Raw genomic sequence first — 67,797 nt, 5'->3', positions numbered from 1 at the left:
TGATGTTGCTAGAATTATTGCCTTGGCAACCTTCACGATGTACCTTTTGATTAAACAGTTGAGAATTGAAGGGAATTGTCAACTCCCTCTTGATCCTTGCTTCCTTGCAAAAATCAACGAACTCCATCTACAATCTCATCAAACTGGGATTCTTTCATCTTCTCCTGAGGTTGATGGTCATCCTCATACTCAACATTTGTTGCTAATGGACAATTTGTAAGCACTAGGGTTGCTTCATTAAGTTGTGCATCACACAAACCCTAATACTTTCTTATTCAAGACTTCAATACAAGATGTAGCCTCCAAGTCTTCTTCTGGATGTGCTTTTATCTTGTTAGCTCCTCTAAAACCAAGCCTTTGATTGACCTAAAATATCCTTAGCCTCCAACGACAACCTAGCCTCTTCTGGGCTAAACCCAAAATTGTCATAAAAATATTCTCTTGTCAAAATCTCTTTGATGACATTTTTGTCTCTGTACATATCAACAAAAGATTCTTCTCCCTCTAGACCAGCGAATGATTCTAACATTTAATTATGTTTACATTCTGTCATATCACCAAAGTGGCTTGATATAATGCTAGGAGTGTTTCCAAGCCTATTAAATCTTTGAGGTAGAACTATAATTTGAACCTACAATATCATCCTCTTAATGCCAATATTCTTTGCTACCTTCACTTGAACAAGCTAAGTGAGGCTGCTAGTAGTGCATAAACCATTCATGTTGTCCTTCTAAGGCTCATACAAATTGTTGGGGCAATGTTTGGGTGTAGGTCATAATTTTCCTATTCATGTTATTTGTTGTCATTGTTGTAACATTTTCTTGGTAAAAAAATTTCAAAATATTATAAATATTACAAAATTTGCACTTATGTAAAGATTTGAAATTGTAGCACTTTTTCATTTAAAGCACTATTATAAATAATTTTAAAATATAGCATTATTATAAAGTTTGTTGATTAAAGGTTGAATAAAGTGCTTGCTATTATCAAGGGCGTTGATGTTGTTTCAAGAATGGACAATCGCAATCAAGTAGCAAACCACCCTAATCATTTGGAGTTTAATGCAAGGGGGGTGAGGTCTGTGGTTCATGGTTTTTATGAAACAACTCTCGGGGTACATGGCGTCCGCTTGTAAATAAAAGACCCTCACTCGTGGTTTTCAAAATCGGCACCCCCCACCCCTGGCTATTCTGCCATGGTTTGAGGTCAAATCAACCATGTGTTATGCTAACTCAACGAAGGGACCCACAATGGAAGCCAATTGGACCAATTCTATGAATTATTTGTCGCCATGTGTCTACAATTAAAACTCCAAAGTTCAAAGCTAAAACAAAGGTTATCGGTAATTGTTACACAGTTAACAATGTGGCAAATGCCAAAGTTGGCAACCTTACAAACAAAAAGCAGCAACGGTGAATAAAAACTCAGCTAAATTTCTATTTTCTGGGTAATTCTTTCTCTTCTTCTCAACATTTTAATTGGTAAAATGTATCGAAGGAAAGGAAAGGTAGTTAAAGCTCAACCTGAGCCAAAACCCTTGCTTGAAGCCTTTGTGAATTTAGATGAATTGCCATTAATTGATAAAGACGTAAACGTAATTGAAAAAAAAATGCTTTCAAATAAGAAATTGGGCATTACTCCTGGAAGTCAGTGTTTTCAAATTACTCCTGAGTTCATTTCAAAAATGCTTAACATTGTTATGCTTAGTCAAGCTAAACCTCTATCCACCCAAGTTCTACAAGATCTCTTTCAACAATTAACCCCTGAACAAAGAAATTCTCTATTAGAGTCAATTTTACTTGGCGAAGCTAATATTCCTCAAAATAATACACCCTACTCCTGAGTCCATTTCAAAAATGCTTAAAATTGTTATGCTTAGTCAATCTAAACCTCTATCCACCCAAGTTCTACAAGATCTCTTTCAACAATTAACCCCTGAACAAAGAAATTATCTGTTAGAGTCATTTTTACTTGGCGAAGCTAATATTCCTCAAAATAATACACCCTACTCCTGAGTCCATTTCAAAAATGCTTAACATTGTTATGCTTAGTCAAGCTAAACCTCTATCCACCCAAGTTCTACAAGATCTCTTTCAACAATTAACCCTTGAACAAAGAAATTCTCTGTTAGAGTGATTTTTACTTGGCGAAGCTAATATTCCTCAAAATAATACACCCTACTCCAAAGTCCATTTCAAAAATGCTTGATATTGTTATGCTTAGTCAAGCTAAACCTCTATCCACCCAAGTTCTACAAGATCTCTTTCAACAATTAACCCTTGAACAAAGAAATTCTCTATTAGAGTCATTTTTACTTGGCGAAGCTAATATTCCTCAAAATAATACACCCTACTCTTCTAGTATATTCCCTGAAATCTCAAGGCAAATCATTTCCCCAACAAAGAAATCCTCTGTCATTTTCAATTATTGCCAATATATGTCTGATGTCATCAATGATCAATTATCAAAATTTAACCTTCATAGGTCATTTAGGTATCAATCAATATTGGTATACTTATTTTTGTATTTTCAATTAGAAGGATTTCCTCGTCGTTTTCCCTACAAAAGCCAGATTCAGAGGGACATGAATTGCCAGTTATTTATTGGACCTCTATAGTGAGAAGACATTCTAAAGAATCTTCTTTTTCAAATTTTGTTAATCAATTTTGTCAGCAATTTTCACCCTTCCAAATGGTATAACACCTCCAAGAGTTTTCCCGAAGATTAAAACATTCTTGCAACTCAACAAAGATGTTAAAGTGGGAGATTGGTATTTATATGAAATTTTTACAGAGATCAGGTTATATGGGTTTGAATTGGCTCCATATAGATTGTCAATTTTCTTCCTATAAAGATTTTTGCATTAGAGTTCATCTAGAAGAGTTTAAATGTGGATCAAATACATGTTTTGCCTAGAAAATGCCATTCATTGTTCGCTTTGAAAGCTGACGTTGGGCCCTTTGTGGTGAACACTAGAACAACAAATGTTAATGTAGAACTTATGCTAAAGGAAATGAAATTGCTCAAAGAAAGAAGAGATACAACAACCTATCAAAGCTAATGTGTTGGCCACTCCACAACAAAAGGGGAAGGAACTAAAGAGACCTATCATGAATGTTCAACAATCAGGTTCAAAGTCATAGGAAATAGAGTTCTAAATAGCTAAAAGATCAAGAGCAGAGGAAGTGGAAGGTGAACCTATCTTCACTTTCGAACATCTATCATCAGAGTGGGAACAATGAGCATCATTTGTAGGTCCTAGTCAACATATCTTTGCTCAATTTACAAAAATAAAAAAGAATGATAGTCTTAAAGCCATTATGTATAGTGAGTTCTGGAAACAAGGATCTTTCACAAAGAATAGACTACTATCAACCTTAGATCCAAAAAAAAAAGGAAAGTTCCAATTAGCATTCTTAGAGCCAAAGGTCCAAAATGCTAAAGCTACAGAAGATTATAAAACTTCCATGTTTTATTTTGATTTAAAGCAAGTTCACCTATTGATCAAATTGGTCTTCATAGACAAATAAGGGAAATGTTATATAGTACCCTAACCAATTTACTTATCAATTTGGCAAATCTGCACAAATCAATCCATAAACTAACCAATGATTTCAAGAGAGAGAATATCTTCTACTACTAAAGATAACAGAGTTAAATTTCTAGAAGGATTAGTTATCGAGTTGGGAACTGATCCAAATGATGTAAATGCAATTCAAGAAATAATGAAGACTAGAGATTCATATATTCAATCACTTAGAACGAAGCTTAAATTGCCAACTATTGAACATCCTCAAACTCAAGAATTGGAGGATATACAAAAGGAAAATGAATTGCTTATATCGATAATGGTTGAGCAAAATAAGCAAATGGAGAAATTAGAGTTGCAAGTTGAATAATTATTAAAGGAGAGGATAGATAAGACGAGTACAGTTGTCCCTATATCTCAAGCCAACAATCTAGAAGAGGATTCTTCAGAAAAGTTAGCAAAAACATTGTCATCCCTAACTTTGAAGGATCAAGAAAATGAGAATTTAAAGAAAATGTTAAATCAGAGTTAGAAAGAATCCAAAAAGGAGGATAATTTTGTAGTTAATCAATGTTAGAAGAGTACTACTTTACAGAAGCAAGTTGACTAGAGTATAGTAAACAAATAATCGAAACTCAACCTTTAATTCAATGCAGAAGAAGCTTATGGATAGAAATCATGGATTTCATCTCTCAAATTTGGGAATCAATTGAGATCATTGCAGAAGAAATGGAAATATTAAACCTTGCCAATACAATAGTAGATCAGATTGAAAATCAATTAGGGAACAAACCAGCATTAACTAACAAAATCATTAAATTCCTTAATTCTAGAACAAGTTACAACTCAAAGAGATGGGAATCAATGACATAACAATTTTAATCATGGAGGCTAATAAGGTTTTAACCAAGAAAAATTTTGCAAGGCAAGTGAGACAAGTGCAGGATAGTGCAAATTGAAATTGATAAATTCAATAAAAGGTTCAATATCCTACAGCAATTGAAATTGATAAATTCAATAAAAGGTTCAATATTCTACAGCAAAAAGGTTTACCATCATTCTGGAATTCAAAAAGAAAGCATGTGCCCAAAAAAGAATATCAGAAGCTACTGAATGATTGTGGAAATGATGATTCAAAATTGGCTAGTTTGACATAACCTCTAAGACGTGAAAGAATTCTTAATAAGTTATCTTATGATTTCTTCTTACATTGTAAAATTAAATCTCTTTTTACAGTAAAGCATGCTCTTCAGAAATGTACAAAGTTAGATGAGGCTTACAAGAAGCTTATCTCTTTCACATATCCAATTGGTACAGATTGAGATAAACTTGTTGGAGTTCTTCCACGAGTTTCTTAACTACAACAACATTCAAAAGCGCAGACTATGTGGAAGCAGAAAAGCAAGTTAGATCCAGATTTCAAGGCACAAAGCAACCAACAAATCAACTCCAAATTATAAGGCAGAGAATCTTCAGGCATTTCCAAATTTCTTGCAAATAGTTCAAAAGTTGTTTATTTTGATAAAGTTTCTTTCCTAAGAGCTAGTATAGCTGGAGTATTGTAATATTCTATAAATATTGTAACTTTTGATGTAATAAGGATTCGCTTTTGGGCCAAAAGACACTAGCATTTTTGTAAAAGCCTCAATATTTCAAAGTTTAATCAAAGAGTATTGGTTTTAGCTTATGACGATATTGTTTCATGTGTGAGTACTTTCCAGTTTTACATTATCTTTTCTTTCATGCATTTTGAAGTTATGTGAATCTAGAGGATAGGTTGAGAATCAACCTCCCTTAAATCAAATGGCAAAGTTATATTCATCACTCCGCTGACTAAATAGACAACCTATTTATATTAGTCCCTCTGCATATCAAGATTGTTGCCTTCCATATAATCGCAATTTGTATTGTTGTTGAATTGTTAAAGGATCTTCTTCATGCTTCCGATTTTTATTAGATAATATCAATAATCAATATGGGTATTATATGTTATCTGATATCCTGTAATATCTGATATCCAAATCTTTCAAATTGTTATGTCGTTATGGTTGGATGCTAGCACTTTGATCAAGCTTTAGAAAGAAGGGGGTTTAATTAAAATAATCAAGGTTTTGCAACCCTAAGCAACCACCCTTAAAACAAACCCCACATCCAAATGCTTTGGCACGGTTCCTTAGCTATGAAATGTCTTAAAAGGACAACACTCAACATTATCCTTTCCTCCATTGCCTAAATTCCAACATTCTTCCAGTGCCTGATCTTGGTTGTGATCACAACTTAATCCACTGATAGTTTATATCTTAGCTTTGAAAATGGATCTTATGCCATATCCCCCATTCTTGTCACTTCCTCTTTTGCACTAATGTCCATACTTTGCAATGTCAGTTAACTAGAGGCTTTGTTGAAAGAAATTTTGGTAAGGTACCTTGTTAGAAGAAACGAGTAACAACTAGCTCAAACTCTTCCTTTAAAAAGAAGGTTGAAGGAGCCTTTCTCCTCAGCTCCCTCTGGCTCAGGAGTAACTTCCTTGAATCAAAATAACAACTTCCCTTTGATCCAAATTTCAAATAATCAAATTTACCATATCACATGACATGCTTGAAAAAGGTGTCATCATCTAAAGCATGATCTCGAAACTCAGATCATAAAAACATATTATTCCCCAAACTTGAAATAGACCATTTGAAGTAGCAAGTATCCTTAAAAAATGCCCATACCCGAACTACTTGCCATGCCTTCAACCATATTAGAATTCCTTCTTGGCTCCTGAGATTACTCTTGGAGGTGCCTTAATCAGCTCTTCAAATGTCCTTTAAGATACATCACAAATTGATCTCTATAATTAAGATTAGACATTCATCAAGTTCAGCGTTTCTTTTTTGATTTGTCTTCCATTCTAGGGCTTGAGAACATTTGGCTAACAACATACTTTCCCAAACTTGGCTTCTTCAAGTTACTTTGATGGTTGCTCTTTCACCAAAGCTCTGATACCATGTTGATTTTTTGTAAGAGAAAATGATCTTCTAATATGATAATTACTTTCCAATGATTGTTTGATAATGTTCCACTAAGACTTTGGGACAGGGGGGCGCAGGTGAGAGGAGACACACAAGGGAGACATGTGGGAGTACCTTCAAATTTTAAGGAAATTTGGGGGGAACAGGGAGACAACCCCCCTAATTCAAATTCATATTCAATAATGAAAGCATTCATAATTGAATTAAATAGTGAAATACACTGATCCATATTCATCATTCATACTCATGCATACATCATTCATACTTTATTTTCATCATTCTAAAATCTGCATTGATTTAAAAATTAAATTTATCATTCATCATTCTTGAATGTAAATTGATTTAAAATTTAGATTCATCATTCATCATTCTAGAATCATATTAGTACTAAGCAAAATAGACTATAATAGATACCAATGTTATTGGAACTGAACCAGACCAGTGAGCGAACCGAAAAACCATTTGAACCCATCAGTAAAAAATCGAGCCAAAAAATGAGTCAACCAAAAACAACTAAAATATTTGAATTTAAATAAACATATATATTCATGAGCATCCATATAAATCCAAACCATTTATACACAAATAAGCAGAAGTTCTCATTTATATAGCATGCAAGGGTGCACATAACCAAAATAGCACAAAGTGCAATCCATCTCTGCACCGAAACATCCAAAAAAATCATGCTACAACAGATACCTACATATCATCAAAATCATTACCTATCACCCTTTAAGCATTAAAATATGATACAAAAAATGTAGCATGTCAAGTCAAGATTTTGTTTGAGTGATGGGTACATTTTTGGTAGGGTCAAGATAGAGGAGTTGACAACCAATGCCATTAACATCAAAGTACATAAAGGGCTTGGTCTCCTGATTAAATACTAGTTCCATACTCTTGTACATGGCAAAAACCAATGGAAACGCTGCAATCCCCTGATCCTGAAATCTTGAAAAATTGTTAAGTTTATTGGATTTTGAGTGAGATCTAAAATTCTACTTTCTCCATATGAAATCCAATGCGGTCAAAACCACTCTCAAACATCCTGTGTCATTTCAAGGTAATTAGTGTTAAAAATTTAAGTAAAAGGATGAAAATAAAAGATAAAGGAGAATGTCACTTTTACTTCAAGAATTTAACATTATCAGTTTAACTTGTGTCATTAAGTAATTATATATAGAAAATCTCAACAATAATACAATGATTACAGCAAGATCATAGACAACCAAGCAACAAAGAGGTAACAAAATTACCCTGGGAAAACCCAACCTTCGGAAAAACCTGGCAATTTTTTCTTCTTAGAGAAATTTATTCTTCACCAATATTTACAATTCAAAATATTCTAGGAATTTGTGCCAAAATCCAGGTTAAAGGTAACAGTCAAACCTAGTTAAATCTCTGAAAATACCAAGAGTCAATGTTGGTCAACAATCTGAAATTTGGCCTAAGGTAAAGTTCGGCGCTGCAATCAAAGTCTGAATTTCATATGGTCAAAACAACCTCCTTTCAATAATCAATCTTAGTCAATCTCAATCAAATAGTAGCCTAATTCATGGTCAAATGAAGCAAATCATATTGAGTCAAACTAAGGTCAGACAACAACTTACTTGGTCAAACAATCCAATTTGTCCTCCTTGACTTCGCACGTGAGCAAAAGAATAAAAGAATTGTTGTGTTTGAATTGGTCAAAGTGGAGGAGCTCACCTTGTAATTATATTAGTTAGATGGGGTGACTTTAGACCAAAATTCACACCCCTTCACTTGTGGGGCCGACTTGACTTTTGAGGCCTACATGAAGCCCAAAATAATAATTTTCATTTTCATTTTGTACAATTTTTTTTGGCCAACTTGGAAGGCCTTTTGGCATATAGGAATAACTGTTGATGCTACAAAAAATCAACGTCTTCAAGGCTAATGCATTTTTCCTAAGATTTCCTAGGGTATAAACCATTCCTCAAGGCACATTGCATATTTTTTAAAGGAAGGTGATACCTCTCTTGGGTTTTCTAAGGGGAAACTTTTGAAGACTTTATGAAGGATTCTTTGTTGAACTTATTGTCATGCAATGGATGTTTCACTCATCATAAGGAGATAATTATGATATTTGGGCAGATCAAATACCTTTCCATGGACCAAGAGTTTCTAGATGCACATGGAGGTAGGCTTATTTATTGAACCTATTGACTTGCAGTGGATATTTCACTCATTATAAGGGGCTAATTATGACATTTGGGTAGATCAAATAACTACCTTTCTTTGAAGCAAGGGTTTATGAATGCACATGGAGTAACCTCTTTCTCTTGATGTTCATGTCACAAACCCACATAATACAAGAGAATAAAAGAAACAAAAAATTAACAGTAAATAGTTCCATGGCATATTAAATCATCGATAAGATCATTATACAATAACCAAACCATGAGATGTAATTGTCTGATTTCATAAATAATACCATAATTACAAATATTATTGGAATATCCAATATTCTCGAGTCCTATGCCATGCTGTAAGGTTTCATTAATTCAATTGATATATGTTTAAATGCCCAGTAGAGCAATCGTGTGATGTGGCCGAGACTATAAACCTTACAACCTACAAGTATGTTGGATGTACAGTCCTGTTTAATGCTCATTAATCTCCTTGGGTGGTTGGCTGCCCTAGAACCCTATATCTGGAGCCTTCGAGGTGTCTTCCAGCTGGCCCTTCGAGCTTTGGAACGCGAGATCCATCAACAACCCTCTTTCATCCTCCAGATCGGACGGTAGAAGTGAACGCTTGCCCGGTTAAGCTCCTCTAGGGTTTGGTAATGGCCATTTATTTGTTTCTCCATTGCAGAGGTCATGATGTCGGTCCGTTGTTGAATTGTGCCTCGGGTAAGAGCTTCGACGTTGCCTTCGCTTTCTGCCTTGTTGAGCTTTCCTCATACCTAGTAATATTTGCAATGGAAACTTACTAGTGCATTTGTGTTTGCAGGTTGCTCCTTGAGGCAGTGTTTCCTTTAGGTTATTGTGGATGGCATTCGACCTTTATGTAGGTAAGGTTTTGTTTTCTGATTAAATCATTGGTGACTCTGTTCATCCCTTGGTGTTGATACGCTCTCACCTATCTCTGGTTGCCTGATAGGTCTCACCAGGAATTCTCAATGTTTTTCACGAGATTTGGTAATGACTGCAACTGCTAAGGTGCTACAGCTCCGCCTTTCGGACCCTATAGTCTTCGAGCAGGAATTCACCAGGTATGCTATGAATAATGGGAACAATCTCAGGGTTTTTGTTGTTTGTTTGAAGAGATACGTTTTTACCCAGTCATTTATAAATTGAGTTGTAATTCATGTGTCAAGGGGTTTACTGCTTGCCGAACAATCTCTATATGTTGATGTTGATTCTTAAACTACTGTAATTCTGTATTTCTAACTTCCAAGCATTAGGGTTTATGCGGCCTTGAGAACCTAGGGTTAAATCTCTATTTGCTAGATTAGATACACCATGAAGTGTATGAAGATGGCTTAGTTCTACAGTCGGTCATTTAATTGGAGAACTTCGTGTTTTGGAGTACTGGTCCATTTGTTTATGCTTCACTGAGATTAAAATGGTTTATAACTTCGTTGAATGGCTTCCATGATCTGCATATTTGAATTTAAACTATGCTTGGTTAAGATCTAGGGACTATTCGAACTTTCACATGAATTTGGTATTTGACTTGATGTTTTCACGAAAGATGAACCGCTGAGGATTTCCTTGTGATGCAATAAATATATTTTTTGATTATGCATTACCATTTGTGTTTGGGTTTAAGGCTTCCATGTCGTAGACTTGGTTTTCTGTAGGCTATTTCCTTTGTTTCGACTCTACATGCAATGGACAGTTAAGGTCGATTATTCCTTTTGATTCTTTCGAGTTCAAAAGTTTGTTTTCTCTTTTTGTTTTACTCATACGGTCTTTGTTGTTTCACTGGGCTTAATATTCGGTTCATTATCAAAGTCCTTTGTTTATAGTTTACCCTACCTACAGGGTTTCACGAATTCCTTACTTGTCTATTGTATTTATGATTCTTTGCATTACAACAGAAGTAATATCTTTGTACTAGTTTTATAACATGTATACATATTGTATCTTCCCCTGTACACAGGAATCACAGGTTCTTGATTTCACTATCTGGGTGTGTAACCCTTAATTATTAACAGAAATTACTACATAATTTCTTTTTTTATAAAAGAACATACAATTACTCTATTTAACTAAATAACTTCTTAAATGATCTCTCTAATTAATTCAAGAGTGTACTTATCTGTCTGTCGCTAAATACTCCTGTTGTTCGTGAATTTGCAGACTTGTTCTTTTTGTTTAACCTCCCAACCATGAGACTTGCTACTCCAACCTCGCTATCTAGCCTGAGTCTCCCCCCGAGCAATCCTTCCACAGGATTTCTCCTTAAGACTTATAGTCTTAAGTATAAGCAACTATCTGGTCCCAACCAGACTTAGCTCCTTCAATCTGTCTGTCTTTACAGCACAGTTCCTTATTTTCTCATTCTTTTCCTCTCTTTCTGATCTCAGATACCTCTATCCTCTTGATCCCTTCTTTGAGAATAAATCTCCAAAGAAGTAGTTAGGGTTAGGTAACCACCTATCCTAACTACCTATCATATGTAAAACTGTCTTTATTTGACATTTCACTCTCCATGTAACTTTAATCAAAATAATTACTGCCATCATTTTGGCATTTTACTTTCCATGTAACTTTAATAAAAAATAATTACTGCCATCATTCTGGCATTTTACTTTCCATGTAACTTTAATAAAAAATAATTAACTGTATAAACTTAATAGTATTTCAGTTTGTTCAAATGCAGTAATAAATATTTACATTCACAAGGGACATCACATCTTTCCCCCTAAGACTGAACATTGTCCCGATGTTTTTCTTCTGGAAATAAATTTGGAAAGGTCTCCTTCATAACTTGTTCATCTTCCCAAGTGGCCTCCTCTGACCCAAAGTGTTGCCACTGCACTTTAACTTGGGTGATAACTCGTTTCCGCAACGTTACTTCTCTCTAATCGAGTATACCTAGTGGTTCGACCAATAACTCGCCTTCCAGTTCGACCTATAAAACAAAACAAGATTTCAATCAGCTCCTGTATTTAAAAACAAAAAAAAATCCAGTTGTTGTCCTATTTACGACATGCCATATTCTTAATTTAACACTTACCTGTATATCCCTCCAATTGATTATATGGTTAGGATCATATATGTATTTTTTTAACACGGAAACATGAAAGACATCATGCACACGAATATCGCTGGGATATGACTCCAATTTCGCATTTCTACATTTTTGGATCAAGTAAATGAGTCCATGCTCTACCTTAGTTTATATGATCCTTCTTGTCACAAGAGGATTGATGTTCAAAATGCTCTCTTTAATGAAGTTCCTAACTTCCTATTCACAGTGCACCAAGGTATGTTCCACTATTTCGTATAGATGTTTTGCCCACAAAGGATTCACAACATGTTCCAATGAAATTTTTTCTATATGATGTTGGTCCAATCTGGATGCACTACATTATGTGTCCCCATTCTTAAGGAAAGCATGTGTTAGTCTATGAACCTTCACTAAACCAACATGTTTCATTGGATCTTCCTCTTCCACATTATGATGTTACGCCTATAGTGGTTGCGTAATGCAATGTTGATGAATCATTTCAATTCCACCCTATGTAAGATTATTTAGCCCTACACAATTATATTCAACAACTTCATTCTCAAGGACAGGTTGGGTCAAGCTTTTTAGCCTTTGACAAAACAACTTGCTAACATCTCTTCACAAGACCTCTACTAGAGGCCACCTTTGCCTATTTATGGAATCATACCAATCTTAGGAGATATGGCATTCAAGGTGGATTATATGTAATGGCTTTTCTATTTGGCTCATATTCAATTTTAGAAGGGATGTATCTCATGAATTTCTTCTCTCCATAGCCTCTTATTTAGATTAAGCGAGGGTATTAAAAACAAACATTGGCTGAAATTTGAGGTCTAAAATGAGCCTCTTTATAAAAATAATAAAATAAGAATTATGAATTATCAAAGGGAAAGAAACAAAACTACTTTTTGCAAATTCCAAATGTAGGCACTCATTAAATTTCACATCCAACGAGTGCTTACCCATGAAATTTGAGTAAAACTATTTGAGTAAACCTATAAGGATATGAACCAAAAATATGATTAAAAAAAGTAGTTTTCTTCCTTTCCCTCAAAATATTTACCCTTAATCATCTTCTTGAATCCTAATGGTTCTTTTAAAGTTGATTTTGATATTAAATTTTTTGTGGAGGCACATTTTTTACCTCAAAATTACCCTAATGGTGTAACCTTCATTTTCCACTAAAATTGACCTATATTGAGCTAGTTATTTCTAACCCCACTGTAATTTCAGTTTAAGGCTAACCTTATATTGAGCTAGGGATTCATAAACCTAGCCTCATTTATATTGAACTAGGTATCCATAAACCCAGCCTCACTTGTGTTGAGTTAAGTATCCATCAGCCCACTCTCATTTATATTGAACTAGGTATCCATAAACCCACTCTCACTTGTGTTGAGTTAGGTATCCATCAAGCCATTCTCAATTGTATATCAAGTTGACTATCCATATCCCACTAGCCATGAATAACAATATTTCAAATTGGGAATCCATAAACCCAATCCTGTTTGTATTTCATCCGTGCCTAACCCTATATCGAGTTAAGTATCCATAAATCCACTTTCATTTTTATTTCATCATTTTTCTCTACAACCCACTCTTCAACTTAATGGGGGTTGTTGAGAATGGTTTAGTTTCACGCAACCAAGGTTGACATAGGATTTTAATAATTATTTTATGTATTAGGATTGGCTTGTTAGAAATCCATGCACCCTAGGTTTGGTATATGCCTTAGCTAGGAAACATAAACATAGTAGCAGTGCCTAACTTCATAAAATTTTGCATAGTGTAATATGCCAACAATTAGATCAATGATAGTACACAATAGTATATGCCCAAAACTTGTTTCTTACAATTCCATTAATAAGAAAACTCGCAAGGTTCATGTACCAAGGATTATGGCCTTTTATATCCCAGTATAATGCCAAATACAATGTTAAGTCCTTTCGACCAATACCCTAGGGTTGACGCGTTGTCTTCTAAGCCTTTCCTGCCCTCATAAAGACACCTACAACACTGAAAATACTTAGTTGTAGCAAACTAGGGCTTTTACCAGCCCACATTAAATTACTCAAACACAAATCAGCTTACCTAGGCATATGATCCTTTAGCCCATGGTCCTCTTGTTGTAGCTTTCTTGGGCCCTCTACCAATTGGTTTAAACTTTAGTCCTTTGGCCCCTTTACTAGCCTTTCGTCTGCTCCTTTACCCTTCAACCATCCTTGCTCGCTATTACAACAGCCTTAAATAGCTCTTTTTTTGCCTCAACCTCCCTGTTTTTACCTTACACAGGCCAACAAATGCCTCCCTAAGCCCAGGAGCTTCTACAATATCCTTACAACCCTGTTGCAGCCCTCCTACAGCCTCTTGTAGCCTTCCTACGACCCTCCTCGCTTGCTATGTTTGGTCTGTATAGGCCTGCGACCTGTTCCTTGGCTACAACCTCACTTCACGCTGTCAATGGTCTACACAAAAACTTTTGTCTAGCCTTTCCCAACCAACAAAACCTTAAGAAAACTCAACCTTATCCACAAATCTTTGCTTCTTTAGTTGTAACTCCATTTGTTGCCTTGAGGCTTGACTAAGTCACTTTTAGCTTTGATCTTCACAAGAAGAATGCTCCTTTTGTCTCCTTTCTTTTTTATTTATACTTTTCCAAAGGTATGAAACCCCCTGGGGTGTGTCTCTTGGCCTTGCTAGTCAACCTAAGTCGACTTGACAACTTAAGCCGACAATAATTAAATTAGAATATTAAATGTTTTCCTTGGGCTCAAAGCCCACTCACTTCAAGTCCAAAACCCCAAAAACTTGGATGCAAGGCCCATTAACCATACCAAAAAGCTTGAAGGGATTTTTAAACTGGAAATTCCTTTTGAACTACCAACATTTCAACACTCCTTCTTGATGATGAAGGTATTTCCACATGCCTCTGAATCTGATCTCGAACCACATCCCTCTGGAAGACCTAGATCTTTGAAGACACCATGCTCCTAGAAGCTTCCTGCTTCACAGCATCCTGCATGGTCATCCAAACCATGACTTTCCTTGTTCCTAGAAATCTCCAGCTCAATGACTTTCCTTGTAACTCCATGACTTTCCTTGCATGGCCATGGCTTCCTTGCATGTGCCATGATTTTTCCTTGCGTGGTCATGACTTTCCTTGCATGATCATGACTTTCCTTGCATGGTCCATGACTTCCTTGAATGTACCATGACTTTTCCTTGCGTGCACCATAACTTCCTTGCATGGTCTGGAAGACTCTACTCTCCCACTTGAACCTAAAGGTTAGACTTCCACTGGGTTGTTGACTCTCCCTCTTAGCTCGTAGTCTCCTAATAAAGCCATACTCCCTCTAAGCCTACACAACCATCCTTTGGCTCACTCTACTTTTCCTTCCCGGAAAGTAACCTCATGAAAACTTATGCATGTTTTGCAACCGAACTGGTGTCCTTTCAAGGTAAGTCTCGAGCTACGGTTGAACACTTGGCCTAGTCCACTCTAGAACACCACCACCTCAACTCTGCAAGTGTCCTCATCCTAGAGGGTCAAACACTTCATACGCACACGGTTCCATTGTCGAATCTGCAACTTTGCAACCCAATGAAGATAATATCTCACAGAACTCGTTAAATAGCAATCCATATGAAGCTACCTCGTCCATGCCAAAGCACTCCCTACCAAGGCACCTAGATTGTCGCAACTTACTTTGACAAGTCAACGGAAGTCCATCAACGATATCGACAACCCACCACTCAACATAATGTTGTGCACCGAGTTCTCCAACAATCCACCAAAACTCCCATTTCGCCACCCAAAGCTATAATAATCCACAGCTCCTTGTCTGAATATTTTGCTCCATATTCACAAGGCATACATAGCCAACTATCTTGGCAACAATGTTGCTTCCTTCAATAGCCTCACAACTCCCTCTCAAAACTAACATGTGCACATCTCAAATCCAACTGCTCTTTGAAGTAGCTCTGACACCATGTTAGAAATCCACACACCCTAGGAATGGTTTATGCCTTAGCTAGGAAACATAAACACACTAGCAATTAATAAATTTAACAATTTTGCACAAGGGAATATACCAGCAATTAGATCAATGATAGTGCACTATTTTATGCCCAAAACTTATTTCTTACAATTTCATTAATAAGAAAACTCATGGGGCTCTTTTACCAGAGATAATGGCCCTTTATATCCCAATTCAATGAAAAATATGATGTCAAGTCCTTTTGACTAATACCCTAGGGCTAAGACTTTGTTCTCTAAGACTTTTCTTCCGTCATAAAGACACCTACAACATTATAAATACTTAGTTGTAGCAAACTAGGGCTTTTTCATACCCACATTAGATTACTCAAACACAAATCAGCTTACCTAGGTATGATCCTTTAGCCTATGGTCCTCTTGTTGTAGCTTTATTGGGCCCTTTCCCAGCTCCTTTGAGCCTTCGGCCCCTTTACTAGCATATTGTCTGCTCCTTTACCCTTAACCAGCGTTTCTCAATGCTACAACAACCTTAATCAACCCTTTTTCTACCTCGACCTCCATGTTTTTACCTTACATAGGCCAACGGATGCCTCCCTGAGTCCAAGAAGCTAGTATAACAGCCATGTGACCCACCTCATTGCATGCTATGGTTAGTTTGTTTAGACTTACGTCCTATTCCTTGGTTGTGGCCTCACTTCAAGTTGTCAGTGGTATACACAAAACTTTTGTCCAGCCATTCCCAAACAAGAAAATCTTAAGCAAACTGGGCCTTGTCCACGAATCTATCATTTTTCAGTTGTGGCTCCTTTTGCTTCCTTGGCTAAGTCACTAGCCTTGATCCTCACAAGAAGAATGTTTCTTATGTCTCCTTACCTTTGTATTTATACTTTACCAAGGAGTGTCTCTTGGCCTTGTTGGCCGACCTGAACCGATTTGACACCTTAAGCCGACAATAATTAAATTAGAATTATAAATGTTTTCCTTGGGTTCAAATCCCACTCACTTTGGGTCCAAAACCCCAAACTTGGGTGCAAAGCCTATTAACCAAATCAGAATCTGCCTCAAGGGCTTTTACAGCGGGAAATAACTTTCGAACTACCAATATTTCAACATGGCTAAGACCAACTTAGTCAATATTCATGATTTATTTCTAGGTTCGGTTAAAGCTGGCTTAGTCAGCTCATAATCCCTCTTAGATAAAACACCATACTCTTGAATTGTGTATATATGCATAGTCTTGTGATTTCACAAATCTTGTGATCATTCTTTATAAAAGTGATTTGGCCAATGAGCACCATAAAATGTTGCACTCTTGTGATTGGGTTATTTCTCTTTATCTCATGCTGCTCTTGGGTTATTTTTCTCTCAAGCTGGTGCTGCTTTTCTTTCTCTTTACTGCAGATTTAGCATTTACTTCTTGACCCCATTCAATCATTTCTCACTCCTATGAATTATCTGCTGGGACACCACAAACATAGTTTGAATTTAAAATAGATATGAATGGAACTTAACTACATTCACTTGCAGTCTATTTCTAACCACAGTAATGTATGGTCAATTTTTACCTGAAATTAACTGTGATCAAGAGCATGGATGTTTACAAGTACATATACCCATTCCATTTTCAGATTTCCTTGTAACAAGGTGTATATATCTACTCTCTATATATTTTAATATGCACACAAGCATACATACACGAATATGTGCCTATACAAACACATAATACTCGAAATAGGAAACCACCAAATTACCAAAAAAAAATGGAACTGTTCTGCTTAGACTGCAGAATATTCTCAAATTTTAGACTGCATTTTCAAATAGGAAGGACTCGAATAAGTAGCCAATCTCCAGAAATTGGACAAGAATTATGCTTGGATGCATTGTTCTTGGGATTCATTCTACTCATAGCTCTAGTTTTCAATGAGAATATAATTATTCTCATGCAGATCCCTAAATTTCTTTTCACCTGAATTCTATCTTTCAGGATCCTTTTGTTGTTCTAAGAGTTGAACCATACGGAGTGAATAGTTTGATGTTGTACAAGCCATGTCACAACTTGCCAGAATAAGTTGGGTTATACATTTAGTAATTCTTGCTAATAAACCCTTAGTTGTCAAAGTGCCTTTAAGATCCCACTTATTCATTTAAACTAAATTAATTACTTAACTATTATTATTATCATTAAGAACAAAACTTAGATAGTTAAGGCTTACAAGGCCTTGCTTCAATCAAGGTCTGATATGAGCTGCACATGCTTTAAGAAGAAACAGCATTGCCCTCGGATTATCCATCTTCCAAAACCCATGTATTCGTTCACATCATTTATATGAAACAGTTGCCTAAATTCCTATGATCAAGAGTAAGATCATTTATATTCTCAAGAGGCAAACAGTTGAACTCTGAATAATCCTGTTATGAACCTCCCTAAGGTATGTATATTGATCTATTCACGTTAAAGTTCTTATGCATTTTGTTATAACGTTCAGGCAGTATCTTTTCAGGAACTTAATGAGTTAGTTATGTTCCACTCTTTTACAGCAGGCCTCTAACGATTTTGACAAGGATAAGTGAGCTTGATGCCATCAAGGAAGATTTGTAAGTTCTAGAAGAGAGGAAGGCATAAATTTATGCCCAAAAGTGCATGCACGTTCCACACGAGAAACATTTAAAAACTTGAGGAAAAGGATGCCAACCCTTGTCAGCACAAGCATTCCCACTAAGATGACAAAGGCCATCTTCCTCCTGTATCATTACCTACTCTTGTAAATTTGTAATATATTCTCTAGGTAAATTTCTTATGAATGCATTCTAGAGAGTTCAGACTTCAGAGTCAACATATAACCATATATAACCATAGTTAATTGACATCGAAGTCAACAGAGATTGAAGTGCATGTGTATGGATGCTTTTCTCTTTATGGCATGGTGTATGTTCGATATATTTTTATACATTTATACAACAATATCTACACATATAATATATAAAGAGAGAGGGAGATTATAACCATGATATTTTTTTGTTTGCTATTTTGTCTGTGACTTGCAGGACTAGCCTTTGACTGAGAAAACACGACCCAAGGGCATCTAAGCCGTCAAAGTCCCCTAGGGATTACACCCAGCCTGGCCCACACCAACCCTTAAATGGCTGGATTTTATGTATCCATGAGATTTCGAACCCATGACCTTAACACAAGGAGTGCCTTAACAAAACACCATCACCTACTATTCTACTAAGAAAACATCAAATTACAGAAAAAAAGTGAAAGAACTTCTACTTAGATTGGATAGCATTACCATTGATCAAATGTTAGACTTAATTTTCAAAGGAGGAATGATATAAAATTATAAATAACAAATCCTTAGATATTGAACCAGAGTTCTGCTTGGACGGGTTCCCATTCTTGCAATATATATAAGTCACTTGTAGCTCTGAATTTGAAGGAGAAAGTGCTTGTGCACTTCCACAATCTCCCAAGTTCATTTTTTCAGGAGCTGTTTATTGTTCTGATAGTTGACCATCCCAAATAAATGAATTGACCTGGACAAGCCACATTACAACTTAACATAGCAAGTTGAGCAATATTTTTAAGCACAACCATAACAACCATATGTTTTATGTCATTAAATACCACATTTTTGTTCATTTAAACTCCAAAGTACAGTTAGCTATTACTATTAACTTTCAGTTTTCCAATTCATAAACTTTAGAATGTTACACTCAATAGGCTTCACCTGAACCAAGATTTAGTATGACCTTGTCAAAGACCAGAACTCCTGAACAGGTTGCTGTTCTTGGGATTTATACAAGTCTCTCATAGCTCTGCATTTGAAGGAGAGGCTACTTGTGAACTTCCACAAACTTTTTTGTGTTCTTGGGATTTATACAAGTCACTCATAGCTTTGCATTTGAAGGAGAGACTGCTTGTGAACTTCCACAAACTTTTTTTCAACTGTGTTCAATCTTTCAGAAACTGTTTAATTGTTCAAACTCACTGACACGTGAGTTCAACTTGGATTGGGCTGGAAAAGAGTTAGACTCATGAGTCAAACTATCCTCCCCAATTGTTTTCCCGAGTTTTTTCCAATCCAGTATTTCACACGAATCACGAGTCAAACTATCCTCCCCAATTGTTTTCCCGAGTTTTTTCCAATCCGGTATTTTGTGCTTGTGTATTCTTTACTATTTATGTACTTGTTAAGTTTCTCCCGAGCTTTTGCCAAGTTTTTCCAGATCTGAGTTAAACTCTTGACTCTTCTGCCTCACCGAGTTCTTCCTGACTCCAAGTCTGGTAACTTTCATGCACATGTCTGCATGTGCTACAAATAAAACACATCAATATTTTACACTTAGTACTTATGCATTACATTGAGTTGCCCAGGTTCATGGGTGCATCAAAACACAAACATGCACATCAAAATTGCATGGAGTCTCTTGTATGGGGACATTCTAGTACCCAGGGTACTAGAAATGTCTAGTACCCCAGGTTCATGGGTGCATCAAAACACACACATGCACATCAAAGTTGCATGGAGTCTCTTGTATGGGAACATTTCTAGTACCCAGGTACTAGATATTTCTAGAGATGGTGTACCTGGTACAAGCCTCCAAAATAGGCTATGCCAAGTGCAGGTATATACATCAATATTTTACACTTAGGGTTGCAATGAATCTCAGTTGACAAGCTCATGGGTGCATCAAAACACAAACACATCAAACTTGCAATGAATCTCAGGTATGGAGGGCATCTTTAGTACAGGAACTACCGAGTACAAACCCTGAAAAAAAGAGCATGCACTTGCAATGAATATCAGGTGTGGAGGGCATCTTTAGTACAGGAACTACCCAGTACAAACCCTGAAAAATAGAGCATGCCAAGTGCAGGTGTTTTTGTGTGCGCGCGCACATGGTAGCTTGGTTAGTTTGACAACATCTGCCAAAACTGCAGTCTGATATGAGATCACAGGATCCATTCCCATCGAGTCCTTTGAGGTTACCATCTGCTCATTCAAGCTACCAGTTAATACCAACCTCCATCTAGGACTCTGGAGAAGTGGGTGAAATTCTGCAAGCTTATTTCTTCGGTTATATATATAATAATATAAAGAAGCTTGAAATGAATGCCAACAACAAGACAATGGTGTGTGTTACATAAAATCATTGTCGGTTGCGAGAAGATGTTACTTACAACAGAAAACTGCCTGCAACTAAAAATTGAAGACCATGGCAGCAAAATGGCGCCCACATACCAAAATGCAGATACCCACTGCATACAATCACTGTACACAGCAAGAAGATGAAGCCTTTGTCCACTGCGTACTGTCCACAGCAAGAAGAAGGAGCCAAAACAGAAAAAAAATCAGTTCTTGCAACTGGAAATAAGCACCCCAAGCACCAAATTGGGGCCCAAAAGTGGTTTGCTGCTTCATCTCCATGGTGGAAGAAATGATTGTTGGGCTCTCTTTTCAAATTATACATGTTCCAAACAAGGTGTAGGGTTAAGAAAATACATTGCCCTTTTGTAACTCAGATCTGTTTACAGCCAGTCAAGAGTAGCCGGAGTGGTTGGGATTCATGGTGCTAATGCCACCCTCCTCGGTTGGAATCATGGGTAACCTTGCTCGGTATGGTTTGTGTGCTATCATAACAGGCCCAGGGTTTTTCTCTTGGTAGCAGCACTATGTGATTCTTGGAGGCAGCAATGATTGAATGTTCTAGTTACGGATTTCCCCAATGATAAATTAAATAAAAAATTAATTTAAAAAAAATTAGATATGTATGCGTTTGTTGGTATCCTATTGGCTGCGTGTTCAATGAAGACTTTATTTTCAAGTTATGTATTGCCCCAAAGAGTGTAAAGGATTGAGCAAATAAACCATTGAACATTTTTTGTCTTAGATTTTTATGTTTGTTTTATTCTACAATTGAGGACAAACGCATCGAGGACTATAGTCCACAAGAAATGAGTTTAACTAGAGATTAGAGAAATAATGCAGTTTTTTTCAAGTCAATCCAACAAAATACTGCAGGATGTTAGCAGTTGTTGTGAAGACAACAATATTCCTTTCTTCAAGGAATGGACACTGGGAATGTGACAATCTACAGAGAATCCAGAAATCTAATCATACCACAATTTCAAGGGAATTAATTAGCCTAAATAGGAACATCCCTTGAATTGGGTTGGGGTTATTGGATGCACCCCCGGAGAGCTTAGGAAATGCCTGTCTTTTCCCCAGGAGAAGGATGGGCATCTCCCAAGCCACACCGGGGACAAGGGGCACACCCCTTTTCCGAGTTCATGTAGCCTATTGCAGGAAGATGTAAACCCCGCCTATTGAGGTATCATTTACTCTTTTCCTTTCTACTTAATAAGGAACTGTACCCAATTCTGTAAAAGATCAGTAAATCTTTGTTCAAACATAAACTGGGAAATCCATTTTGCTTGATATGGTAACCGTTTTTTGACCAACTAAATTGTTGTGCTTGCTTCTTATGGTTCTAGTTCGTGTATCGAAAAACATATCTTCTCAAACTGAACAATAGAACTCTGGAATGGTACCTTTCCCAGTGAGAAACATGCCCCTCTTTGTTCAAGTGTGATGGCTCATTAAGTTTCATAATATTGATGCTAATATCATGAATACCAAGGTGCGCTTAGAGATCAACACAAAAATCCTTTGGGCCATGTTAACCCTCAGATTTGCCCCTTGCAAACTAGAGGGTTAAGAGCCAACTCTCATTCAGCTGTCATTTGGCGTCTGCTTTCAGAGTTTGCTGCTTCCACACAGATCAGAGCCAGCTTTCATAGAGATCAGATGAAGGATTTTTCAATGATTTCAGCCCATTTCATAGTCAAAGACATTTCACGGCCACTTTCATCAGTTCTGGAGGACACTACTATTTTTAGCAGCTAGAATTCAAAGGCTTTAATGTCAAACGTGCGAGCTCATTATTCTGATGAGCTATTTCTGCGTGACGTGTGAGACATTGCTATTTTTAGTAGTTGAGGTTTTGAGGCTCACATGGAGATTCTAAGCACATATCCAAATTCCTTGCAGAAAATCAAATTCAATGAGCCTAACTTCATTGACATGCACACATTTTCGATTTTTAGCAATGGTCATTTTTAGGCATGCTAGATTTGGCAAAGGATCTGTTGGGCAATGGATAATTCAGCGCTCCTCGTGTGTTCCACAACATGTGCTTAACCACCTCTTGAAGATCCGTTAACTCTGGTTTATGGTTTCAAGACAGCATAGGCGAAAGGGTTTATGGTTTCAAGACAGACAACTCCTACGCTTTGAAAGTAACTCGCGAAGGAATTAAGCAGATAGGCAGAGCAACTCCCCATGGCGTTGGATGAGCAAACAAACAAGCTCTTTAGAATCCAACGAACCGTTCTTCAGATGCTCAATGATAGATGTTATCTCATGGGTGACTTCGAGATCAACACGACCAAAGAGTGGTTCCTCAATAAGTTCGGAAAAGACCCAAAGAAGGGAGATCTTGTTATCAAAAAAGCCAAGCGCAACAATCCTTCCGAACAGATATTTGTTTTCTTTCTGGCAGAGGCCAAAGTGGGAGTGACGACCATCAAAACATATGTGGAAAGCATGAAATCTGAGGGTGTGTTTCAAGCTATATTGGTGGTACAGCAAGCCTTGACACCTTTTGCAAGGAAAAGTCTCCAGGAGTTCTCAGGAAAATTTCATTTGGAAGTTTCCCAGACCTGTACACACTATGTCGATGATGTGTTCCCAAGGATTCGAATCCTTGCTGCAGGAGAATGTTCGAAGGCCCTTCAACAATGAGAAACCGGATCTCCATTCCGCCTCCTCTTAAGGAGAAAAGTCATGGCTTCCCACAGCCAAACAAAGAAGAAGAGTGACGAATACAACGGGGCAATGCAGCGGATTACACTCACATTTACAAGTCGACCCCAAATCAAATGCACAGGTCACCCCAAAAATCCCTATCTGCTAGTATAAGATAATTAATTCACAAGATTGGAGAGGAATTAACTCATGGATTAAAAAAAGAGATACAGATTTGAACTTGAAAAAGAAGGCCTTGTCAATAAAGAAGTGTCGCGATCAAGGTTGATAAAATAATGTGATCTAAAGATTGTGAACGTTTTTTTTGGTTTTCTGTTTGTTCCAGTACAGAGATCGCAGTGTTATCTGTGTAATCTGAGAACGCTGATGAGAAATTTGAAGATTGATTGGTGTCCCTTAAATCAATTAAATTTGAAGATTGATCATTGTCCCTTGAACATGGTTGCTTGGGAGAGTGAAGCGGGAGTGGAACCAGGAGCGGGGAGCGACATTTTCAAAAGCTCCCGGGTCAGTGGCGATTTTGGGAGAGAATTTTAAATAATATATATTTTTATATATTTGGATGCATATATGTCAACAAAAGCATGTAGGATGATGAATTAGTGATAAAAAACATAAAAACATGGATTAAACCATATAACATCATTCATCTAGTAGTTATAATCTTCATCAACCACGGGTCCACAAATTACAAGTTTACCATTTATATAGCATGTAAGGGTGCACATAACCAAAATAGCATCCAGTGCAATCCATCTTTGAACAGAAAATACATCAACAAATGGGCTCTAGATGACCTCTAGCGTCCAAAAAAATCATGCTACAACAAATACCTACATATCATCAAAATCATTGCCTATCTTGGGATCTTTGATATTGATATCACCCTCTAAGCATTAACATAATATAGAAAAAAATGTAGCATGTCTAGTCAAGATTTTGTTTGAGAGATGGGTACAGTTTTAGTAGGGTCATGATAGAAGAGTTCGACAACCAATGTCACTAAAGTCAAGGTACATAGAGGGCTTGGTGCTCTTGATTAAATACGAGTCCATACCCTAGTACATGACAAATCCAATGGAAACATTGCAATCCCTCCAATACTGAAAAACTGATAAGTTTGTTGGATTTTGAGTGACATCTAAAACTATACTTTCTCCATATGAAATCCAATGAGGTCAGAACCACTTTCAAACATTCTGTGTTAGGAACATTTTTGTGAAGAAAGCCAAGGAGCGGTTTTTTTTGGAGCACAATCCCAGGTCGCTCCCAACGCCACTCCCCCGCAACCTTGCCCTTGAATCGATTGTGATCTGCACGGAGTATTGTTCACTAATGTGAGCATACAAGAAGAACTAAGATTTGCTACAGACCTTGTATGGTTGAGTATATGCGAATGTTGCTACTGGGAGCACCTTATCTAAAGCCATGAGATTATGGAGCATGTTGGTGTTGAAGTTGTTGAATGTGCATGTGTCATTGAATTGCCAGAGTTAAAGTGCCAGGAGATGTTAGGTTACAAGCAGTTTTCAAAAGCAGCCCTTGGAGACATTTTTGGAACAAACTTGAAGACATTCTTTGAACAGGCTTGAAGACAATACTGAAACAGACTTTGGAGCTTGTTTGGAGCAGACTTAAAGCTAACCTTGAAGAATCTTTTGTTATTGAAGAGGTTTTGGAGCAGCCATTTAAGAGATTTTGGATTAGTCATTGAAGCCATCTTGAAGCAATTCTAGAAGACACCATGCAGCAGTACCTTGATCATTGATTGAGTTGTATTTGAAGTGTTTTAGGAAAGGTTAGAGCCTAAGTGGATTGGTGTCCTCGTATAGATCAGGTTGGTGCCTGAATTAGCTTGACAGGATTGGTGACCTCATATAGATCGGGTTGGTCCCTGAATTAGCTTGAGAGGATTGGTGTCCTCATATAGACCAAGTTGGAGCATGGATTTGCTTGAAAGGATTGGTGTACTTATAAAAGTTTGATGCCTTGTAGAATTAAATTATTTGAAAAGGTTGGAACTTAATTTTGTCAAAAAGGATTGAAGTCCTCACTATTGTTTTTAATAATAAAATTATTTTTGTTTTGGCATAACTTGTGCTTCTAAATAAGGAAAACTTTAACTAGCTAATAAACAATTGAAAGAAATATTGATTCACCCCCCACCCCCTTAGTGTTTCCAACAATTGGTATCAGAGCCAGTTCCTTCAAGCATAGCCTAACAACTGGAAGGTAGATCCTAGAAACACAAATGGCAAAGTCAACAAGGAAAACCTCCAAACCCTCTAAAGATATCTCCTCCTCGGTCATGAAATCAAAAGTCAATCAGGTTGGCAAAGCTACCTTGTTCGATGGAAGAAGCTGTGTCATGGAGCAAAAGAATGCAGTTCTATTTGATGGCTCTAGGATGTGATGTCTGGGATTCAATGGTTACAAGTACACAGCCTCAAAAACTCCATCATCAGATGTAGTTGCAAAAGACTCAAGGGAAAACAACATGAAAGCATTGAAATCCATCTTGAATGACCTATCAAATTCCATAAAAATCAAGGTGGGTCAATGTTCTTCAGCCAAAAGCCTCTGGGAAAAATTACAAAAAGCTTTATGGAGAACCTGTCTTTGTGTCTGTTGAGCCAAAACCAAAGTATGTGGAGCAAGAACACAAAAATGATCAAGGATCAAAAGAGATAGATGAAAACACCAAAAGCATAAAAGACTATGAAGATGAAGAAGACTTTGAAGTAAAGGTTGAAGTAGACCTTAAAGTAGGGCTTGTGGCTGCTCTAAAAGAAATAGTAGATAGAGAAAAAAAATAAAGAACTTAAGAGGCAAATGCAAGATGTTGAAGAAAAGAATCATAACCTAGTACAAAGGAAGAAGTTGTCCTCCTAATACTCCAATTAAAGGAAACAAAAAAGAAAGAAGAAATTATGACAAGCCATCTTAAGGAAATATTCGAAGATTTGAACAAGCCTGAAGCAAAATTTGATCGACAAGAAAGGAGACATGAAGAAGAAGTCACTCCCTTGAAAATTCACCTAGAAGAAACAAAGAGAGCAGAAGAAGTGATGAAGATCAAGTGAATGAAGAGAGAAGAAGATTGTGAGAGGCTTGAAGAAGAAATTAACTCATTGAGAAATGAAGTTGACAAGCTATGCAAGAATTTGAAGAGCACACAAGTGTTAGATAACATCCTCAATTGCCAAAGGACACCATTTGACAAATCAAGTCTTGGCTATACAGGTGAGACTTCATGCAAAGATGATGAAAGCCCTAAGTCACCTAAAATCAAAATCAAGGTAAAACTTGAAAGCTATATCCTTCAAAGCTCTAGTTACAATGAAAGTAAGAAAAGAAATCAAGATGAATTTGAAGTAAGTTTACAGTTAGACAAGATAGAGTTGCTAATTGTTATGATAGTAGAAATCACAACTCAGCTACTCCATTTTTCAAGTTCAATATAGAATATTATCAATGTCACATTTTTGGTCATAGCGTAGGACTACAGAAGTGGCATGAGGTGGTTCCTAAGCAAATCAAAGAACAGATGTTATCTGAAAATTCCACCAAAGTTTGACGAAGAAAACAAGTAGAGCCAAAGACAAAAAACCATGAGTTAGCTCTGCATGTTCATGATCCAACTCTGAATTAAGGAAGCTTGTCACTACTATGTAACATTGCCATGATTGAAGAATGCAAAATGGATGTTATTCCTATCAAGAATAATGATTATCTTAATATGGAGACATAGCTAGCATGGGCTCAAATTTGTTTAGATCCTACATTGAAGCTTCTTGTGCTACTCTTATCGGGGCATACATCCTATCATTTGGAAATAATCATGATTTTACTACCCTATGTTACCCCCTGCTTATCATTTCAATCGGTACTGTGATTATAACATTGTTTGCTACGAACTTATATGAGATCAAGGCTATTACGGATTTTTTAACATACTATGAAAATACAACAGACGTCTTTGAACAAATATGGATTGGATTCAAAGTTGCACAGGAATTGAACAAATGAATTCAGTCGTACTTTTTGTGTCATCTCAAAAGTGAAGTCTTCCCACGATCTTGGGATTCTTCTCATTGGAAACAAGCAAAAAAGAATAATATAATTGTGTAGCTTAAATCGATAACATGACAACGACAATTGTACTCAACACTTAATAGTGAAATGGCTCATTTGTTAGTTGATGGTTCAACTCTAGTTGCTCTAATGGCTCATTTGTTAGTTGGTGGTCCAACCTGCCTTCTTGCTAAGTTCATGGCCCTTAAACTTAAGCCCCTGGTCAGTCGCACTGAGTCCTTCGTGAAAGACTCTGCTTCCTTCATTAAGGAGCTTAAGGATATTAGGCTTGAACCTGAGGACATTCTCATCAGCTTTGATGTGGTCTCTCTTTATACTTGCATCCCTATAAAGGAGGCCTTGGAAGTGATCTATCGCCTAACGGATCCCGATACCGCGCATCTGGTTGAGATCTGTCTCACTTCCACATTCTTCTGTTTCGAGGGTGAGTTCTTTGAACAGACTTGTGGTGTTGCCATGGGCTCCCCCCTTTCCCCGATTGTTGTGAATCTTTTTATGGAAGATTTCGAAGCCAAAGCTTTAGCCTCGGCTCGTCTCCTTCCTAAGCTTTGGAAAAGGTATGTAGATGACACTAATGTCATCTGGTCCCATGGCCAAGAGGAGTTGGATCACTTCTTCAATCACCTCAACAATCAGTCCTCTGCCATTAAGTTCACCATGGAAAAAGAGGTCAATAGTTGCCTCCCTTTCCTAGATATTCTTATCTCTAAGAATAAGGACGACTATCTCTCCCACTCTATGTTCCGGAAGAAAACACATACTGAGCAGTATCTTCATGCCGACTCCCATCATTTCCCTGCTCAGAAGATGGGTGTCCTTAACACCCTCGCTACTCGTGCCCTTAGGATTTCTGATAATGAGAGCTTTGATATAGAGAGATCCCATCTCCTTGATGCCTTTGTGGAGAATGGATATAGTAGGCGCCTAGGTCAGAAGGCTTTCCTTAAAGCCTCTAGAAATGCGGTTATTAGGAAAGAACCTAAGGAGCGCCGACTAGGTGTCCATCTTCCCTATGTCCAAGGAACCACGGACAAGATTGCTCGGATCCTTAAGAGGTATGACATTCCCTCTACATTTAGACCCCTCAGCACAATTCGTAATTCCCTCCGATCGGTGAAAGATCTCGTTAACACTAAGGACATGAAGGGTGTCTACTTGATCCCTTGTTCTTGTGGGACCCCCTATATCGGGGAAACAGGGCGCTCCATCCATCAGAGGATCAGCGAACATGCAGCTAACCTAAGACATGGGAGAACCAAGTCTTCAGCGTTAGCAGAGCATGTGGATAAGACCAAGCATCAGGTATGTATTGAGGAGGCTAAGGTTGTTGCCAAAGTTGCCCAGTTCCATCATCGTAAGCTCAGGGAAGCTATTGAGATCGAAAGAAGGCCTAACAATCTCAATAGAGATGACGGCTGGAAGATCAGTAGATGTTGGATCCCTGCCCTTTCATGTTAGTCTCCCCCCCCCTTTCATCTTTTTCGCTTTCGTCGTTCCCCCTGGAACCTTCCTGTCTCCTAGGGTTTATCCTTCTTGCTCTGGACTCTTTCCTTTATATATATATATATATATTTTTAACCACCTAATATTATAATTTTAGTTAGGATATATATGTATGAACAATATTTAATAAATAATTTAATTAAATAAATAAATTTACCTTTTCAAACTAACCATTATATTATTTTATCCTAATTTTAATTTTAATTATAATATATATAAACATATATATATTTGATTATTAATAAATTAATTATTAAATTAATTTTTTTTAACCATTAAAAATTATTATTAAATTAATAATTGAAAACTCTTGTCCTAATATTATGATTTTAATTAAAATATATATATATATATATATATATATATATAATTATCAATAAATAATTTAAATAAGTATATTACTTCTTTAACCAACCATTAAAATTATTTTATTATAAAATATATATATAATATTAATAATAACTATTAAAATATATATATATATATAGATATATATATATATATATTTTCCTTAAATAATAATATTAAACTAACCATTAAAATTATTATTGAATGAAAATACTCGTCACTTAACAACCTAATATTATGATTTTAATTAAAATATATATATAATATTAATAATAACTATTAAATAATTTAAATAAATAAATATATCTTTTTAAACTAACCATTGAAATTATTTTATTTATTAATCCTAACTTTTATGTTAATAACCTAATATTATAACTTTAATTATATTATATATATACATGTATATATATTTATATATATATCAATAATTAATTTAAATAAATTAACCATTAAAATTATTTTATTTATTTTTACCTAATTTAACTTATCTCCATAAATAATAATAGGAAAAATAATAATAAAAATACTAATAATATTAAATTAATAAATAATATTTTGACCTGGGTCCTAGAGTCAAAATTAGCCGTTAGTCCATTTAGCCGTTGGAGACTCTGCTCAGACTATTTAACATGCTATGCTGGATCTGTTTCTTCAACTTGTCCTGACGATGAACCACACTAGTTGGTTCGAAACGCGTCGACAAAGGTCTTTCTATATGTGATTTACGCCGAAGCTCTACTTATAACTGTTATGGATCACAGAAGTCTCAATTCAACAATTAACTCTATAATGGTCAATGATGTCTGGGAGGTCGTACCTAGGCCTCACGACAGATCAGTGGCAAGTTCGAGATGGATCTACAAGGTCAAATATGCTATAGACGGCAGTGTGGAGAAATACAAAGCTAGGTTTGTGGCTAAGGGGTATGCTCAGAAGGAAGGGATAGACTACGAAGAAACTTTCACCCCAGTATCCAGGTATACTTCTATTAGAACCGTAATATCTCTTGCAGCACAGATGGGGTGGGAAATTCATCATATGGATGTCAAGACGGCATTCTTAAACGGGGTAGTAGAAGAGGAAGTATACATTGAATAGCCCGAAGGTCTTGAGACACATGAGAATAAATCTCATGTATGCAGATTAAAGAAAGCCTTGTATGGGCTTAAATAGGCACTTAGGGCATGGTACGGTCGAATTGATGGCTACTTGCAGAAAATGGGGTTCGTCAAGAGTGACGTAGACCCTAATCTCTACTATTTGGTTGTAGAGAATGAGCCTCTAATCCTAGTGTTTATGTGGATGATCTCTTCCTGGCAGGATCATCCAGCTCATCAAAGACTACAAGAAAAACCTAGCCACAGAATTTGACATGAAGGATTTGGGACAGATGCATTATTTCCTGGGGTTGGAAGTTTGGCAGCAGAAGGGTGAGATCTTCCTTGGACAAGGGAGATATGCTACAGAAATTTGAAGAGATTCAGGATGCAGGACTGTAGACCTATGGCTACTCCAATGATCACCAACTAGAAGAAGATAGATGCATCAAAAGATAAAGACGTCGATCCCACCTTGTACAGACAGCTTATAAGGTCCTTGATGTATCTGGTCAATACCAGGCCAGACATTTGTTATGCTGTCAAAACCCTCAGTCAGTTCATGGTGGAAGCTAAGAGGGCGCACTGGGTAGCAACCAAACATGTTCTCAGCTATGAAACCGGATTCGCTGGAAATGGCCTGCGTGTCTGAATCCCACGAATCGGACACGATTCGATGGTGATTCGAATCCTAGAACGTGACACGATTGAATCACACACGTGTCACGTTAGGACACAACGTGTCACGATTTTGGGATTCAAATCCCAAAAGGGGAAACCCGCGGGCATAAAAACGCGTTGTTCTATCAGTCATTTACCATTTCTCTCTTTCAGTTTTGCATACATTGAGCTGTGGGCAAGGAGCTAAGGGTTTGGAGCAAGAAGCTAAGGGTGTGGAGCGTTCGGCAAGGAGATTCAAGCACCAAGTAAGTGCATTTCATCTCTATTTTTTTGCATTTCTATTACAGCAGTTTGTTTATGAATTTTTTTACAAATTTGTGCATGTTTTGTTTTTTTTTACAGTATTCATGGCTCAATCAAGGGCAGCAGTTAGGGGGCAAAGGAAGGGGAAGAATGTCTCCATTGGAGATGCCCCTCCTTCCCCAATATCATCATAGTTTGCTGCAAGTAATGTTGAGGGAAGAGGAGGACCTAAAGACAGCATTGAGAAATATCCCTTGTGGAAATATGTCACAAGAGAGAATGGGACAAGCACCAAGGGGAAGGGAGGAGGCAATGTGCAATGGAGATGCAACTTTTGCCACATTCTTTCAAAAGCACATATTACTGTGTGAAAAACCATTTGTTGGCTTTACCAGGTTGTGGAATTGGAGCTTGTAAAGTTGTTCCTTTACAAAAGAGGAAAGAAATGGAAAAGGAGTTCACTGTTGGTATGGCAAATGTGGCTGCAAAATCAAGAAAAACCAAGAATGAAGACCCCCTTCCATTTTTGAGGAAAGGCACCACCAAATTTCCATTTGAGAGTTCTATTGGGGGACAAGCAGCAAAAAGAAGAGCAATTTCACTTGGTCCAATGGACAAGATTTTTCAAAAAGAGAAACGGAAAGAGCTTGATCTCACCATTGCCTTCTTTTTCTATCAAAACTTCATATCATTTAATGTTGCACGCTCACCTCTATTTATTGAGATGTGTCGAGCTCTAACTCACGGGTCTCCATCATGGTATGTGCCTCCTGGTTCAGAGAAGCTTAGAACCACATTGTTGACAAAGGCAAAAAAAGAGGTGCAAAAAATGCTTGAGCCTATTAAAGCATCATGGCCAACATCTAGGGTTAGCATTGTTTCTGATGGATGGACAGATCCAGCACGACACCCAATCATCAACTTCATGGTGTCTTCCTTGAATGGTCCAGTTTTCTTGAAAACAGTGGATACACTTGGAGAATACAAGGATGCACAATTTATGAGTGAGTTATTTATTAAAGTTATTGAAGATGTAGGTGTTGATTCTTGTGTGCAAATCATTACAGATAATGCACATGTTTGCAAGGTTGCTGGCATGATTGTGGAAGCTAAATATCCACAAGTGTTTTGGACACCTTGCATTGTCCATTCATTGAACTTAGCACTAAAATCCATTGCTTCTTATGTGCTTTGGATTGGTAACATTATTGAGAATGCACGACATATCCGTAACTTTGTGCAAAATCATACAAATGCCCTCACTATCTACAAGGAGTACAACAATCTATCATTGTTGAAGATTGTTGATACACGGTTTGCCTCTTCATTCATGATGTTGAAGAGGTTGAGGGAGATCAAGACCGCTCTTGGGGCCATGGTTATTTCTGAGTTTTGGTTTTTTTGGAGAAAGACAGATCAAGTAGCCTCTGAAAGAGTGAAGGACACAGTGCTAGATGATGCTTGGTGGGAGAGGGTAGATCTAATTATTCAGATCATGGACCCTATCATTTCTTTGCTTCGATTTGCAGATACAGACAAACCCATCCTAGGAGAGGTTTATGAGGGATGGGATTCCATGATTGACTCTATGAGGAGCATTATTCTACAGAGTGAGTGCCCCGAGTATGAGACATCACCAGAGGCCTTCTGTGGTACTATACAAGATATTCTTGTCAGCAGATGGGACAAGAATTGCACACCTTTACATTGTTTGGCTCACTCATTGAACCCAAAATACTATAGCCATGAGTGGCTGAATGGTGGACCTTCCCACAGATTCCCTCCTCACATGGATGGTGAAATCTCACAGGGGAGGAAAGATGCATTCAGGTGGGTTTTTCAGGATAGGGCATTGCTTGATGAGGTGGAGGATGCCTTTGCAAATTTTTCCACTGGCACTGGTCGATTTGCAGGATATGATGTGATTAGAGACAAGGGGGCTAAGAAGCCCTATTCTTGGTGGGCAAATCATGGGGTAACAAGCCCTCGTTTTCAGCAGTTAGCCATGAGGCTCCTCTCTCAGGTGACTTCATCCTCTTGTTGCGAGAGGAATTGGAGCACATATGGGAATCTGTATAGTGTGAAGAAGAGCAAGCTTGAGCAATCCAGGGCAGAGACAATGGTGTATGTGCACACCAACCTTCGTCTTATTTACAGGCAGAGGGAAGAGTGGTTGAGGGGAAAGATAAAGATGTGGGATGTCTTTCCTGATGATATGGGTCTGGACAGCAGTGTTGAGTTGGCATTGGCCAACATGGATCTCAATGATCCAATGCTAGAGCCTGTTAGATTTGATGACGGTGATATTTTAGAGGGGTCATCCTCCACACCAGCAGATGCAGAGGCAACTATGGATACAGGGGAGGAGGAGGATGCAGAGGAGAGCAGTGGTGAGTCTGGTGACCATGATGATGAGGACATTGATGCTGATTTTGATGATGACTATGAGGATTGTTGACTCATGAGTCATGGGCTACCTATTGCCTTGAGGCTTGTATACCTGTAGTTGTTTTATATTTTCTATTTCTATTTGCCATTGGCATTGCACTACCTATGTAACACATTTTGATTTGATGACTTAATGAGAAAACTACAATTGTCAGTGTCTTTATCTTACTATCTGGTAAGTTGTCTTTCATTTATGAATCATGATTTATGTGACATGTATTTGAATTTTGTATGTACTATGCATGCTATAATGTTAATAACATACTTTGTAAGCAGTAAAACTAACATCTATATGAAGATCTAATTTGCATAAGAAATATCTAATTTTTAATATATATATATATAACGAATCCTACGTGTCATGTTCCGGGGGGTCAGCGTGTCCGAATCCGACTCTCGAATCCCCATATCCTACAAATCAAATATATATATATATATATATATATATATATAACGAATCCTACGTGTCATGTTCCGGGGGGTCAACGTGTCCGAATCCGACTCTCGAATCCCCGTATCCTACAAATCCCGAATCCCCGTGTCAGGTGACTTAGGTTCTCAAGTATATACAAGGAACAGTCGAGCATGGACTATTGTACACCAGAGGCAATGACATCAGGCTAAGTGGGTTCACTGACACAGATTGGGCTAGAAGTTCAGTAGATTGAAGAAGTACAATTGGGTACTATTTCAACATTGGATCAGGAATGACCTCCTGGTGTAGTAGGAAACAGAAATTTGTAGCTCTGAGCTCAGCTGAAGCAGAATATATGGAAGCTAACACAGCTTCGTGCGAAACCATATGGCTTAGGAAATTGCTTGTGAATCTATTCAGGAGAAGGATGGAAGCGACCAAGATCATGTGTGATAATCAGAGTTGCATCAAGCTCTCTGAGAATCCAGTATTTCATGATCGATCGAAGCACATTGATATCGGGTGTCACTTTGTCAGAGACTGTGTCCAACGAGATGCAGTACAGTTGAGACACACTCCTACAGGAGAACAGGTGGCAGAGATCCTCACTAAGGCTTTAGGAAGAACAAAGTTTGTTTATTTCAAGGAGAAGATGGGGATGGTAAAGAATCCATTTCAGTAGCAGAAATGGATAAGTGTCAAGAGTTGCAGTGCAGCAGTTAGCAATGGCAGTGCTATGGGCAGCATGATGCAGCATGTTGAGAGGGAGTTGTTACAGGTGCGGCTGTGGCAGTGGCAGTGTCATGGGCATCAGTACAAGAAGCAGCAGTGCAAGGTATGTGAGGCAGCAGGCCAAGCATCAGCACAGGTACCGATGCGGAAGATCAATGTGATGTTTCTATAGTGAAACATTGCTAGAGCACATTCATTGCTAAGAGGGAGTGTTGATTTTTGGTAGCATCGGATGTGCTCCAGCCTTGAAATTTGGAGGAGAGGCTAAGGCACATGAGATCTCCAAGACCCAGAACTTGTTTTGAGAAATTCCACCCAAATGAGGAGTTATTAAAATAATTAATATTTTTAATGGGTTCCTAAGTCTAAACTTAGGAAAATAAAAATGTTAATGGGTATTAATAACAAATAGGGTGAGAAGCTTCTAAGAGACGAGGATCAAATCTGTTTTAATCTTAGCCGTTGATTAGGGACTTAATCTAGACCGTTGATTCGTCGACAGGAAAAGTATATGAGAAGACTTAAGGATCATTTGGAGACACACCGACAGATACTCAATATCTCAAGGAAAATCGATTCTCAAATAGAGGAGATCGATTTCAGAGGGAGAGTTGCAGGGTAGAGGAAGAAGAGGGCATCAGCAACAGGCAATGACAGAGGAGGAGGTGACGCAGGGACAGTGGGAGACGGCGCAGAGAGAGATGCAGTCCACAGGAGCGAAGCAGAGCCTATGCAGGCTGACACAAAGCCACGTTGGGCCACGCAGAGTGACGCAGAAGTGCGAGCGGGATCCCCAAAGTGTCAGAAGGTCTCAAAGGGAAAGTCTCAGGTGTTTTCTTTTAGTTTCTCTGTAAAATCATTCCTTGTAAAAGCAATTGCTGTTGAAGATTAATAAAGCCCTCATCTACTGCACCGGTTTTCCCACATTGGGTTCTTTCGGGGACAATTGTCCAAAAATAACAGTGTTGATGTGATTGGTTCTTGTGCGTGTATTTTTCTCTGGATAATTGTGTGATAACTGCTGTAGAATTTATTTTAATATTTACTAAAGGGATTTCGTAAATAACTTATTGTGAATAATAAGTAGGTGAAATAAATCAATCGCTGCAATATTAGAATTTCAGTTTAGAAATTTTCACATTTGAAACTCGATTCTGGTTTTTAAAACTATGGATTACAAGACGAGGTGGCAATGACAAGTTCAATTAAGACTTCGGTGTTGATTGGAAAGAGAACGAGTTAAGACTTCAATGTTGATTAGAAAGAGAACGAGTTGAATTCTCAGTTAACTCATAGTCACCATTGAAGGAAACTCGAGTGAACTTCTAAATGAACTAGGCCTCCTTGCATGGTTCGAATTCTATCTATAAAGAAAAGGACGAAGGCACAAATTCATATATCATTCTTTGTATGTGTAGTGCACATAATTGAGGAGCAATTGTGCGCTAGGAAATAGGAGCTTGTACACAAGGAAATAAGAGCTTGTGCACAAGGATTTAGGAGCCTACTGTGCAGGGATTGTGGAGCTAAGGAGATCAAGATTCTCATAGCAAGTCAAGGCTATTCAGCAAGGGAACAATTCTGTGCAGGGCTGAGATCAAGCAGTGATCAAAGCAAGGCAAGATCAATTGTAGAAACTAAGATTAGCGAGGAGAAGCCTAGTGCTTTCTCAAATACATATTGTTAGCTACAGTAGCAGCGTGAATTGTATTAGATCCATTTTCTCAAGAACAATCAATAAAATACCACAACACAGAAAGCAAGTTTTCCCTTTTGGGTTTCCTGGGTAAAACAAGTGTGTCAATTTTGTGTGCATGTGTTTTTATCTCTGGTGTTTTTCCGCTGCTTATAGATTGTTAAGAGACTCTGTAACTTGGTGAAAGTAAATTTGGTTTCAGTTTTCAATTGCCTTGTTTTCAATAATTCGTCTAAGTAGTTGCAAAATTTCAAGAAAATTAACAAACCTGAAAAAACCGAACCAAAAAACCAGTTGACCATAAAATACATAAATATACAAATTTTGACAAAAACACATATTCATGTGCATCCATGTGAATCCAAACCATTGTACACAACTATGCAAACTTTCTCATATATATAGCTAGTAAGGGTGCATATAACCAAAATAGCACAGAGTGCAATCCATCTCTAAACCAAAAAATACATCAACAAAGAGCATTAGATGACCTCTGGAGTCCAAAAAACAATCATGTTATAACAAATACCTACATATCATCAAAATCATTGCCTTTATTGGGATCCTCGACATCAATATCACCCTCTAAGCATTAAAATAAAATAGAAAAAGCTTAACATGTCAAATCAAGATTTTGCTTGAGTGATGGGTACATTTTTACTAGGGTCGTGACAAAGGAGTTCAACAATCAATGCCACCAAAATCAAGGTACATAGAGGGTTTGGTGCTCTTGATTAAATGTCAATTCCATACCCTCATACATGATGAACTCCAATGGAAATGTTGCAATCCCCCCAATCCTAATATCCTAAAAATTGTTACGTCTGTTGTATTTTGAGTGGGATCTAAAATTCTACTTTCTCTATACGAAATCCAATGAAGTTGGAACAACTCTCAAAAATTCTGAAATAATTAATGGTAATGTTAAAAAATTAAGTAGAAGTGATAGATTTAACATTACCATTAATTGCATAGCATTAATAAAGCCCTAAAGGTTGAATATTAGGCTGCCCCACTCATAAATTATTGCTTTCTTTTTAAAAAAGTGCATTCCAAGGGTCCTTAGTCACATTGTACAAAACCAGCCAGTTTGGTGGAAAAAGGTCGGTGAGGTACTGAACTGGCCTTTTCCAATCACTAGCAGTGGTTCAGACCAGTTTTTGCTTGAAAACGGTCAGACCAGCCTAGTCCGGTTCTTATAACATTGTTTAGCATTGTAATTGAAGAAGATAAGGGTTGTTTTACTACTCAAAATAAGAGTTTTCAGTTCTGATTTATGCATGATAAAAATTTCCTAGAGGGCTCAAACTTATCAAGAACACTTCAGTATCTTTTTCTCTTGGATTGCCTAGAAAATTGGGGCATTAACAATTGAAATACTATCCACTGCCACTGCAATTTTATTTTGTATTTCATAACATCCCTAAGGGGAAGAAATAACCGTGCAACTTCAGTCGACTTTGGGAAATGATAATGGAAGCTTCTAATGAGAACAATTAAACATTCCCGATAGCATCCATGATGAAATTGTCCCAGTAAATTGTATCCACCAAAATACATTTTCTATATTGACTCTCTAGATGTGCCTTGGAGATATGATAGATTGTGTTCACATCAATGTCAAGCATTGCGAATTAATGTGAACCAATTGAAAAGGATTGGCAGACCAGTGCCTTTATTGCAAGTCCTTTTGTTGATTTATTTTATTGGATTTTAGAACAGGTTTAAGTTTACATTTTTGTGAAATTGGGTTATATATTTTCTTTTAGATGAATCGTTACAAGTGCAAATTGTCCATAAATGCACAACTCATTTAGCATTGGGAAGCTGGGTTTCCATTCTGGCGTTTGATATGATGAATATTTTCTTTAATGTGATTACATAATGTTGTGCACGTATTCCCAAAAAACATCAATCACCCATACTCTTAAAGGATTGGGATCAGTATTCTCTGGTTGTTTTCAAATATTTCTTGATTACGTTTCTTTTTCTTTAATTGATAAAAGACCGCTCGATAACAAAGTGCCCTACCTTTGGCTTCGGGGTCAAAACAGATGGGTGTATATTGTGCCGAATTCACCCAGTACATGCACAACATCCGTAAGCCAACAAGGTCACTGAAACTTCCAACCGGTCACAGATGCAGTAGTTAGCTCTGTTGGCAGCACGAGAGTGGCAACATCTATACCCAAATGTCTAAAAACTAAAAGTGCTTGAATTGACCACTATACGCCTGATGATTATTTTGTTTACGGTTTTGGGTGCAAAAAAATGGCATATGGCTAAGCTTTGTTCAAGAAACTGAGCTCATAAATCAATTGGGTTTCCTTGAACTAAATGTCTCTTCTGAAGATAACATGCTTGATATTTGAATGGTAAATAAATAAAGTGTAGATAATGCAACAGTTGCAGATCAGCGTTCCCATTGAGGTAATAAAAATAAAGATAGGAGAAAAATATATTCAACGTGATCCAGCCACTCAAATAAAATAATATGGAGTAAGTGTTGTGCAGTAGTATCAGAGGGATAAATTTAGAAACATTGTCAATTTCAGTTTCCTTTAACTGATTAACAAAATCAAATTTATATCTACAAATGACGTTTTGAGAAACAAGGGCACTCTCTCAAATATAAAAACATGTGGTTCTGTACACCTAAATTTTCAATTTTCAACAAAAGCCAAACAGGATAACCCATTACAAAAATAATTCATTGGAACAAAATAAAAGAACCCTGCTAAATAAATATGTTATAGCTTTGTAGTTATCCTCTGCATATTTAAAAGGATAAACGAGCCTTCAAAGATGTCCAGGGCATTGCCCACTTCAGAAGATAATAAAAATTCAAATCGCCTCTAAGGGAAATTTTATTAACTTCGGTAGGTTTAGGGTCAATGAGCTTCACATTCAATCTTGCTTAAAATGAACGAAATTTGATATACATCGTGGCCTAAAATAACGGTTTGGGGTAATTGACAACCATCATGGCCTAAAATTACGGTTTAGGGTTATTGACAACCATCATGGCCTAAAAGTAGGGTTTAGGATATATAGGCATAAATAAAGACCTGAGGTTAGGGTTAGATCCTTCATGCAGAATCGGATTTTAGCGCGAACCCTGATTTGCCCCTCGGTACCCGCATACCTATACAACTTTCTCTCTAACCCCAAATCCAAAACCCTGAAAACCCTAGACCAGCTGCAGTTTACAGCAAATCAAATGCAATCACCGAGAAAATATAAAACAAAAATCATCTGACCTCGATAACCGATAAACCTACAGAGGCGGTCTTCAAGAGCTCAAAATGCTTGTTGCCTCTACAGAGCAAATACTCGATGTAGGTGAAATCCTTTTTATCTACGGACTTTCCATTTTTTCTGAACTCTGCCGATACAATTTGCTCTACTCTGCATCGCTCGGGGAAATCTTTGGATCGGGCTGCTCGCAAGAATCCTCTGTATAAACTCAAAACCTGCCTTTGCATTCCAGAGAGCCTTTGGGCAGGCGCCATCAACGAGATATTCAATAAATTAGATGGCGAAGGCTAGAGGCTCTGCAAAACCAGCCACGTACCAAGATTTCATTAAAGCCGGGGAGGCATGGGGCCAGTTTTCATTAAATCACAGCGAGGTACAGTGTCGGTATAGTTATTTTATTTATTATTTTGCTCATATTTTAAGCTCATATATTAGTAAAAACAATATTTATTAAAACAATCATTATTATTTATTATTTGATACAGGATTAATTATTTTTTAAGATAAATTCTATTTATTAAACTTTGAATCAAGGTGTCTATATACTAGAGGGACGCATTAATCACTCTCGTCATTACGAGGGAACAACAACGCATCGGGTTTGCCTTTTTCTCTGCCCATAATGCATCGGGTTTGCTTTTTTCTCTGCCCATAATATGAGAGATCGTGATGGTGGCAAGCTCCTTTCGACTTAGTATTTATGGTCCATCAAGTTTTGGTACATACATCTACTTGGTGGCAGTAATGGCTTAGCTGCAGAGAATGTTAAGAAATGTTAGAAGCATGGACAACAAAAGGTAGAAACACTAGTTACAGCATCCCTTTATAGTCGTTATGGTGAGAGAGTGTGGCAGACCTTATCGGGGAAGCAGAGGCAGAGGCAGGCCACCTCTCCCTCCCTAGCACATCCAGGCATTGAACAATTTGATGATAACATCCCCCATTGCTATCGGCACATAGTTGCATGCCTAAAGGCCCAAGAGATGGTCATCACCGGAGATAATGTATGGTCTCTTCGCAATTTGTTAGGTCACCACCTCATAGGTTAGGTAGATGTTACTGTGGTGTTGGAGGGACGTGTTTGGGATGTATATTTTCACATTCATCGTGCCTAGACCGGGTTCTGAGCCATCGTTATTGCTCTAGGGCTTCAAATCTTGCATACTCCCTCATCTGCAAATAGCTCCTCTTAATAGAACGTTGTGGATTGTACCTCGCAAGATACCATGCCCTATAGGAAGCATACACATCACACTGAGGGCCAATCCTCATCCAGGTCTTGGCAGCAGCGCAATACCATGGAGAACATTCCTATGGATCCTTGAACATCAAGCAGCAAGGAAGCTCATAAAATTGGCCCAAGCGGCGTCACCCATCCTCTGCCTACAATGCACCAACTGTCAACTAGGCACTCTCTGCCTATAATACAGCATCTACCAGTTGGGCAACCTCCGCCAACTGAGCACCCTCCACCCGATGATGAGGACTACTACAGACCAACGCCAGTGGAATGGGAAGATCCTCCTAAGCTCAAGCATGGCAAGGATAACCCCAGGAAGTAGCACTTGGCATTGCTTAGGCTTCCATTGTGACTAAGGTCATTTTGAGGCTTTTTCCCTTCTATTGTTTTTTAATGATATAAACTATTCAAGTGGTCATCTGATTTCCCTCACAATGGTAGATGGTCCTACCTGCCACAATTTTGTGACAAGCAGCCTATTTTGCTAATGGTGCAATCTTGTATATGGTTGGCCAAATCCCTCAAAGCATGTAATCTCTATATATTTTCTAAAATACAAAGATGTCTAACTTATAAAATATTATTATTAATTAAGAAAAGTAAAGTGAACCACTTAACAAAGAGAATTTAATTAGATCACATAAAATTTATGGAACATGCTATACATGCGAAGGAATGGATGATTTGACATCCATTCCGGCGATTTTCTCCGGCTCCCGATGATTTTTCTCTAACCTTCCCGTTAGGCCTCACCGTCCATTTGCAGCCTCCCCTCTTCCTCCTCCCATCCCATCATCTCCTCCTCCCCTGCCCACACCCTCCGCCACCCTACATTAATGCACTTCAAAGATTTCAAACCGAGTGCGCCTTCTACGACCTAAACTGCTTCTGCTGAAGTAGGGAATTCAAACGGAGCATAGCTTATTCCTTATCAAACTACTCCCCTGCGACCCGAATTCAATTTGCTCCCCTCCAACTCGACCCAAATTCAATTTGCTCCCCTCCAACTCGACCCGAATTCAATTTGCTCCCCTCCAACTCGACCCGATGCCACAGAACCGAGCTCGCTCCCCTATGACACTTATTCTGCACACCTTCTTCGTTATCAAATTGCTCCCTTGTGACCCGACCTGGCGCCATAGAACCGAGCTCGCTCTCCTGTGACACTTGTTCTCTCGATGGTGGAATAAGCTATGAGTCTTCCTGTTCTCTTTCACATTGACCGAAGAATTCACTAGTAAGCATCGCGCCAATTCTAGAGGTCCCTCCATGAAGATCCCTTCTGTTTGTGTTTCAACATTACAGTTATTTGGGGGAATTTATGTCTTTTAAATGTCTTCTTTCTTAAGGATTGATTTAGCAGGTCCCTCCCTTGTTATAACTTCTTCAAGATTGCTAAAGGTTTGTGTGATTTCAACTACCTAGTTCTAGTCCTCTTGTAATTTAGCTTTTAATTTCTTTATCCTCTTTTCCAAACTTCTATTAATTTTTGTTAATTGAAGAATTTGCTAACTGATAATAGAATGAAATGGACTCAAACAAATGTTACAACTAATTTTCTACCTCTTCCCATGCTTGTGGTTTCTCATCCTAAAGGGAATAACAACGTCAACATCCACAATGGTTGTTGTAGCATCTGCTAGTTCTCTCGTTACAATAGAGATATCCTATCTAACTTTTCCTCCTATTGGTTATAGTGTTACAACAAGGGTTTCATCTTCACCTTTTTCAACTCTCTTTCCTACTAGTACTTGCGTTGAAGTAGGGATATCATTTTAGTAGTTCCTCCTACTAGTTCTTGTGTTACAATAGGGGTCTCTTGTTCACTATTTTCACCTCTCTCTTGTTGGTTCTTACGTTGCAATATAGATTTATTATTCATCCATTCCTCCTATTGGTTCTTGTGTTGCAACATGGGTTTCTTCCTCAATCACTCCTCCTACTAGTTCTTGTGTTACAAGAGGGGTTTCTTCTTCACTCATTCCTACTACTAGTTCTTATTTGTAAGAAGGGTTTCTTCAATTAATCCAAATTCCTTCAGTTGTGGTTTTGGCTATTGTTTATGTCTTCATTGAATACCATGTCCTTTTCTTCTTCAGAATCATTATGTGGGGCATTCCTTTAGCTCCTCTTTTCTTCATATGTCAAACTCTTCTCAAAGGGGATAAACTACTAATAGTTTCTACATCATTGTCATGGGAAGTCTCTACCTAACTTGTAACATGTTTAGGTGTTACAATTTCATTTTTCATAGCCTCTTCCATTCCTAGAGCTATCTCTTCAAGTATCATAGCTTCTCCTCTTACTTCCCACTATGGAAATTTTGGGGGAGGGTCTAAAAGGTCTCCTCGTGTATGGCCTTCCCACTGTAATGCATGTGTCACCATGACATTGATGAGCCCATTATGAGAGAGAAACTCCATTGAATACTTAGCATCTTGAATAGCTTGTGGCATACATTCCAAAGAAAGAAAGGAAGATTGACTAACCTTTGGAATCGAAGATGATTCAAAAGTTTCAAATGATATTAGAAGATGACATCATAGTGTAGCATGTATTTCGATTAACTATATAGAGATCAAGGAATGAAGTCACTTGATGATCGATATATTGTCATGGATATTCCACCGTAACCCTTTGTTAATTTTTAGATTTCACCTACATGATTGACATTAAGGGCGCCATTAATTATGCGTTTCATCTTTATTTTTGGACTCAACTCCTTAAGTTATTGTGATACCAAACCCTTGTGGACGTGATATGTAAACACCAAAAATGAGATTTGTCTCCCATTCATTACACAAAGTTATATTCATTTTTGTTATCCCTAACTCATCATTTGCTTTTCCTTCTTTGGTCTATTTTCAAGCAGATGATATGATGTGAAAATTGTTTGTTGTAGAACTTGGCATTGAGAGTACCGCTAGTGGCATGAGTTTACATCATTTATATTGTGCATTTTGACATGTTCCATTCAAGGGTGAGAGAAGTTGTATACATTGACTTGTTGGGAAGTTGTATCTCTTCCTGATTAAATTTTCTTATTTGTTTGTTGTAATTGTTAGTAGAGGATTTACATTATTTTGCATTACTTGGTCCAAGGACCAATCTTAGCAGAAATCTGGTTTAGAATCTATTATTAGCAAGCATGTATAGTAATTATGCTTGTTAGTCCTTAAATGGAAGCTCTTCCTACAGTTATGGAGCAAAATTTCTTGAATTTGTATGCTTTCCTAACAACCAATTCTCTAGAATCTAGTTTAGCAGAAATGTCCATAATCTGTTTGGTTTGTACTGGCAAGCATGCATAGTAATGTGTTTTGTTGATCCTTTAATGGCAGTTTGCTATAGTTATGTAGCAGAATATGTTGAAGTTGTATGCTTTCCTCAATGATTTTCTTATGTTATTACCCTAGCCTTAGTGCCACTTGTAAATGACTAGTAATTTTATTGTATGCTTTTCTCTTCTATTCTCCATGTAATCTTACAAATTATGCAGTGTATCCTCATTTATTATTGGCACTACAAGTTGTTTAATGTTAAAATTTAAATGCCTAATTTCTAATATGATTTTATTGTTATCTTATTTTCCAGCTCTTGTAAGCATAAAGAATGTTGCAAAAGTGGACCATGTGCATTGAAGTCTCCTGTTATCCTAATCTCGGACAAACAATTTTTCAATTTGTCCTTCATAATAGTGCAACAAAATATGTGTTGCATAGAAAGAAAGAAGTGCAAGGAAGGACAACAAATAACGAGGCATATTATATTGCCCTTGTCTGATTTGAAAAAGAGTAGAATTGACTATTTGCACAATTTCACTGAATATTGACTAAGGTTGCCTTTTAAGTGAATAAATGAGGAAATTTGATTTTTAAGTGCCTTAAACTTAAAACTTGAAATCTGAAATTAAGCATGAACAACAGAGAAAAGAAGCAAACACATAAAACTTGATGACAGAGTTCGTCCCTCCTCGACTACATCTCCGAGTCCACATCCAGTGGGCGTTTGTTGTATTGAAAATGCTCATAAAGTCTCTTTACATCCAAATTCACCATTCTAGAATGTGCTCACAGGCATCAATGGCTACTGCCAGAAGATAGGCCTCAACCTCAGCTTTCCAACGCAACTTACAGATTTTGAAAAGGCCCAATATTGGCCAAGTTATGCCTCAAAAGGCATATTAAAAGCACTAATAAAACAATATTCGCAGCTTCACTTTACAACTCCTCAGGCTCTGGCGCGATGGAAAATCCTTTTATAAACCCACAGGGGGTCTCGGGGTCAAACCCGTGAGCCTCCCGGGATTTTCTTGGCAACCATTTGTATTAACATAGCAAACTGTTATAACTATGCACCATATGTTATATATGGTTCATAACCAAAGGTTTTACATAGTTTACAAAGGCCCGACGGACATCTTCGTGGCATATCATATATTTAATAACCAAAGTTTATACATTGGATCGTGCGGCATATATTCGTGGCAGATGTTTGGTATGCGGTTTAGTTTAACACTCGTGCTAACTTTGGAGCCTTGTCTGGTAGCACGATAAATAATCTGAGGGTTTGGTGGGGCCACCGAATATGGCGAGCTCCGCCAACCCTTCCCCCCATTATGTCATAACCAAAATTTTAGATATAATATTGTACCCATGTTTTAATAAAGTCAATGCATGGTCTATTGGTAAAGTTTTGTATTGTGATTCTGGTGGTCGCGGGTTCGACCCAAAACTTGGAAGTTTGACCTACGCCTGGTTTGAATTGACTGCCACGTGCCTTGCTTTGAGACTGCCACATGCCCTGTTCTGAGATTGCCACTTGGCTTGCTCTGGCCCCTTTTTTTGCCTATTGGGGAAAAACTTCAGAACGTGTTTTCTCCCTCATACGGAGGCCATTTTGAAAACCGAACATACCACTGGAATTAGCACGACGAGCTCTTCGACTTGGCGATGGTGTTATGTAACCAGCTCACAAAATAAAAGAAAAGATAGATCAATGACTTCAAAATCAACCTCTTCGAGGGGGCAACCTCCTTTACATTACACAAATGAATAATTCTTGTATCATACAAATGACAAGACCTCCTTTCTATATATAGGAGTCTAAGGGGTCATAATATAATCAATGTCAACATAACGATAATAATGTAAGGGCGCAACAATAACAATAGTAGGCTTCTATGGGTCATAATAATAACAATATGGGGACTACATGGGCACAACAATATAATAAGGGGGTTGCACTAATAACAATAAGGGGTTGCACTAGTAGTATAGGGACCTAACATGCCCCTCTCCTTCAAAAAGTGTTGTCATCAACACTCGAGTAGTTTTGGATGCTTCTGTATAAAATTCTCATCCTCCCATGTGGAATCTTCAGTGGGTAAGTTCTTCTACTTGATGAGATACTTTGAAATTGATCGATTTCGTAACTGTCGGGTTCTTGTTTCTGTGACTGCTTCAGGTTCCAATATTATTTTTCATTCCTCGTCAAGTTCCGACAATATTGTTTGAACTAGGAGCTTGTCACCTATAACCTTATTTAAACACGAAACATGGAAAACTAGGGGCACTCAAGAAGATACAGGAAGCTCCAATTTGTATTCCATAGTACCAATCTTTTGTAGAACCTTGTAAGGACCATAGTACTTTGGTGATAATTTATTATCCTTCTTAGCTTGTTTGAGTGACATTTGTTTGTATGGTTGTATTCGTAAAAATACAGAGTCGCCTATATCAAAACTTCTTTCTCTATAATGTTGATATGCCTGTTGTTCATTTGATTCTGTGCGAAAGTGAGGTTATCCTTTTTCTTCTTGATATGTCCTTCTATCTTGAGAGTTTGAGGAGTGGTAATTCATGCCAATGCATTACAAGATATGGTCGGATTCATTTCTTCTTTCTCTGGGGTTGGTTCTTGGTGTATATACTCTTCTTTTGACATTTCTTGATCCTTTTCTTCTTCCTCTTCATAATCAATGTAAAATAATTTATTCTCAGCACACTTATGACCTTTAGTGTATTTGCTATCACAACTGTAACAAAGGTCGTTTTCTCCTTTTTCTTCCAATTTTTGTGGTGTCAACCTTGTAGGTTGTGGAAGGCTAGGAGCAACAACACTTCCATCTTTATAATTGTGAGTGGTAGGATTTCTTGTTGCCATAATTTTTCTTTCAATTTTTCTTGCCAACCTGAATGCCTTCTCCAATGAATCAGGTTCCCAAAGACGAACCTCATGTTGAATGTTATCCTTTAAAGTCCCTATGAAGACATCAATCCTCTGCTTCTCTGGAATATCATTTACCCTTATATTCAATTTTTGGAAGTCCTCAATGTGCTATGCCATTGAACCCTTTTGTTTGAGATTTATCAATTGGATAAAGAAGGTGTTTCTCTTTGTATCCTCATAATGTGCTATCATTTTCTCCATGAAAATTGACCAGGTGACAAGTGGTTTACAAAAACAAAACTCTTTATACCATAAAAATTGATTCGGTTCTAAATGTAAAGATGTAATACATACATTGTGTAAAAGTTGCACATCATGTAGATCAAAATATTTCTCCATCAGTGGTATCCATGTTATGGGATCCTTGCCAACAAACTTCCTCATATCGATCTTTGGAATATGGTGGATCTTCAATCCAATGTTAGATTCTATGAAATCATGATTAACATTTTTTTTTCTCATCATGAGTTTGCTCTACTACCTTTTCGTCATTAGGAGGTCTTTCTTGCAGCAGCTTTGTCCCACCTTCTTTCAAACCTTCCATGTCTTTCTTCAAATCTTCCATGCCTTTCTTCAAATATGCTTCCCTGCCATCGATATTAGCTTCCATGGAACATATAAAACTATTTATCTTAGCTTCGATCACATTCTTCAAATCATCCATCCAATTTTGCTTACTAGGTATTTATATTTTCTTGATTTGAGTCATTATTTTTCTTGCTTTTAGAAGCTCGATCTTGAATTTGTTGTATATTTGAAGTTTCGGATCTCCAAGGTCTGAAATTGCGACCTGTTGTAGCCCTTTGCGTTCTCTTTCTAATGTCACAATCTGATTGAAATTGGATTCTCCAATAAAGAGTTATGCCCAATCTCCCAAGATGACCTGATTATATATTTTTTTAGTAGAGAAAACTTGTACAAAGTTCCACGTATCATTGTTTTTACCTTAGGGCCTAAAAATGCTACACAGAAAACTACAGTCCGTCCTCTTTTTGTAACTTCTTATGAAATTTCAATCTGATGCTCAAAGAGAAAGTTATGATCATTTTCCCAAGGTCACCTGTTTGGAATGTAATTCGAGAGTCTACAAAAATCCTAAATTTCTTGGATCGTATCTCCGAAAATATAGCGAGACAAGATCTGAAATTCGGACTCGAGGTTCATAACAATTTCAGCTCAAATGGGTTTGTTTTAGCTTCTGAAACTTCTTAGAGAAAAAGTTATAGCAAAATTGCCATGATGACCTATTTGGAGCAGCGAAACCCTGGAATCCAAAGCTCTGATACCAAATGTTATGCAACAACCTCACAAAATAGAAGGAAAGATAGATCAATGACTTCAAAATCAACCTCTTCGAGGGGGCAACCTCCTTTACAGTACACAAATGAATAATTCTTGGATGATACAAATGACAAGACCTCCTTTCTATATATAGGATTCTAAGGGGTCATAATATAATCAGAGCCGACATAACAATAATAATGTAAGGGCTCTATGGGTCACGATAATAACAATATGGGGACTACATGGGCACGACAATATAATAAAGGGGTTGCATTAATAACAATAAGGGGGTTACACTAGTAGTATAGGGACCTAACAGATGGTTTCATGAGCATCTGAGACTGTAAAATTTTGAGCATTTTGAGGATCCTCCTAGATCATTCCTCTCCACTGCAAGCTTTTGGACCACCAAAATTTTGGTTTTAAGTAGACATGAGGTGAGGGTAAAACTCCCTCGCCCTTCCTATCTCCATCCACCTTGCTTTACTTGGATTCATACCTTTGAGTCCCACTCAAAGATACTCGACATCTCCTTGCCTGGAAGTGTGGACCTTTCTATCCAAGATGGTATCTTCCTGTAACTCAATCATATATTCAGGTGTAAAATCATCTACAGTTGGAATTTGAGCATTTTCCTTTGGATCCAGGATCATAGGAGGTTCATACAACTTCAAATTTTCAACATTTACAACTGAATATATGTGCATGTATGGAGGAAAATGCAGCCGGAATGCATTGTGCCCAATCTTTTCAACAATTTTAAAAGGACCATACCTAATAGGTTTCAACTTTTTACCTTCACCTTTCATCATTTCTTTATTGATGTATATCCATACTTGATCACCAACCTGGAATTGATGGTCCATCCGATGCTTGTCATGGTGCATTTTGTACTTGGCCCGTCTTTTCTCCAATTGATCCTGCACTGCTTCATGAATCTTTTGGATTCTTTGAATGAACTTGATTGGTGATTTTGGCAGGTACCCAAAACATGTCTCAAAAGGAGATCTACCAGTAGAAGAACCTACACCAAAATGCCCTGAAACACGAGAAGAATGTGCTTCCCTGATCACATGCACTCTTTCTCCCTGTGGTATGCACAACTTGCCAAGATGGTACAATAACCTGTCATGAATATGATAATTCAATTCTTCCACCTTAGCACCATGATTCAGTGATTCATAGACATCCTTAAAATCAGTATCTACAACATATTGTTCTATATAACTTTCATGTGCTAAAGAACTACTCTGCAGAATAACAGAAGCATTCAAAGAAGGTCTTGATAACAGATCAACTACTTTATTGGTGGTAATTTTCTTACATTTGATTACTAAATGAAATTGCTGCAAAAACCCCATCCATCTATAATGTCGAGACTGTTGCAACTTAGTTTGAGATTGAAGGTATTGAAGTGGCTGATTATCTGTATGAATCATTGTTTATTTGCCCATCAAATAATGTTTCCATTTTTTAACTAGCAATTGCTTTAGAAAATGTTTTTGAATGAAAACAAATAAGCTTTCCTTTCTGTAATAATATTGCACCCATTGCATACCCACTAGCATCAGTTTCTATTTCAAATGGTTGTTGAAGGTCTGGTAAAGCCAAGATTGGAGCTTTAACAATTTTTTGCTTTAAAGTATCAAATGTTTTTTGTTGTTTTCCTCCCCACTGAAAGGAGACTTTAGAACTTGTTAAAGCTTGAAGTGTTCATGCAATAAAAGAGAAATTAGAAATAAACTTCCTCTAATACTGAACTGCACCTAAGAAACTTATAACTTCCGTTACATTTTGAGGTCTTAGCCACTTAATAATTACACCAATTTTAGTTGGATCTACTTTTAACTGACTTCCTCCAACTATGTAACCAAGATATACAAAGGAAGTTTTCCAAAATCACATTTAGAAAGTTTGAGATATAGTTTCTCTCTTTACAACACATAAAAAACTTGTTTAACATGCTTTACGTGTTCTTCCAAACATGAACTGAAAATAAGAATATCATCCAGATAGATTATGACAAACTTATCAATAAAAGGAAGAAAAACATCATTCATCGCTCTCATAAAAGTTGTTGGAGCATTGCATAACCCAAACGGCATAACCAACCATTCAAAAAGCCCCTATCTAGTCTTAAATGTAGTTTTCCATATATCATTCTCTGCAATATGAATCTGATGATAACCGCTTCTTAAAACCAGTTTTTCAAATTAAACAACATTCTTTCACTGATCAAGAAAATCATCGATTCTAGGAAGAGGAAACCTGTTCTTAATGGTGATTTTATTTAAGGCTCTAAAATCAACACACATTCTCAAAGTTCTGTCTTTCTTTGGGACTAATATGATCGATGATCCACATGGAGAAGAACTAGGTTGAATGAAGCCTTTATCAACCAATTCCTGAATTTGTTTCTTAATCTCTTCATTTTCTATGACTGACATACGATACATGCCAATGTTCGGAAGAGGGGCATCAGATTGTAATTGAATCTCATGTTGTATTTCTCGTTTTGGAGGTAAACTTTTTGGTTTTTTAAACAATTCTTTATAAGAATCTACTATTTCAACCAATTTGTCCTTAAACTGAGAATCACATCCTTGAAAAGCATCATATTTATTGTTCTTTAACAATCACGAGAATAAACTTTTTTACTGGAATTTATTAGCCTTTTCATTTGACTAACATTGATTAAATCCAAGTTTGTTGTATTTCGGTGTGCCCTGACCATGTATTCAATTCCATCTTTAAAGAGATGATACTTATTCTCATTTCTATGAAATATGGCATCTATATCATAAAGATACAGACTACCCAACACAACTCCACATATATCCAAAGGAATCACATCTAGCTCGACTTCATCAACAAAATTAGTTGTAATTGCAAACCTTATTCGACACAGTTTTGTGATTTTCATCTGAGTATTTTCTTTCAACCATCCTAAAGGGCATGGTTTTGGATGATTTTTAGTTTCCAATCCCATTTTCCTTATTGGTTCCTCATAAATTAGATTTGCTTTTGATCCACTATCGAATAATGTGTCTATCTTAGTGTGCTTGGATATGATCCGTCTGCGAAACAATTCAACTCTCTCCTTTTCTTCAATCACATTATTAGCTTTTGAAGAAGATGTAGAACAAGTAGAACTAGAACTAGTTTCAGAAGGATTACCTGTCAGATCCATAGCGATAATCTTCTTTTCATCACCAGAGTAGGATCCCAGATCTTGTTGGACTGCATCATTAGCTTTCATTTCACCCTTCTTCTTAAGGAACTTCTTTGGCTTAAATTCAGGATGAAGCTTCCAACACTTGGAGTCGTCATGTCCAACCCTCTGACAATGAGTACAAGTGGGCCTTTCTCCTTCCTTCTTAGCTGTTTCCGATTTCTTCCCTTTCAACTTACTCTTTCCTTTTCCTTCTTTGGACTCTTTGTTCTCTGAATGCTTGAATGGTTTCTTTGAAAAGTTTGACTGAAAAGGTCTTTCCCCTGATTCAATATGAATGGCTTGTACACACACTTCATCAAAGTCAATTGGATTAAACATAAGCAATGTATGTCACAAATAAGAATGCAAACTTCCAATATACTTTAACAAAGTTTCCCATGTTTTTAATGGAACGTTAAGTGCTAATGCCTTTTTCTTGAATTCCTGCGTAAACTCTTGCACACTCTGTCCTTTACCTTGCCTTAAATGTTGCCAATCCATTACAAGTTGTTGCAAATATCTTAAAGGATAGAATTGCTTCCTAAGAGCTTTAACAAACTTAGACCATGAAGAGATAATTTTACCTTTTTGCTTCAAATCTGATTGAATTTTACTTTGTTGAGATTGCAACAAGATGATGGAGCTTAGTGAAAAGAGTCGCCTTCACTAAGTGGGCCCGCAGGGAAATTATGGCGCAAGTTCTATTTTTGATCACAGTGTGGATGATCACAGTGTGGGTGACCACAGTGTGAGTGATCACAGTGTGAGTGATCACAGTGTGAGTGATCACAATGTGGGTGACCAAAGTGTGGGTGATCAAAGTCTATTTTTAGACTGGCTGTCAAAAATAGAAAAGTCAAATATTATTGTCTCATAATAATATTTGGACTATAAACTTGATCTTATTCTCTTGGAGCACTTCAGTTTGAGCTACAGATGTGGCCCATGCAGCTGTAAGAAGGAAGTACGCTTTTCTTATGAGTCAGTTGAGTTGTTGCATGCATGACTTCAGTTAGAACTCAATCAGTTGAGTTTGGTGGAGTTGATTGTGGAGTTGATGGAGTTGTGTTCAGTTTGACTTGGTTAAACTAGTTGTAGTTAGTCTAACTACAAATAGGCTAATGATGAGTTGTTAAACTAATTATTAACTCATAATACAACTATAGAATACATCAGTTAACTCAGTTGCATGTCAGTGCATGTTCAGTTCAGCAGGGACAGGTGTTAGAGAATCAGATTGCTATCAGTTGTGCATCAGATCTTGCACAATCAAGGGATTGAGTATGCCAATGAGTTTGCTCATGTATTTGCCCAGTTTGTAGCTTCTACTCACGTCTTACACATTGTGAGTGATTCTTTGGAGGTGAAATACGAGTTTGGTAGACCATTCTCATTCATTCTTGAGCAGGTATTGAGCAGTGGAGGCAGGCAAGCAGTGGAATTGATTTGGAGATCAGATCTGAGCTGTATTGTGTGTAACAGGTGGAGCTGGTACTGGATTGCTTGTGATAAGCATTGTACTTTGTAACGTTACATGGTCTCAATCATTAATATACAGATAGTGTGGGGTTTTTAGCGAGATGCTTTCCCCGGGTTACATACTGTGTTAATGTGTGAATGCTCTTGATGTTTTATTGTTATTGATGCTGCTATATTGATGATCAACGTAGAGGAGCTTATGTATTGTGTATGTATTCCGCAATAGTACATGATCAGGATAATCTCTGTTGAATATGTGTTAAATTATTCAAAATTTCTACATGGTATCAGAGCGAGCTAGATAATTGTAGAAAAAGTTTCTACATGGTACCAGAGCTGTTGATCATCAGATCTACTATTCAGGAAGTGTTTACTTTCTATTTCTTCAGGCAGAGTCTGTAATCGGGCCAGGTAGCCTCTGGATTCATCCTTCCTTTGGAAGGTGAGATATCCGGTGAATGCCCATACAGTCAATCTCTGTACGAGAAATATTGTGTTCTCACGAATTCTAGATCGGAAGCGGCTGAGTTGGTTGCTGGTGGAAATCGAATTTGCAGCAGTGTTGTTGAAATGTCTTTCAACGGATTGCAAATGTTATTCCAAAGCAAGAGCGACCTGGCGCTCAAGGATAAACTGAGTAACAATAAGTATGAGAATGGATCTTCATCAAAGGTATCTGATGAAGAGAATTGCGCTTTGGCTGCCAAAGCAAAGAAGGGGAAGAACGAGAAAGCTTCTCAGTCTGGTGCGAAAGACAAGAAGCAGGACAAGTCCAAGGTGAAGTGTTTTCACTGTCACCAGCACGGACACTATGCCACTAATTGTCCGCAGAAGAAGAAGAACAAGCAGGCTGCTGGATCTTCAGCAGGAGAGGCTCTAGCCTCACAGTTTGAGCTTGATTTTCATTGATCGCATGCTTGGTTTCAAGTGTGATGGGATCGGTGTGGTTCTTGGACAGTGGTGCTTCTTTTCACATGACGAGAGATAGAGATTTGTTCTCTGATCTGGAGGACAAAGATCTTGGAGTGCACATCGAGATGGGCGATGATGGTAGATACAGTGCGACCGATATCGGTACCATTTCCTTTGAGAGGGAGTCTGGTAAACCCTTCGTATTGAAGGAAGTCATGCATGTTCCAGGATTGACGAAGAATCACATCTCAGTGGCGATGTTAGAAGACAAGGGGTATGATGTTGTTTTCAGCGAAGGAAAGGCTTTCCTGCGCAGCAAGACAACTGGTGAGACCGGGAAGATAGGGGTTCGAGTGAGGAACCTTTATTAGTTGCATGTAGATGGATGCGCAGCAATGGCGGGCAAGGCAGAAGGATTGGTGAGCCGGGATGATGGCGAGTTGTGGCACAGGAGATTGGGTCACCTTCACCATGGAGCCTTGAAGATACTGCAGCAGATCACTACAGGGCTTCCTAAAGGCACACTTGCGCAGTCAGATCAGTGCAAGGGGTGTACTTTGGGGAAGTTTGTTAAAGCCACCTTTCACGAGAAGGATAGTCGCGCCACGACGATCCTTGAGAGAATTCACACAGACGTGTGTGGACCTTTATCAGTTGCTTCGACAGAAAAACACAGGTATTATGTGATTTTTGTTGATGATTTCTCTCGTAAGTGTTGGATCTTCTTCATGCAGAAGAAGAGCGAGACATATTCAAAGTTCTGTGAATTCAAAGCACTGGTGGAGAAGGAGTCGGGGAAGAAGGTGAAGGCTCTTAGGAGCGATAATGGTGGTGAATACATCTCGGATGAGTTCAAGGATTTCTGCAAGGCAGAAGGGATTCGTAGAGAGCTCATAGCTCCCCATAACCCACAGCAGAACGGGGTAGCTGGGCGGAAGAACAGAACGATTGTGGGCTCTGCACGGGCAATGTTGCATGATCAGGGCCTACCCCTTCACTTGTGGGCGGAAGCATGCAATACAACAGTTTATGTGCAGAACCGTTGTCCTCATAGGATACTTGGCATGAGTACACCTGAGGAGACTTATTCTGGTAAGAAGCCTGATCTTTCTCATTTGAGGATTTTTGGTGCTAACGTTTACATGCATGTGACGAAGGATGTCAGGAAGAAGTTGGAGCCGACCGCAGAGGTTGGGATATTTGTGGGGTACACTGATACGCCCCACAACTATCGTGTGTATTTGTCAGACAGTGGTAAAACTGTTGTGCGACGGGATATAAAATTTCAAGAGGAGAAAGCCATGAAGTGTTCGCTTGAGAGGGAGCTACACTTGCATGCAGATGAGGAGTTATTAGTTCCTAAGGATGAGCTTCAGGACATGGATCAGCCACAGGACGAGGTTCATGGAGTGGAAGAGACCACTCATGCAGCGCCAACCATCAGAGGGCGAAAGCGCTTGACAGAAGCTGAGCGACTGGCTCAAGATGCAGAGAAAGTTGTAGGACCACCTACAGCCCAATGCAGGCAGAGACAATCACCTGATCGGTACACTGGCTACATGGCTCTGATGAGCAAGTGTGTTGTGACTGAGCCATCCTCTTTCGAGGAAGCTGTGGAGGATCCCGCATGGGTAGACGCCATGGTGGAAGAGTATGATTCTATTGTTAGAAACAGTGCATGGGAGATTGTTCCTAGACCGGAAGGGAAATCAGTGGTGGGTTTGAGATGGATCTACAAGGTCAAGCAGGCAGCTGACGGGAGTGTGGAGAAGTACAAGGCAAGATTTGTTGCCCGAGGCTTTTCACAGATAGAGGGGATCGATTATGATGAGACCTTTGCACCTGTCGCAAGGTATTCTTCCATACGGACGATTCTTGCTCTCTCAGCACAGATGGGATGGCACATTCATCAGATGGATGTGAAGACTGCGTTCCTCAATGGAGTCATTGAGGAGGAGGTGTACATTGAGCAGCCCGAAGGCTTTGAGGTCTTCAGCAGCGAGTCGCATGTGTGCAGGCTCAAGAGAGCGCTGTATGGGTTGAAGCAAGCACCACGTGCTTGGTACACACGGATAGACAACTATTTCACAGGACTTGGATTCTCCAAGAGCGAGGTGGATCCTAACCTATACCAGATTGTGGTGGAGGGTAAGTTGCTTATCATTGTACTGTATGTTGATGATTTGATTCTAACGGGTGATGAGCTGTTGATACTGTCATGCAAGAAGGATCTTGCTACAGAGTTTGAGATGAAGGACTTGGGCCTCCTTCACTATTTCCTAGGATTGGAAATATGGCAGCGCAGTGGTGGACTGTTTGTTTCTCAGGGCAAGTATGCTCGGGAGATACTGGAGAAGTTCAACATGCATGGCTGCAAGCCTGTTGATACTCCTCTTCCTGGAGGTTGGAGGAAGGAGGATGCCACTTCGGGAGAAGAAGTGGATGCCACTGTTTATCGACAGTTGGTGGGGTCGCTGATGTATTTGGTCAATACACGACGTGACATATGCTATGCAGTTAACCAGCTTTCACAACCTATGGTTAAGCCTACCAAGCTCTTCTGGAAGGCGGGCAAGCATGTATTGCGCTACTTGAGAGGCACATCGGGATATGGTTTGTGGTACAGACAGGAGGATGAGGTGAAGCTATGTGGCTTCACGGATGCAGATTGGGCAGGGAGCCCAACGGACAGAAAGAGCACATCAGGAGGGGTCTTCAGTATTGGATCGACAACAGTTTCTTGGTACAACAGGAAGCAGAGATCCGTGGCACTCAGTTCAGCGGAGGCCGAGTATATGGCAGCAAGTTTGGCTGCATGCGAGGCTATATGGATGAGGAAGATCCTGGTTGGTTTGTTCGGTTCTCATTTGGATCCTACTGTGATTTACTGTGATAACCAGAGTTGCATTAAACTCTCGGCTAGTCCTGTATTTCATGATAGATCTAAGCATATTGACATCAGGTACCATCATATCAGAGATTGTGTGTAGCCGAGGATCATGTTGCTTTCATACATTCCAACGGAGGATTAGGATGCTGATATTCTAACGAAGGCTCTCACCAAGAGCAAATTCGAGTACCACCGAGGCAGGATAGGGGTTGCTGATAATCCATATCTTGTCAAGAGGGAGTGTTGAGATTGCAACAAGATGATGGAGCTTAGTGAAAAGAGTCGCCTTCACTAAGTGGGCCCGCAGGCAAATTATGGCGCAAGTTCTATTTTTGATCACAGTGTGGATGATCACAGTGTGGGTGACCACAGTGTGAGTGATCACAATGTGGGTGACCAAAGTGTGGGTGACCATAGTGTGGGTGATCAAAGTCTATTTTTAGACTGGCTGTCAAAAATAGAAAAGTCAAATATTATTGTCTCATAATAATATTTGGACTATAAACTTGATCTTATTCTCTTGGAGCACTTCAGTTTGAGCTACAGATGTGGCCCATGCAGCTGTTAGAAGGAAGTACGCTTTTCTTATGAGTCAGTTGAGTTGTTGCATGCATGACTTCAGTTAGAACTCAATCAGTTGAGTTTGGTGGAGTTGATTGTGGAGTTGATGGAGTTGTGTTCAGTTTGACTTGGTTAAACTAGTTGTAGTTAGTCTAACTGCAAATAGACTAATGATGAGTTGTTAAACTAATTATTAACTCATAATACAACTATAGAATACATCCGTTAACTCAGTTGCATGTCAGTGCATGTTCAGTTCAGCAGGGACAGGTGTTAGAGAATCAGATTGCTATCAGTTGTGACTATAGTTGTGCATCAGATCTTGCACAATCAAGGGATTGAGTATGCCAATGAGTTTGCTCATGTATTTGCCCAGTTTGTAGCTTCTGCTCACGTCTTACACATTGTGAGTGATTCTTTGGAGGTGAAATACGAGTTTGGTAGACCATTCTCATTCATTCTTGAGCAGGTATTGAGCAGTGGAGGCAGGCAAGCAGTGGAATTGATTTGGAGATCAGATTTGAGCTATATTGTGTGTAACAGGTGGAGTTGGTACTAGATTGCTTGTGATAAGCATTGTACTTTGTAATGTTACATGGTCTCAATCATTAATATACAGATAGTGTGGGGTTTTTAGCGAGATGCTTTCCCCGGGTTACATAATGTGTTAATGTGTGAATGCTCTTGATGTTTTATTGTTATTGATGTTGCTATATTGATGATCAACGTAGAGGAGCTTATGTATTGTGTATGTATTCCGCAATAGTACATGATCAGGATAATCTATGTTGAATATGTGTTAAATTATTTAAAATTTTTACATACTTTCCCACCAAATCAGTTGTTCCTCCCATTCTAAGTGCAGTTAACTGAATTTTTGCAGAATCATCAACAACATTTTGAATTCTACAATACATCTCAAGTTGCTTTATCGAGTTATCTAACTTTTCAGGATTCATTTCACCATCATATATTGGCAATTCAAACTTAACATCAAACTTCAATAAAGGAGATTTCTTTTGCTTCTTTTGTGAGTCTAAATCTGAACTTGAATGATAAGGGAATAAAAAAGAAGAAGACGAAGATGGAGGAGAAGGAGGTTCATTACCATCAGCTTTTTCCTTGCCCTTTTTCTCTTTTGTGCCTTTAGAAGATGAAGTTGCATCTCTAGTATTCTTATCTTCATAAAGCTCTGCAATCATCCTTTGCATATTAAGGAACATTTGCTAATATTGCTCCTCTCCAACAACCTTTGTTTCAGGAGCTTCTCCTTCATTTGGCTCTCCCATCTTCAACTTTTGAGAGACTTTCCTCTTTCCAATCTCTGGATTTATCTTCTCAAGTTTCCCTTCTCCACATCGCAACTTGGATCTAGTCAACATTCACATTGGAAAATATCCTGCTTATACATGATCAACCTTGCTCTGATACCAAAATATGATCTGAAAAGAGTAGAATTGACTATTTGCACAATTTCACCAAATATTGACTAAGGTTGCCTTTTAAGTGAATAAATGAGGAAAATTGATTTCTAAGTGCCTTAAAATTAAAACTTGAAATCTGAAATTAAGCATGAACAATAGAGAAAAGAAGCAAACACATAAAACTTGATGACGGAGTTCGTCCCTCCTGGACTACATCTTCGGGTCCGCTTCCAATGGGCGTCCGTTGTATTGAAATTGCTCATAAAGTATCTTTACATCAAAATTCACCATTCTGGAATGTTCTCACAGACATCAATGACTACTCTCAGAAGATTGGCCTCGACCTCAACTTTCCAATGCAACTTACAAATTTCAAAAAGGTCCAATATTGGCTAAGTTATCCCTCAAAAGGCATATTAGAGGCACTGATAAAACAATATTTGCAACTTCACTTTACAACTCCTTTGGCTCTGGCGCAGTGGAAAATTCTTTTATAAACCCCTAGGGGGTCTCGGGGTCAAACCCGCAACCCTCCCGGGATTTTCTTGGCAACCATTTGTATTAACATAGCAAATTGTTATAACTATGCGCCATATACAATATATGGTTCATATCCAAATGTTTTACATAGTTTACAAAGGCTCGATGGACATCCCTGTGGCATTTGGTTGAAACCATAATGTTTTAACATAGCATATATCCGTTGGTTAGTAACCAATGACTGACGATGATAGAAAACTTCGACCCATGGCATATCATATATTTAATAACCAAAGTTTATACATTCGACCGCACAACATATATTCGTGGCAGATGTTTGGTATGCAGTTTAGTTTAACACCTGTGCTAACTTTGGAGCCTTGTCTGGTAGCGCGATAAATAATCTGAGGGTTTGGCGGGGCTGCTGGATATGGTGGGCTCTGCCAACCCTTTCCCCCATTATGTCATAACCAAAACTTTAAATATAATATTGTGCCCATGTTTTAATAAAGCCAATGCATGGTATGTTGGTAAAGTTTTGTATTGTGATTCCGGTGGTTGCGAGTTCGACCCACAACTTAGAAGTTTGACCTGTGCCTATTTTGACTTGACTGCCACATGCCTTGTTGTGTGACTACCACGTGCCTTGTTTTTTAGACTGCCACTTGGCCTGCTCTAGCCCCTTTTTTTTGCATGTTTGGGAAAAACTTCAGAACGTGTTTTCTCCCTCATATGGAGGCCATTTTGAAAATCGAACATACCACCGGAATCAGCGTGACGTGCTCTTCGACTTGGCACTGATCATTGTCGAAGGGCTGAAAGAGGAAAAAAGGATTAGTGTCAATGATATTACCATATTCACAAATTCAGAGTTAATTTGCAACCAGATGAAAGGCACATATCAAGTTCGAAAGGACAATCTCAAACCCCTTTACAAAGAAGCCAAAATCTAAAGTTATGAATTTCAGTGTTTTAACATAAATTACCATGCAGATATACAAAGAATGTCCACTCATCTACTGTGTGGAGATGTCAATGATGACATTGGATCATCATCTGTTACACTAAAAGTCATTGATCAGCAGCAAGATAGGTCCCCATTATGGGAATGTGTGTTTGTTGTCATTTTTTTGGGGGGTTCTCATGGTATGGTTCTTTCACTAAAGAAGAACCCATTAATGTACTATTTCACCCCAACATGCAATGATGGGTTCTCTTGAATGGGTGACAAGTATATGGACAAATTTGATATATTCCATGTATATGGAGAAATGTAATATTTGCATGGTTTGTGAATAAATAATTGAATGTTGTTGAGGTTATAAATATTTTCATTTGTGTTATTTTACCATGTTAGTGATTTGAATTTTATAATGCATTGAGGCAATTATATCCAGGTTTAAAGTTTAAATTAGTCAAGGGACCTAAAAGTGTTAATAACATTAATGTGAAAATGTTCTATTTTTTTGAGTTAAAACACAACACTTAGCAATCTCCATTGCCCTCTTTCATGTTTTTTATTGGAATCCAAAAATTACGCTTAAAAAAACATTAAATCCAATGACTTTCAGATCCATAAAATTGAACAGAATGTGGGGATTACGGTGTACATTTAAACCTTCTATTTAAATTGTGCACAACTTTTACATTATGCAAACCATAATTTTATCTATCAAATACAAGCTTATACTCACCTTCATGTTAACAATCCAAAATTTTATCCATAGAATATAGGGGTAGTCTTACCTTCAAGTTTTCAATCTAGAAATGTTATTTATGAAGTATAGGTTGAGCCTCACAATCCAAGTTTAGTGTCAATTTGCACATTGCAATGTGTTATGTTTCCTTGGCATTTTCAAATTGCAGGAAAGATGGCTTAGGATGTTTTTATCTCTTTTTTTAGTGGGTTTGTTTCAGAATTTGATTTATCTTTTTTTTTTTTCCATAAAACACTGAAACAAGTGAAATGTAAGAAAATAACCCTGAAAATATGTAATTCATGTTGTTTCAATCATAAACAAGATCAATTTGTCAATGTAAGTACTATTATGGTGAAGTTATCCAGATGCTATGTATTATTAAAAACATCCATATTAGTCTTTAGATATCTGCTTGCAGATTTCAATGAATTACAAATTGCAGTTCAAATTAACCAATAAAGATGTTGCATGGATGCCCATCTCATTACATGAGGAATCAAATTGCTCATTATGACCCCTACAAAATTTCATCTTGACAACTTGATGACTACTTGGCCTAACTAGCATGGTCCCTCTTCAGCCAATGCTTAGATTTTACATGTAAAAAAGACAGACTGTAACAAAACGAATAATTTTTAAAATAGAATCCTCATTAAACTTACTTTACTACGAAATTTTTGTAGACAATGATAAATTCAAACACAAGAAATGTATTGCCTGCAATTCCAAAAGTCGAAGATGGTTGTCTAATAATTAGAAGATCAGAAGCAACAAACCAAGCATTAAAATCTGGAAGAATCACCACAATACCTTCTTTGCATCACCTATTAGTGGTCGGCAATAGACAATTACCTAAGCACTATTTGTTACAAGCATTAATTACCATCAATATGAATGCCAAAAAACTGACATGTAAAATATTCTAAAGAAGATACAAAATATTGTAGGAAAAGTAGAGCAACGTGAAATACAAATTGTGTAATAAATAAAGCAAAAATTAACCACCACATGAACTGATATAGAGATAACACACAATGCATAAAAGAAAGGCCACTAACATTTTGGAAAGGCCCTTGTTAGAGGAAAACTACTATAAACGGGGTGCATAAGTTACCATCCCCTTCCAAAAAGCAATTAATGTGAATAGTTTGCAAAAAAAACAGTCTTGGAAAATAGATAAATCAGTTGATAATCTAAAACCCACCATATGTAGCATTCAAGGTCATAGAATCTATTTTGCTCCACTAGCTTTATTATTGAAATTCCCTTTGTTGACTTGATGTCCGGGACTCTTTTGTTGGACATAATTGTAGATTTCTATGCCTAAGGGTAAAAGTCGACTTTTATGGGTGATTGTTTGCAGATTCTGGGCCATCTCTTGAGAAGGGGAAGGACTTTGTAAAAGTAGCTATGTAACAAAGATCATTTTGTTCCATATTAGGGATACTCCTTTCCTTTCCTTGGCTGACTTCAATAAAGGTAATCAACTGTAATACAAATCAATTCTTAACATGTTGACTATTGTGAAAAACTTTTAAGTATATACTCTCTTTTGTGTTTCTTGAATGCATCCATTCCCTTCTGAGTTAAATTGGTTTGATCTTTACATTTCACATTCTAGGGTTCCATTTTAGCAACTTAGACATCCAAAATTATGACATACAGATTCCCATGTCCATTAGCCTTTGCTTAAACAAAGTACAAATTCAAAGGCCATTGGCACATCCCTTAATGGATTGGACCTAATATAGACAATTCTTGAGAGGTTGGACAAGAAAACACCCTCTTAGAGACTTGGACACTCTTTTAAGAGGCATAAAGATGAAGCCATCTAAACATGATCCTATATACCATTCTTGTACATGGAATGGCTTGAACTCAGGCACATTATCTTCAAACAACATATAGTTAAGAAAGATAAATACAATTTTCTACAGGGATTGGTTGGAAGAAACTGGGTTTTTGGCAAGAATTGCTTGCAAATGACACTGCTAACAGACACACAGTGAATATCTTTAGCACCATGAAAACAAAATACCAAATACAACCAAGCATCTATTCAACAAAGTTTTAAGGGAAAAAGGGTAGGGGATGACTGAGGGGGCAATTATAAGGCACTCCATTAAATGTTATGACTTTTGTTACCATGCTTTAAGGGTTTTGGGATGGTGAGGTGTTTTAATGGGAAAAGGTGGCTTCAATTAAAATATAATTTTAAAATAAAAAGCATTTTAATGATGGCTTCCTTCCACTAGAGTTTAAGCACACATATGAGTATGGACATGTTATCCAAATGCCTTGTCTTCGAGGGAGTATCCCTTTTCAAAATGCTATGTCTTGTATGCTTGGTAAAAGTGCTTTGTGTTTGTAATTTGTCCTTGTAAGTTTTATGGTTATGTTGTGATCCCCTGAGAACTTCATGATTGTCCCCTGTATCAATAAATTCCCTCCAGAGTTACTATTGTATTTATTGAATCATAAATTTTTGTTCTAAGTTGGGTCACCGATTGTAAGGCAACAATGGGATAGATTATTTCTTTCATTTCATAGCAAGCAACCATCCACCTCGTTGGTAATGTTGGGACAATGATAGTTTTTTAGTCAAAAGTATTCAAAATATCCTTTAGAAAAGCGTTGGGAAATCATTTTCCACCACCTACAGAAGCATTGGAAAGTCATTTTCCAATGCCTACAAGAATGCTGCAAAATCATAAAACCGAGAAAGTTTGTGTGAATTAAGTTATTAAGCGTTGGAAAATGCTTTGTCATGAAAGATTAAAGAGTGATAAGGTCATGTTTAATAAAATACATGTTAAAAACTTTAGATTAAACATATACTAAAGTTTTTATGAGCATATACAAGGCAACAATTACGAAAACAGGGGAAGCAGCAACCCACTCATGTCCATACTCATATGTGTGCTTATGCTTACAAAAATGAGTAAGAGCTGCAAATCCTTCAAAAAATTGGGAGAGGCGAGACAAGTATTGGCTTCTTTGTCTTATTTTAAAAATGAGGATGTAATAGAAGAATAACATATTGATCTAAAAAAAAAATAGAGCACCACACAGTGATTTTTGTAACCTTTAGATGGAAAAATGCGCAGAGCATTTGAATATTATGAGAGTGAGCAATCAAACATGAGTTCTAGTTCATTACAACTATATTCCAATATTGAATATATGAACATATGAGCAACATAAAGGAGAATAAGCACATAGAAGGAGGACAGACAAAAAATCAATAACACTTGAATCTTTGAAACCTTTCAAACTTCTAGAGAGAACAAACTATATTGATCTTGAAAATTCTACAATACACACAAGGTTTTTCCCAAAGAGTTATGAACCCTTTGTCTTTCTTTTTCATACATTATATAACAAAATGTACAAAACTTTAAGATCCATAATATCTGGGAAAGAAACCATAAAATATCACAATATTTTTATGATACAATTTACTAAATAAAGTCTATCCCCATTGACAAAATTATGTGTATTCCATGTCGAGCTCTCGAACTAGGAATCAAAATAAATGAATGTTTTTTTACAAGTTGTCTCCAAATCATTTGCTTGTATTTCCAAACCTTTCTCTTTGGCACATTGTTTGTCTATCAGGAAAATGACTTGCACAACATAACCAACTCTTGAGACACGTCAAAGTTTTCAATATATGCATGTCAATATTATACTAGGAACAATTCTCCCAAGATGATAATGAGGAATCACATGAAACATAAACCTATTACAGGCTTTATAGCTAGATTAGAGCTTAAATGAACAAAATAAACATGTCACATCCATTCTGTTGTGTTGACTATAATTTTGGAAACCAACCATTATGACTTGTTGACACCCCATTTGCTATACTCATACACCCCTTGTGTTTTACTTCATTAAGAGAGGGAGATAAATCTCCAACGTTGATTGCAAGTGAGATTAAGAGCAAATTAAGAAAAAAGATATAGCAACAAACCTGGTAAATCACCAATTGGACAGTTGTCAACCAACGAAGCATTCTCCAATGGAGGATGATCCATAGGAGAAGCTCTTGCATCTGTAAGACAACAATGCAATTTTCATCAAAGCAAATAATGGCATGTAAAGTAATACACACGTCATAATATTGACTACATGAATTAGGAATCCCATCTAATGCACCTTGAATGATATGATAACTAAATTGATGGTGCATCTGTCTATGTGCTTGAATTGAAGGCACACTAGTGGGATGTCACACCTCTATAAACATTTAGACACTACATTAAAAACATCAATAACATCCTGTACACACATTTAAGAGCAAATTAAGAGCAAAGATATAACAACAAACCTGACAAATCACCAATTTGGTAGTTGTCAACCAACGAAGCATGATCTAATGGAGGTTGATCCATAGGAGAAGCTCTTGCATTTGTAAGATAACAATGCAATTTTCATCAAAGAAAATAATGGCATGTAAAGTAATACACACATCATAATATTGACTACATGAATGAGGAATCCCATCCAAACTGTTATCACTGAAGAAAAATTTCTAAATTGTCCACATCAGTTCGATTGTTTGCCAAAGGGTTGGTGTCAATTTTGGGTCTAGTCTTTTCATCTGGTTTTAGAGTCTAAATAGTTTGAATAGGAATCTTGTTAAGAGTGTTGTTGGTATATATAACGGGGTCAATTCTCTGTTTTAGTCTATCATTGGTCTCACATCTCACATGGATATCATATGTCCAAACCCATTTCAAAGCCGAAATTGTCTAGGTGATTTTGTAGCGCCTGTAATCATTTTAAAGTGGTTTTGCAGCACATAAATCCTTTTTAGCAGTTTCGCAGCGCAACATGTTTTAGATGATTTTGTAGCGCATAATTCATATTTTGCACTGGCCGCGCTACGAAATTGGGGATTTGTTCGAATCCATAGCCATTCTTTCACAGCTGTCATATCCATCAAAATCCATCAACAGTTGTCAGCCTATACACTTCGTCTATCATATCCGATAGTGCTATAGTGTTAGCTACAATCAATTTGTTTCGTCTAGTCTTGAGCCATCTACATCTGTTGGTGACACGTGCTCCAATACTGTTTTCATCAGATTATAAGCATTTTTATTGTCGCTACAGTGACCCTTCATATGTGAAGAAATTGAAGCTTGAGATGCTTATAGCCGTGGCAAATGAGAGTAATACATATGATATTGTGACGGAGCTCAGTGAATATGCCGCAAATGTTGATGTGGCCATTGCAAGAGAGTCTGTCCGAGCAGTTGGAAAAATTGCATTGCAGCAGTATGATGTCATGCCATTGTTGACCGCCTTCTTCAGTTCCTAGAGATGGAAAAGGATTATGTCACTGCAGAAACTCTAGTTCTCATGAAAGACCTTCTAAGGAAGTATCCGCAGAGCGTATAATTAATCCACCTAAACAAGCAGTTTCTGTATTTGCTGATACTCAGAGCAGTGAAGTCAAGGACCGTATATTTGATGAGTTCAACAGTCTTTCTGTTATTTATCGTGAGCCTTCATATATGTTTATTGATAAGGAACACCAGAGGATAAGGATAGATTTAGTTTTCGGAATTCCTTTAGTTATGGGACATTGACTGCAGCTAATCGTGTTGAAGGAGCTCTCTATTTGGACTTTAGAGAAGATGGAGTTGATGACAATTGGATCATCAATCATAAAGCAAATATAGAGTCAAGTTCCAAGGTGATTGAGGAGCCACGTTCATCAGACTCTGATTATACTCTTGTACAGCCTCCTTCCATGCGGAGCCTTCGTTCTTGGAGAAAGAGGAAATTGAATTTTCGGTCACCACGAGCAAGGGGAGAGACGCTGTTGGATAAAGCATATGGAGAAGAGGGTGGAGATGATATTGATTTTGACCACCGACAATTTTGTTGCCCTATCGACTCTCTTCCTTTGTCTCATAAGAATGACAATGGAGTATCGCAGGACTAATGTGAATGTTTAGACTTTGGCGATGACCATTTCACCATAGGCAGCTGGGAACAGAAAGATTTTATTAGTAGAGATGGGCCTTGGGACATGATGCAGCAGTTTGATGATAATATTCCAGCTCGAGCATTTGACAACTTCCAGTTTATGAACTTTACAGAGATTATGTCAAAGAATGTTGCTCAATCTAGGAAGGAGACTGAGTTTGCCCTTGCATCACTTATGGAAATACCATCTCAGTACAAGGCCACACTGGATCTTCAAATACTGGGTCGCCGCAGAGGCAAGATGCCTGATAGGTCTCCTCTTCCGCCAGCACTTGGCAAT

General features: G+C 37.7%; 1 protein-coding gene and 1 pseudogene across 6 annotated transcripts; one reads left to right on the top strand and one right to left on the bottom strand.

Annotated features, from left to right (window-relative positions):
• Positions 1-7,250: 7,250 nt before the first annotated feature.
• On the bottom strand, positions 7,251-40,484 carry LOC149235087 (succinate dehydrogenase assembly factor 1, mitochondrial-like). 6 transcript variants are annotated; one of them, XM_089372044.1, is made up of 2 exons: positions 40,102-40,484; positions 7,251-7,490 (listed from the first exon to the last, which is right to left on the bottom strand). In XM_089372044.1, exons 1-2 carry the CDS (start codon positions 40,351-40,353, stop codon positions 7,320-7,322), a joined length of 423 nt encoding a protein of 140 aa, XP_089228170.1. In that variant the 5' UTR covers positions 40,354-40,484; the 3' UTR covers positions 7,251-7,319. The 6 variants fall into 6 exon arrangements, with proteins under 6 accessions (XP_089228170.1, XP_089228175.1, XP_089228172.1 ...); XM_089372049.1 differs by having other exon boundaries at positions 7,459-7,594; XM_089372046.1 differs by lacking the exon at positions 7,251-7,490 and adding an exon at positions 7,603-11,652.
• Positions 20,066-24,602, top strand: LOC149235088 (DNA-directed RNA polymerases II and IV subunit 5A pseudogene; annotated as a pseudogene).
• Positions 40,485-67,797: the final 27,313 nt, after the last annotated feature.

Source organism: Pinus tabuliformis, chromosome 8 (genome assembly GCF_031772625.1).
Source record: "Pinus tabuliformis cultivar Carrire ecotype Pingquan chromosome 8, CPIR1, whole genome shotgun sequence".
Lineage (NCBI taxonomy): Eukaryota > Viridiplantae > Streptophyta > Pinopsida > Pinales > Pinaceae > Pinus > Pinus tabuliformis.
Note: the sequence above shows the minus strand (reverse complement) of the source record. Positions and strands in the feature narration are given on the sequence as shown.

What these genes read in the sequence shown, in the direction of transcription:
- LOC149235087 (XM_089372044.1), bottom strand. Translation starts at nt 40,353, where the DNA reads ATGGCGCCTGCCCAAAGGCTCTCTGGAATGCAAAGGCAGGTTTTGAGT. An exon ending in TAGGTTTATCGGTTATCGAG is followed by an intron (nt 7,491 to 40,101) that starts GTCAGATGATTT and finishes TCAAGATTTCAG; the next exon opens with GATCAGGGGATTGCAGCGTT.